General features: G+C 36.7%; 3 protein-coding genes and 1 pseudogene across 3 annotated transcripts; 2 read left to right on the top strand and 2 right to left on the bottom strand.

Moving 5' to 3' along the window:
- Nucleotides 1-20,554: 20,554 nt before the first annotated feature.
- On the bottom strand, nucleotides 20,555-22,765 carry LOC130974913 (uncharacterized). Its single transcript, XM_057899752.1, has one exon. It carries the CDS (start codon nucleotides 22,763-22,765, stop codon nucleotides 20,555-20,557), a length of 2,211 nt encoding a protein of 736 aa, XP_057755735.1.
- Nucleotides 22,766-38,000: 15,235 nt separating this feature from the next.
- Nucleotides 38,001-40,581, bottom strand: LOC130974912 (hydroxyisourate hydrolase-like). The gene is made up of 8 exons (XM_057899751.1): nucleotides 40,521-40,581; nucleotides 40,323-40,394; nucleotides 40,152-40,239; nucleotides 39,751-40,012; nucleotides 39,584-39,653; nucleotides 39,008-39,100; nucleotides 38,477-38,567; nucleotides 38,001-38,016 (listed from the first exon to the last, which is right to left on the bottom strand). Exons 1-8 carry the CDS (start codon nucleotides 40,579-40,581, stop codon nucleotides 38,001-38,003), a joined length of 753 nt encoding a protein of 250 aa, XP_057755734.1.
- Nucleotides 40,582-45,914: 5,333 nt separating this feature from the next.
- Nucleotides 45,915-49,219, top strand: LOC130973582 (probable inorganic phosphate transporter 1-9). Its single transcript, XM_057898191.1, has 3 exons — nucleotides 45,915-46,553; nucleotides 46,712-47,021; nucleotides 48,270-49,219. The coding sequence occupies exons 1-3, from the start codon at nucleotides 46,153-46,155 to the stop codon at nucleotides 49,125-49,127; spliced, it is 1,569 nt and encodes a 522-aa protein (XP_057754174.1). The 5' UTR covers nucleotides 45,915-46,152; the 3' UTR covers nucleotides 49,128-49,219.
- Nucleotides 49,220-50,673: 1,454 nt separating this feature from the next.
- Nucleotides 50,674-52,729, top strand: LOC130974911 (ABC transporter C family member 6-like; annotated as a pseudogene).
- The last annotated feature ends 19,360 nt before the right edge of the window (nucleotides 52,730-72,089 follow it).

The raw sequence follows: 72,089 nt of genomic DNA, 5'->3' as shown, positions 1-72,089 counted from the left end.
AACATTTTTCTGTTAAGAGAGGTGAAGAACTAATGGATTTTATTCATAGCTTTAAGGCATGGTTACACACTAATGATCATGAAATAGAGACACAAAAACATATAAATATAGCATCAAAAACCGAAAACAGAAAGAAAATAAAGAACAAGGAATGAATCCACCTTAGTGGCGTCTTCTTCTTGAAGGACCCATAATGTTCTTCAACTCTTCTATGTCCCTTCCTTGCCTTTGTTGCTCCTCCCTCATTGCTCTTTGATCTTCTCTTATTTCTTGGAGAATGATGGAGTGCTCATGATGTTCCACCCTTAATTGTTCCACATTATGGCTCAAATCTTCTAAGGAGGTGTTGAGTTGCTCCCAATAGTTGTTGGGAGGAAAGTGCATTCCTTGAGGCATTGGTTGATGATGGACTTCTTTATGTCCTCCTTGAGGGCCGTGAGGAACTTCTCTTGTTTGCTCCATCTTTTTCTTGGTGATGGGCTTGTCTTCTTCAATGGAGACATCTCCTTCTATGATAACTCCAGCTGTGTAACATAGATGGCATATAAGGTGGGGGAAGGCTAGCCGTGCCATGTATGAAGGCTTGTCAGCTATTTTGTAGAGTTCATTGGAGATAACTTCATGAACTTCCACCTCCTCTCCAATCATGATGCTATGAACCATGATGGCCCGATCCACAGTAACTTCAGATCGGTTGCTTGTAGGGATGATGGATCTTTGAATGAACTCCAACCATCCTCTAGCTACAGGCTTGAGGTCCAGTCTTCTTAGTTGGACTGGCTTGCCTTTGGAGTCTACTCTCCATTGGGCGCCTTCCACACATATGTCCATAAGGACTTGGTCCAACCTTTGGTTAAAGTTGACCCTTCTTGTGTAGGGGCGTTCATCACCTTGCATCATGGGTAAGTGAAACGCCAACCTCACATTTTCCGGACTAAAATCCAAGTATTTCCCCCTAACCATTGTGAGATAATTCTTTGGGCTTGGGTTCATACTTTGGTCATGGTTCCTAGTGATCCATGCATTGGCATAGAACTCTTGAACCATCAATAATCCAACTTGTTGCATGGGGTTGGCCAAGACTTCCCAACCTCTTCTTTGAATTTCATGTCGGATCTCCGGATACTCATTCTTTTTGAGCTTGAAAGGGACCTCAGGGATCACCTTCTTCTTTGCCACGACATCATAGAAGTGGTCTTGATGGCTCTTGGAGATGAATCTCTCTTTCTCCCATGACTCGGAAGTGGAAGCTTTTGCTTTCCCTTTCCCTTTTCTTGAGGAAACTCCGGTCTTGGGTGCCATTGATGGTGAATGAAAAACAAAAAGCTTAGGCTTTTTACCACACCAAACTTAAAATTTGCTTGTCCCCAAGCAAAAAAAGAAAAGAAGAGTAGAAGAAGAAGAAGAAAATATGGTAGAGAGGGAGAAGAGAGGGTTCGGCTATGTGGGAGAATGTGGGTTTGTGTTGTGTGAAAATGTAAAAGAAAAGAAAGGTATTTATAGGGAGGGGGGGAGGGATAGGTTCGGCCATTTTGGGTGGGAAAGGGTGTTTAAATTGAATTTGAATTTGATGGAGGTAGGTGGGGTTTATGGGGAAGAGGAGGTTGATGTGAATGGTGAATGGGGTAATTGGGAAGAGGAGTTGAGGTGATTGATGAAGAAGATGTTGGGAATTGTGACATGGGGAATCACATCACAAAAACTAGGATTGGGAAGTAAGGTGGGAATATGTTAGGTGGGGATCCTGTGGGGTCCACAGATCCTGTAGTGGGGATCCTGTGGGGTCCACAGATCCTGAGGTGAAAACAAATACCATTCCTTCACCATATAGGCATGTAACATGCCTCCATGCATCATTCTGGCATTTAAACGCCCATTGATGCAGGTTCTGGGCGTTAAACGCCCATGTGATGCTTGTTTCTGGCGTTGAACGCCAGTTTCAAGCTTGTTTCTGGCGTTCAGCGCCAGATTGTCCTCTGTGTGCGCATCTTGGCGTTAAACGCCGGAATGTAGCTTGTTTTGGGCATTCAGCGCCAGAAAGATGCTCTGTTCTGGCGTTGAACGCCAGCCAGATGCTCCTTCTGGGCGCTGAACGCCAGCCCGTGCGTCCTCCAGGGTGAAATTTTTTTTCTTCTGTTTTTGACTCTGTTTTTAATTTTTTTTTTATTTTTTCGTGACTCCTCATGATCATGTACCTAATTAATCATAAAAATAACAAAGAAACAAAATAAAATAAATTAGATAAATAAAATTGGGTTGCCTCCCAACAAGCGCTTCTTTAATGTCAATAGCTTGACAGTGGCTCTCATGGAGCCACAAGATGATCAGGTCAATTTAAGTGTGGTATTCCCAACACCAAACTTAGAGTTTGGATATGGGGTTTGAACACCAAACTTAGAGTTTGGTTGTGGCCTCACAACACCAAACTTAGAGTTTGACTGTGTGGGCTCTTCTTGACCTTGAACTGAGAGAAGCTCTTCATGCTTACTCTCTTTTGTCACAGAGGGATGGCCATGTGCCTGAAACACAAGGTAGTCCCCATTCAATTGAAGGACTAACTCTCCTCTGTTGACATCTATCACAGCTCCTGCTGTGGCTAGGAAGGGTCTTCCTAGGATGATGCATTCATCATCTTCCTTCCTAGTGTCTAGGATTATGAAATCAGTGGGGATGTAAAGGCCTTCAACCCTTACTAGCACGTCCTCCACTACTCCATAAGCTTGTCTTATGGACTTATCTGCCAATTGTAATGAGAACAAGGCAGGTTGTACCTCAATGATTCCCAGCTTCTCCATTACAGAGAGTGGCATAAGATTTATTCCTGACCCAAGATCACATAGAGCTTTTTCAAAGCTCATGGTGCCAATGGTGCAAGGTATTAAGAACTTGCCAGGATCTTGTTTCTTTTGAGGTAGAGTTTTCTGAATCCAAGTATCCAGTTCACTAATGAGCAAGGGAGGTTCACTTTCCCCAGCCTCATTACCAAACAGCTTGGCATTCAGCTTCATGATAGCTCCTAAGTATTGAGCAACTTGCTCTTCAATTACATCTTCATTCTCTTCAGAGGATGAATATTCTTCAGAGCTCATAAATGGCAGAAGGAGATTTAAAGGAATCTCTATGGTCTCTAGATGAGCCTCAGATTCCTCAGGATCCTTAATAGGAAACTCCTTCTTGCTTGAGGAACGTCCCAGGAGGTCTTCCTCCCTAGGATTTTCGTCCTCCTCCTCCCTTGTGCATTCGGCCACTTTGATTAAATCAATGGCCTTGCACTCTCCTTTTGGATTCTCTTCTGTATTGCTTGGGAGAGTACTGGGAGGAGTTTCAATAACTTTCTTACTCAGCTGACCCACTTGTGCCTCCAAATTTCTAATGGAGGATTTGGTTTCATTCATGAAACTGAAAGTGGCTTTTGACAGATCAGAGACTATATTGGCTAAATTTGAATTATTTTGTTCAGAACTCTCTGTCTGTTGCTGAGAAGATGATGGATATGGCTTACTATTATTCAGCCTTGTGCGTCCACCATTGTTAAAACCTTGTTGAGGTTTTTGTTGATCCTTCCATGAGAAATTTGGATGATTTCTCCATGATGAGTTATAGGTGTTTCCATAAGGTTCACCTAAGTAATTAACCTCTGCCATGGCAGGGTTCTCACGATCATAAGCTTCTTCAGAAGCTGCCTCTCTAGTACTGTTGGATGCATGTTGCAATCCATTCAGATTTTGAGAGATCATGTTGACCTGTTGAGTCAACACTTTGTTCTGAGCCAATATGGCATTCAGAGCATCAATTTCAAGAACTCCTTTCTTCTGAGGTATCCCATTGTTTACGGAATTCCTCTCAGAGGTGTACATAAACTGGTTGTTTGCAACCATGTCAATGAGTTCTTGAGCCTCTTCAAGCGTTTTCTTCAGGTGAATAGATCCACCTGCAGAATGGTCCAATGACATTTTCGAAAACTCAGAGAGTCCATAATAGAATATATCTAATATGGTCCATTCTGAAAACATGTCAGATGGACATCTCTTGGTCAGCTGCTTGTATCTTTCCCAAGCTTCATAGAGGGATTCACCATCTTTTTGTTTGAAGGTTTGAACATCCACTCTCAGCTTGCTCAGCTTTTGAGGAGGAAAGAACTTATCTAAGAATGCAGTGACAAGCTTATCCCATGAGTCCAGGCTATCCTTGGGTTGTGAATCCAACCATACTCTAGCTCTGTCTCTTACAGCAAAAGGGAAAAGCAAGAGTCTGTAGACTTCAGGATTAACTCCATTTGTCTTTACAGTGTCACAGATCTGTAAGAACTCAGTTAAAAACTGGTAAGGATCTTCAGATGGAAGTCCATAAAACTTGCAGTTTTGTTGCATTAAAGCAACTAATTGAGGCTTAAGCTCAAAGTTATTGGCTCCAATGGCAGGAATGGAGATGCTTCTTCCATCAAATTTGGACGTTGGCTTTGTGAAGTCTCCAAGCATTCTCCTTGCATTATTATTATTATTTTCTTCTGCCATCTCTTTCTCTTATTCGAAAATTTCTGAAAGGTTGTTTCTCTTAAAGATGTTTTTGGATTGTTGTAATTTAGCTTCTCTTAATCTTCTCTTCAGAGTCCTTTCAGGTTCTGGATCAGCTTCAACAAGAGTGCCTTTATCCCTGTTCCTGCTCATATAAAAAGAGAAGAGAACAAGAATAGAAAGAGGAATCCTCTATGTCACGGTATAGAGATTCCTTTATGTTAGTAGAAGAAGAAAGAGGTAGAAGAATGAAGAAGGAAATTCGGATTTGTGGATGAAGAGAGGTGAAGAGAAGTGTTAGTAATTAAATAATTAAATAGAATAAGAGAGGAGAGGGAGAGGATTTTCGAAAATAATTTTTGAAAAAGAAGTTAGTAATTTCGAAAATTAAAAATAAAATGTAATTAAAATTAAAACATGAAACAATTAATTAATTAAAAAGAATTTTTGAAAAAGAGGGAGGTATTTTCGAAAATAAAAGAGGGAAAAGTAGTTAGGTGGTTTTGAAAAAGATAAGAAACAAACAAAAAGTTAGTTAGTTGATTGAAAAAGATTTGAAATCAAATTTGAAAAAGATAAGAAGATAGTACGTTAGATAAGATATTTTGAAATCAAATTTTGAAAAAGATAAAATTTTGAAAAAGATAAAAAGATTTAATTCAAAAACTTTTAAATTTATTTACTTCACTAACAAGAAACTACAAGATAAGATTCTAGAACTTAAAGATTGAACCTTTCTTAACAAGAAAGTAACAAACTTCAAATTTTTGAACCAATCACATTAATTATTAGTGAATTTTCGAAAATTAGATATAAAAGATAAGAAAAAGATTTTGAAAATAATTTGAAAAAGATTTTTGAAATTTTCGAAAAATAATAAAAAAAATTTGAAAAAGATATGATTTTGAAAAAGATTTTGAAAAGATAAGATTTTTAAATTTGAAATTTTGACTTGACTTGTAAGAAACAACTAATTTTGAAAATTTTTGACCAAGTCAACCCAAAATTTCGAAAATTTGGAGGAAAATAAGGAAAAGATATTTTTTTGATTTTTGAATTTTTAAAGATGAGAGAGAAAAACAACAAAAACACTTTATGCATGAAATTTTTAGATCAAAACCATGAATGCATGCAAGAATGCTATGAATGTCAAGATGAACACCAGGAACACTTTGAAGATCATGATGAACATCAAGAACATAATTTTGAAAAATTTTTGATGCAAAGAAACCATGCAAGACACCAAACTTAGAAATCTTTAATGCATGGAAAATATGAATGCAAAAATGCACATGAAAAACAAGAAAAGACACAAAACAAGAAATCATCAAGATCAAACAAGAAGACTTATCAAGAACAACTTGAAGATCATGAAGAACACTATGAATGTATGAGATTTTCGAAAAAAATGCACAAAATTTTTAAAGCATGCAATTGACACCAAACTTAAAAATTGACTCAAGACTCAAACAAGAAACACAAAATATTTTTGATTTTTATGATTTTCTAATTTTTTTGGATTTTTATTAGTTATTTTCGAAAATAAAGTTTGTGAAAACGAAAGATAAAAGAAAAATTTTGAAAAAGATTTTTGAAAAGAAAATTACCTAATCTGAGCAACAAGATGAACCGTCAGTTGTCCATACTCGAACAATCCCCGGCAACGGCGCCAAAAACTTGGTGGACGAAATTGTGATCACATTATATGTTTCTTGGATTTTGAATGAAAGCTTATTTATGGCACTGCCATGTTCTAATTATTTTGAGATGAAGGCTTCTAAGGGGCAGCACCTGTGTGAGGTTTTCTTTATTGGAATTCACAACTCCGTTCAACTAACCAGCAAGTGTACTGGGTCGTCCAAGTAATAACCTTACATGAGTAAGGGTCGAATCCACAGAGATTGTTGGTATGAAGCAAGCTATGGTCACCTTGCAAATCTCAGTCAGGCGAATTTAAACATGATATTTTATTGGATTAAATCATTAAATAAAAAGGAATAATAAAAGGGATAGAATACTTATGTAGATTCATTGGTAGGAATTTCAGATAAGCGGAATGGAGATGCTGTAGAGCTCTCGGACGCCTGCTCTCCTATTCCTTCTACTCAATCCTTCTTACTCCTTTCCATGGCAAGCGTTGTATAGGGGTTCACCATCAACTGTGGCTACTTTCATCCTCACGGGGAAATATCCTGTGCGGCTGTCACTCGCACAGCTAACCAGTCTGGAGGCATCACCCATGGCTGATAGCTACATCCCATCCTCGCAATGAAAGCTAATGCTCACATACTCTGTCACAGTACGGCCAATCACCGGTTGGTTCCCTCCCCTACTGGAATAGAATCCATTGATTCTTTTGCGTTGTCACTACGCCCAGCAGGTTACAGGTTTGAAGCACGTCACAGTCATTCATTACCGGAATCCTACTCGGACACCACAGACAAGGTAGACTTTCCGGATTCCCAGGATCCTACTCGAAACACCACAGACAAGGTTGGACTTTCCGGATCCTCATAAATGCCGCCATCCATCTAGCTTATACCACGAAGATTCTGTTGGGGAATCTAAGAGATACACATTCAAGCTTGTGTTGCATGTAGAACGGAAGTGGTTGTCAATCACGCACGTTCATAAGTGAGAATGATAATGAGGGTTATCTAACTCATCACATTCATCATGTTCTTGGGTACGAATGAATATCTTGGAATAAGAATAAAAGAGGAATTGAATAAAAGAAAGTAGAACTTCATTAATCTTTGAGGTACAGCAGAGCTCCACACCCTTAATCTATGGTGTGCAGAAACTCCACCGTTGAAAATACATAAGTGAAAGAGGTTCAGGCATGGCCGAATGGCCAGCCCCCTAAACCGTGATCAATGATCTCCTAAGATGAAGAATAAAACGAAACTGAGACCAAAGATGTCTAATACAATAGATAAATGTCCTATATATACTAGACTAGCTACTAGGGTTTACATGAGTAAGTAATTGATGCATAAATCCACTTCCGGGGCCCACTTGGTGTGTGCTTGGGCTAAGCTTGATCTATCCACGAGCTGAGGCTTCTCTTGGAGTTGAATTTCGAGTTATGATGTGCTTTGGGCGTTCAACTCCGGATTATGACGTTTTTCTGGCGTTTAATTCCAGAAAGGAGCGTGTACTTGGCGTTTAACGCCAAGTTACGTCGTCAATCTTCGAACAAAGTATGGACTATTATATATTGCTGGAAAGCCCTGGATGTCTACTTTCCAAAGCCGTTGAGAGCGCGCCATTTGGAGTTCTGTAGCTCCAGAAAATCCATTTCGAGTGCAGGGAGGTCAGATTCCAACAGCATCAGCAGTCCTTTTGTCAGCCTTTTTCAGAGTTTTGCTCAAATCCCTCAATTTCAGTCAGAATTTACCTGAAATCACAGAAAAACACACAAACTCATAGTAAAGTCCAGAAATGTGAATTTAACATAAAAACTAAGGAAAACATCCCTAAAAGTAGCTCAAACTTACTAAAAACTATATAAAAACAATGCCAAAAAGCGTATAAATTATCCGCTCATCATGTACCGGGTCGCATCAAGTAATAAAACTCATGGGAGTGAGGTCAATCCCACAGGGATTGAAGGATTGAGCAATTTTAGTTTAGTGGTTGATTTTAGTCAAGCGAACAAGATTTGATTTGAGTGATTTGTATCTAACAGAAGCTAAATTGCATGAAATTAAAGGGAAAGGGGTAATTGACTGAAAATTAAAGGTGCAAAGAAAGTAAAAGTGCTGAATCTTAAAGTGCAAGAAATTAAAGGGCAGAAACTTAGAAAGCAAGAAATGTAAATTGCAGAATCTTAGAGTACAAGAAATGTAAATGACTTGAATTGTAAATGGGTCAGGGATGTGGGATTGCAGAAATTAAACAAAGAAAAGTAAAATTCAACCAACAGAAGAGTAGATGATGAAGTTAGTTGAACCAGATCTCAAATTAAAAGGAAAATAAACTTGGTGTAGTAATTAAACAAGGAAATTAAAATGGAAGCCAAAGGATCTCAGGACCCAAGAGATTAGATAACCAAGTCTAGATCTCAATGCCTTCCTAGATCCAAATTCAGAGAGCAATTGCAAGAAATTTAAAGATCAGGCAGTAGAAAAGTAAATCAGAAATTTAATTTCCAAAAGTTGCAGTAAGTGAAAACAGAGAGATCTCAAGATGAAATTGAGACAGAATTTCCTCAATTCTTCAACCCAAGATTCAAGACAAGTGTAGATGAAATTGAAAACACGAAAACTAAGAGGAAGAGAATTCAATTCTCCTTCCCCGAGAACAACAACTCAGAAAAATGTAAAGTGAGCTCTCTACTATGAGTACTATCCAAATTCTAAAGAAAAGCTCTCCGAAGAACTTAAATTCTAGGCTATTTATACACTTTCTTCAAATGGTCTTCAAGCCTTGAATTGGGCCTTTGCTCTTGATGGAATTGGGTTGAAAAAGGCCTCTGTTGATTGCTCTTGGATTGGAGAGAAACCCATTTTGAACCGGGACATAAATCACAAAAGCTTGAGTAAAAGTTTGAGGCAAACTTTTACTCAAGCTTTTTATATCAGCCACCCCCTTTTGCTGATGTCCACGTTTGGGCTAAAGTTTGAGGTCAAACTTTTAGCCAAACGTTGGATCCCCTTGTGTGCATGTGTGGCGCCAACGTTTGCCAAAAAGCTTGAGGCAAACGTTGGCGCAAGCTTTTCTTCTCCAGGGCATGCATGAGTGGCGCCAACGTTTGCCAAAAAGCTTGAGGCAAACATTGGCGCAAGCTTTTCTCCTCCAGGGTGTTGATGTCAACTTTTCCAAAAGCTTGAGCTAAAGTTTGAGGCAAGCTTTTGCTCAAGCTTTTCGTTCTCTCTTGCTCTTTGCCCTTTCTTCTTTCTTCAACTTTCTTCAAAGCTCTTTTCACCTATCATCAATCAACCAAACACATCAAAGCTATGCTCAAGATCATGAGTTTGTTATTCTTTCATAATATATGACAATTATAGCACAAAATCTCATGAAATTACATTAATTCATTCATGGTTGATTGAATCAAAGGAAACATGAAATTCTACCCAATTAGCTTGCTTATAGCTCAAGAAAGTGCATAAAATCAATTGAAAACAAAAGAAAAAGACTAGTTAAACTAGGCTAAGATGACTCATCATCACTCATAACAACACCAAACTTAAATTGTTGCTTGTCCCCAAGCAACTGAAAATCAAATAGGATAAAAAGAAGAGAATATACTATAAATCTCAAGACATCAATGAATATTAGTTTTAATCAGATGAGCAGGACTTGTAGCTTTTTTGCTTCTGAACAGTTTTGGCATCTCACTTTATCCTTTGAAGTTTAGAATGATTAGCATCTATAGGAACTCAGAGTTCAGATAGTGTTATTAATTCTCCTAGTTAAGTATGTTGATTCTTGAACACAGCTACTTTTATGAGTCTTGGCCGTGGCCCTAAGCACTTTGTTTTCCAGTATTACCATCGGATACATAAATGCCACAAATACATGACTAGGTGAACCTTTTCAGATTGTGATTCAGCTTTGCTAAAGTCCCCAGTTAGAGGTGTCCAGAGCTCTTAAGCACACTCTTTTTGCTTTGGATCACGACTTTAACCACTCAGTCTCAAGCTTTTCACTTAGACCTGCATGCCACAAGCACATGGTTAGGGACAGCTTGATTTAGCCGCTTAGGCCTGGATTTATTTCCTTGGGCCCTCCTATCCATTGATACTCAAAGCCTTGGATCTTTTTTACCCTTGCCTTTTGGTTTTAGGGGCTATTGGCTTTTTCTGCTTGCCTTTTCTTTTTCTTTTATTTTTTCGCCACTTTTTTTTTCGCAAGCTTCTTCTTTTTCACTATTTTTTCTTGCTTCAAGAATCAATTTTATGATTTTTCAGATCATCAATAACATTTCTCTTGTTCATCATTCTTTCAAGAGCCAACAATTTTAATATTCCTAAACAACAAGATAAAAAATATGCACTGTTCAAGTATTCATTCAGAAAACAAAAAGTATTGCCACCATATCAATATAATTAAACTAATTTCAAGGATAAATTTGAAACTCATGTACTTCTTGTTCTTTTGTATTTAAAAACATTTTTAATTTAAGAAAGGTGAAAGATTCATGGAATTATTCATAGCCTTAAGACATAGTCACTAAATACTAATGATCATGTAGTAAAGATTAAAACATAGACAAACATATAGCATAAAATCGAAAAACAGAGAGTAAATAGACAAGGAGATTAAGGAATGAGTCCACCTTAGTATGGGTGGCATCTTCCTCTTGAAGAACCAATGGTGCTTTTGAGCTCCTCTATGTCTCTTCCTTGCCTTTGTTGCTTCATCCCTAGTGATTTTGGTGCTCCTATCCTTAGTTGCTCCCAATAGTTGTGTGGAGGAAAATGTGTCCCTTGAGGTATCTCAGGGATGTCTTGATGAGGGGATTCCTCATGCTCTTGTTGAGGTCTATGAGTGGGCTTTCTTGATGTGCAGTCAAATGCTCTATTACTGAGCTATGGACCCTTGAGATGAATCCCTCCATCTCCCATGACTCGGAGGTGGAAGCTTTTGTCTTCCCTTTCCTCTTTCTAGAGGTTTCTCCGGCCTTAGGTGCAATAAATGGTTATAGAAAAATAAGAAAGCTATGCTTTTACCACACCAAACTTAGAATGTTGCTCGTCCTCGAGCAAAAAAAGAAAGAATAAAAGAAGAAGAAGAAGAAAATATGGAGGAGAGGGAGAGAGGTGTGTGTTTTGGCCAAGGGTGGGTTTGGGTGGGAAAGAGATTTTGAAGAGTGGATGGATGTGATTGGTGAAGGGATAATGGGGAAGAGAGATTGAGGTGATTGTGTGGAGAAGAGAGAAGTAGGGTAGGTGGGGATCCTGTGGGGTCCACAGATCCTGAGGTGATCCTGTGGGGTCCACTGATCTTGAGGTGTCAAGGATGAATCATCCCTACACCAATTAGGCGTGTAAAATGCCCTCTGCCTGCAATCCTGGCGTTTAACGCCAGACTGAAGCTTGTTTCTGGTGTTAAACGCCCAAATGTAGCATGTTTCTGGCATTTAACGCCAGCCTGATGCTTGTTGCTGGCGTTAAACACCAGCTTTTTTCAGGGTGCAATCCTGGCATTTAAATGCCAGACTACTGCTTGTTTCTGGTGTTCAACGCCAGATTCATGCTCTGTTCTAGCGTTGAACGCTAGCCAGATGCTCCTTACCGACGTTTAAACGCCAGTAAGCTCTTCCTCCAGGGTGTACTTTTTCTTCTGCTATTTTTTATTCTGTTTTTAATTTTTGCAATTGTTTTGTGACTCCACATGATCATGAATCTAATAAAACATAAAAGAACAATAGAAAATATAGATAAATAAAAATTGGGTTGCCTCCCAAAAAACGCTTCTTTAATGTCAATTAGCTTGACAGTGAGCTCTCATGGAGCTTCACAGATTATCAGAGCATTGTTGGGACCTCCCAACACCAAACTTAGAGTTTGAATGTGGGGGTTCAACACCAAACTTAGAGTTTGGTTGTGGCCTCCCAACACCAAACTTAGAGTTTGATTGTGGGGGCTTTGTTTGACTCTGTATTGAGAGAAGCTTTTCATGCTTCCTCTCCATGTTTACAAAAGGATAACCTTGAGCTTTAAACACAAGGTAGTTGAAGAACTGAAGATTGTTGGTTTAGAAGTTATAATAAATTCTCATTGCAAGTATAGTTTCTAAGCCATGCAATCAACATTTCTTACAAAAGTTTTGGTTGTCACAAGTAACAAACCCAATAAAAATAATTAACCGAAGTATTCAAACCTCGGGTCGTCTTCTCAAGGAATTGCAGGGAAGTATGATTTATTATTGGTTATGCAAAACAGTGTTTTTGGGTTTTGAAAAGGTTTTGAACAAAAGAAATAATTTGCAGGAATAAATAAATTAATAACTAATAAAACTCTTGGCAAGGTATGAAACTTGGAAGTCCTATCCTAGTTATCCTTATCAATGGTGATGAGAATTTTAATTTTTGCTGCCACTAAGTCAACCTCTAACTATGAAGGTCAATTAAGTGGATAAATTAATTTAACACCTAAAGTCCTAGTCAACTCCTTAAGGAAAGACTAGAGTTATAGGAATCTAAATTAATCAGCAAGAATAACAATTATCAATCATGATGAGTTTGATGACTCAAGAGTTACCAATTAATCAACCAAAGCCAATAGTAAATAATCTAAATTATAAATAGGGAAAAAGCAATCATGAGTCTGAAATATCTCAAATTATATTAATTAAGAAAATCATAACATGAATGGTCATTAAATAAAAGAGAAAAATAACTAAAAAGAACATTGAACCTGAGATGAAAAAGATAAAAATATTCCTAAGTCCTTTAAGAGGAATCCTAATCCTAATCCTAAGAGAGAGGAGAGAACCTCTCTCTCTCTAAAAACTACATCTAAATTATGAAAAGTGAAATATAATGTGATCTCCAATCATCTTCTGAGTCTCTACATGTTCCCTGACTTTAATCTGTGTTTCTGGGTCAAAATACAGCCCGAAACTGTCTCCAGCGTATTTTGTAATTTTTGCAGATCACGCAGGTCACGCGTATGCGTCAGTCACGCGTACGCGTCATTTAGCGATTTTCCCTCCACGCGTACGTGTCAGGCACGCGCTCGCGTCGTTTGCGCGAACTCCAATCCACGTGTACGCGTCAATCACAGCGACACGCGTACGCGTCGCTGTGATTGTCCAATTTGCGCACGCGTCAGCCATGCGTGCCCGTCGCTGTTCGCTGGTTGTCTCTTTTATTTCTTGTGCTCCTTTCCTTTTTGTAAGCTTCTTCTTCATTCTCTAAGCCATTCCTACCCTATGAAGCCTGAAACACTTAACACATGAATCACAACATCGAATGGTATAAAGGAAAATTAAAATACACAATAAAAAGATATCTAAGAAACAAGTTTTTAATCATAGAACTAAACTATGAAGGAATTGAAAAATCATGCAGATCATATGAATAAGTAGGTGAAAAGCTTGATAAAACCACTCAATTAAATACAATATAAACCATAAAATAGTGGTTTATCAGTAGTCCACATTCAATTGAAGAACTAGTTCACCTCTGTCAACATCAATCACAGCTCATGCTGTGGCTAGGAAGGGTCTTCCAAGGATGATGCATTCATCCTCTTCCTTCTCAGTGTCTAGGATTATGAAATCATCAGGGATGTAAAGGCCTTTAACCTTCACTAACACGTCCTCTACCAATCCATAAGCTTGTCTTATTGACTTGTCTGCCATCTTTAATGAGAATGTGGCAGCCTGTACCTCAAAGATCCCCAGTTTCTCCATTACAGAGAGTGGCATAAGATTTATACTTGACCCCAGGTCACACAGAGCCTTCTCAAAGGTCATGGTGCCTATGGTACAGGGTATTAAGAATTTACCAGGATCTTGTTTCTTTTGAGGTAGAGTTTGCTGAACCCATGTATCTAGTTCACTAATGAGCAAGGAAGGTTCACCTTCCCAAGTCTCATTACCAAACAACTTGGCATTCAGCTTCATGATAGCTCCTAAATATTGAGCAACTTGCTCTCCAGTTACATCTTCATCCTCTTCAGAGGAAGAATAGTTTTCAGAGCTCATGAATGGCAGAAGGAGGTTTAAAGGAATCTCTATGGTCTCTATATGAGCCTCAGATTCCTTTAGGTCCTCAATAGGGAACTCCTTTTTGTTTAGGAGACGTCCCATGAGGTCTTCCTCATTGGGATTCACGTCCTCCTCTTCCTCCCTAGGTTCGGCCATTTTGATTATGTCAATGGCCTTGCACTCTCTTTTTGGATTCTCTTCAGTATTGCTTGGGAGAGTACTAGGAGGAGTTTCAGTGATTTTTTTACTCAGCTGGCCCACTTGTGCCTCCAAATTTCTGATGGATGACCTTGTTTCACTCATGAAACTTAAAGTGGCCTTAGACAGATCAGAGACTATGTTTGCTAAGCTAGAGGAGCTCTGCTTAGAATGCTCTGTCTGTTGCTAAGAAGATGATGGAAAAGGCTTGTTATTGCTAAGCCTGTTTCTTCCACTATTATTAAAGCCTTGTTGAGGCTTTTGTTGATCCTTCCATGAGAAGTTTGGATGATTTCTCTATGAAGAATTATAGGTGTTCCCATAGGGTTCACCCATGTAATTCACCTCTACCATTGCAGGGTTCTCAGGATCATAAGCTTCTTCTTCAGAAGATGCCTCTTTAGTACTGTTGGATGCATTTTGCCATCCATTCAGACTTTGAGAAATCATGTTGACTTGCTGAGTCAACATTTTGTTATGAGCCAATATGGCATTTAGAGCATCAATTTTAAGAACTCCCTTCCTCTGAGGCGTCCCATTACTCACAGAATTCCTCTCAGAAGTGTACATAAATTGGTTATTTGCAACCATGTCAATGAGTTCTTGAGCTTCTACAGATGTTTTCTTTAAGTGAATGGATCCACCTGCAGAATGGTCCAGTGACATCTTAGATAACTCAGATAGACTATAATAGAATATATCCAAAATGGTCCACTCCGAAAGCATGTCAGAAGGACACCTTTTGGTCATCTGCTTGTATCTTTCCCAAGCTTCATAGAGGGATTCTGTAACACCCTAATTAGCCTAAGCCTTACCTCGCGTCGTAAAGCCAAGGTTAATCAGAGATTACGACAGTTCTAAACTCATACATAATATATATATAGAAAGAATAGCATAATCTAGAAGCCCGATGAAAGATATAGCTCAAAAATAGAATTTCGAAGCATAAACGTACTAACAGAGCTACTAGCTTAAGGCATAAGAAACAGAGAAGATATAACAAAAGATAAGTATATAATATCATAGGGAACTAGTCACGACTCGCGGAGTTTAAGCCGACTAGCCATATACTGATATACACAACCATACAGTGAAAACAGCTTATACAAGTTTTGTTCTCTCAAATACATGCCTCTAGGCAAAACAAATACAAAAGGAGAGATGTATAAACAAAATAAACCAAAAAGAACTCCAAAATGATCCAAGATTCTCCGCTCCTGTCACCAACCAAAGCAACTCACCGAGGTGGGTTGCGGCCTGCATCTGAAAAACACAACAACAATATGGTATGAGAACCGAAGGTTCTCAGTATGGTAACAGTTCCCAGTGATATAGGATATAAGACCCCGGGACGCCAAAGGCAATCCTAAGCTTCATATCCATCACAAGATTCAACTTAAAGCATTATAAAATATTTAAGCATAATATACCAACTTGACTTAAATAAACCAGGTTATCTATCTTAAGGGATTTCTATTCTAACCAAACACCGCTGTCCCACAGCCTTCACCAACCGATCCTCCATGCGATCCCATCGCCACCACCTTCCGAACCTCCTCAATCCCAGCAGAAAACACAGATAATGTTCAAAGCAAGTAAAGCACAAGTAGTAACATATATGGCAAATAATTCAGATAGCAAGTAAGCATGTTATTCAATTAGACAAACCATTACAAGTAAACAAAGCATACAAGCAAATAGGAAATGCATATGATGAATGCCTGCCCTACTAGCTGTGATATCACATTGTCGGTTCAACTGCCAACCCGACACATCTCCATGGAGACGTCGCCCTTCGGATTTCTCATATGGGAACCCCCGAGATATAGTGCCCGGATCACTGTCCAGGTACCGGCGCCTGCTTGCCCTATAGATCCGAAGGGATGTGAGCGGGATATTCTTGCCTCAGACCTCACATCTCAACATAAGTGGGATTAACCACCGTCCTTACGCCGCCGCCGCCGCTACCTCGACAGGCGGGATTAACCACCGTCCCTGCCAGGCGCATAGCGTCTCAAAATATCATGTAGAAATATTATTCCAGTGGTTTTCAAAAGCATTTTCAGTATACATAGATCCATCATTCCTCATCTCATATACCAATCATCCTTCACCTAACGTCAAACCATTCTCAGCACGCCAGAACCTATACCTCCGTTTTCTAATTTTATCTTAAAATCATGTACTAGAGCCCTTAATTTATATCCCATGTTCTAATACTCAAAACTAGGCCCAATTGTCTTAAAATAGTGTTGTAGAAGCTTACAACCTTGTTGGGAAGGCAAAATAGTTGATAACAAACAAATTTTTTAGAAACGGGATGTGTGCACCCGCACATCTTTGCAAAATTTCAGATTTTTAACACCAACTTTGAATGATCATAACTTCCTCTACAAAATTCTAATTTTCACAAACTTTATACCGATTCAAAGAGTTTTCAAAGATCTTTAATTCTAAACAATTTTCAATAAATTTCGAAAACCGAGGCAAAAGTTATGATCGAACAAAGTTCACCAAAAACTCAATTTTTCCAAACTTCACAATTACCACCCTATCTCACCATACCCATACCAAATCATACCAAACCGTCCAAAGCTCCATTTTTCATCAAAATGTACCTGTTATAGCATAATACATCAACCTCACCACATTTTCCTTCTCATTTCATTATTCTCAATTCCAACATCAACTATATAACACTTATGATCAAAATCACCATCAAACCCACCATTTCATAAATCATAACACTACAATTATCATAAGAACCAACTCCCAATTCATACAATCATTCAACATCATCATATCATTATAATTCATCACAATCAACTCAACATTCATCAATTCATCAACATTTAACACACCAACCATCATTTTAGTTCAACCTATCCTATTGGTCACTAGCCTATGTGTCCATGAATATTATATACTACATAGAGGAAACCGAAACCATACCTTGGCCGATTCCCTTTATGCACCCAAACTCAAAATGAGCACCAACAAGCTTCCAACTACAATCCAAGCTTTCAAATCCACTCCAACAAGCACAAATAAGTTCCAAAAGCTCCCAAAGCCACAATAATCAAACTATATACATATAAATCACCACAAATCAACCTAGGGTTCAACATAAGCATAATCTCACAAGGGTTTAAGAGCTTTTACCTTTTTCAACAGATTTGACAACACAAATCCAAAGCTAAGCAAGGATTAGAGCAAACCTAAGCATCCAAAATCACAAAAACCCATTTAACCCAAAACTCTAATAAAACCCGAAATTTGAAGAGCAGAACTGGAAGGATTTCGTGATTACCTTGAGGGTTTCTTGGGTGGGTTTTGTAGAGCTCTTCACAAGGAACGCGTAGCCGCAAACGGTGCGGCAATCGGAGCTCCGTAGCTCAAGATATGAGCTTGGGAAGTTTGAAGTGAATAGTAACAATGGTGGAAAGCTCTCACCTCTCTCCTCACTTCAGCTGCTGTTGTGTTTAGGTTATGAGGGTGAAAGTGGCTGAAATGGGTTCATTTAAGTGTATTTATATGTTGGGCTTGGGCCCAACTTGGGTCCGGTCCAACCCGTTAGCGTTTTTAGCCCGTTTGGCCTAACTTCGGGCCAAACCTTTAAAATATATGCCCGGTTTTCTATTCCTAATATTTTTCTAAGGTTTTTGATGGTTTTCACTCTTTATTGTGCGGTACTGGGCAGACTTGAACCGGTTCAACCGGTTCAACTGCTGGTTCGTAATTTTTTTACGGTTTTTCGTAGAAAGCACATTTTCTGACTCAGAAAGACCCACTGAGTCCAAAAATCACCTTTAAATCCTCAAATTCTCTCTCTAACCTTTCAGAATCAAATTTGGGCAATTAATCACTTAATTAACCAGTTGATTAGTTGCAGTTCTTACATTCTCCCCACCAAATAAGAAATTTTGCCCTCAAAATTTGAATCACCTGAGAAAAGCTCGGGATAATCCTTTCGCATCTCAGACTCCAATTCCCAAGTGTGCTCTTCTACTCCTGCTCGCTCCCAAGCAACTTTAACCAATGGGACATTCTTTCCTCGCAGCTTCTTCACACTAGTGTCATCGATCCTCACTAGTATCACTTGGAGAGTCAAGTTCTCTTTCAACTTGACCGATTCAGGCTCCAACACATGAGCCGCATCCGACGTGTATTTACGGAGCTGTGACACGTGGAATACGTCATGCAAGTTAGACAAATAAGGTGGCAAAGCTACTTGATACGCCACCTGCCCGAATCTCTTCAAAACCTCAAATGGTCCTATATATCTTGGGTTCAACTTCTTGGTCTTGATTGCTCTTCCAATCCCAGTTGTCGGTGTAACCCTAAGGAATACATGTTCTCCCACTTCAAACTCTAAGGGTTTCCTTCTCTGATCCGCATAACTCTTCTGTCGACTTTGGGTAGTTAAAATCCTTGCACGAATCTTCTTAATGTTCTCAGTAGTCTCTGCTATCAAATCTGGACCCAAAACACTTACATCTCTAAATTCATACCAACAAAGTGGAAACTGACACTTCCGCCCATACAAAGCCTCATACGGAGCCATCCCAATGCTTGCATGAAAATTGTTGTTATATGCAAACTCTACCAATGGCATGTAACGATCCCAACTCCCAGGTTGATCCAACACACATGCTCTCAGCATATCTTCCAACGTTTGAATAGTCCTTTCCGATTGTCCATCTGTTTGTGGATGATACGCCGTACTAAGACATAGCTTCGTACCGAAAGCTCTTTGGAAAGCTCCCCAAAACCTTGATGTGAATCGGGGATCACGGTCCGATACTATGCTTGACGGCACACCATGCAACCTCACTATCTCCTTGATGTATAATCTTGCCAACTCTTCCATAGAATAGTTTAGTCGGATAGGCAGAAAATGAGCGGATTTGGTTAAGCGATCTACGATTACCCAAATCGCATCAAACCCCGACCTAGTCCTCGGTAAACCGGTAACAAAATCCATAGCAATTCCTTCCCACTTCCACTGAGGAATCTCAAGTGGTTGTAGCATTCCTGACGGTTTTTGATGCTCTATCTTCACTTTTTGGCAGGTCAAACATTTGGATACCACTATAGCTACATCACCCTTCATCCCCGGCCACCAGAACATCTTCTTCAAGTCATAATACATCTTCGTGCTCCCGGGATGAATAGAAAACCCACTGTTGTGAGCCTCCAACAGCAAGTCTTGCCTCAAACTCCCAACATCTGGTATGCAAATCCTTCTCTTGTATCTCCATAACCCTTCATCATCCTTAGTGAATTCTTCGCGTCTCTTATCACCAACTGGTTGAAACAATTGCTGAAACTTCTGCTCATCTTGCTGAGCCCTTTGTATTTCTGATTTAAACGTGCTTGAAATCTGTAACTGGTTCAAACAAGCTCTTCTGGCAACTTCACTAATATCCAGCTTAAGATCTACAAACTTATCCACTAGTTCTTCTTCCTTGATTCTCATCCAAGCAATTGTTAAAGATTTCCGACTCAAAGCGTCTGCTACCACGTTCGCCTTTCCAGGGTTATAACTCAACTCGAAATCATAATCTTTAAGCAACTCCATCCACCTTCTCTGGCGCATATTTAGCTCTTTCTGATCAAAGATGTACTTGAGACTCTTATGATCAGAAAAGACGCTAAACCTTACTCCGTATAAGTGGTGTCTCCAAATCTTCAATGCAAACACAATCGCCGCTAATTCCAAGTCATGAGTAGGGTAATTCACCTCATGCGGTCTTAGCTGACGCGATGCGTAAGCCACCACATTCCGGTGTTGCATCAACACGCAACCCAAACCCTTCAAAGAAGCATCACAATATACCTCAAATGGTTCATGCGGTTCCGGTAGGATTAGAACAGGTGCTGAAGTTAATCTCTGCTTTAACGTTTGAAAACTTTCTTTGCACTCTGATGTCCACTCGAACGGCACTTCTTTCCTTGTCAACTTTGTCATTGGTAGCGCAATCCGGGAAAATCCTTCGATAAATCTCCGGTAATATCTGGCTAAACCCAAAAAGCTTCTGACTTCCGTCACAGTCGTCGGTCTTTCCCATTCCATCACCGCTTCTACTTTAGAAGGATCTACAGCTATTCCTCCCTTACTCACCACGTGGCCTAAGAACTTTACTTCCTCCTTCCAGAACTCACACTTTGACAACTTAGCGTACAACTTTCGCTCCTTTAAGATTTCTAGTACAATCCTCCTCATGCTCCTTTACCGTCTTAGAGTAAACTAAGATGTCATCTATGAAAACCACCACGAATTTGTCCAAAAAGGGACGAAACACTCTGTTCATGTAATCCATGAAAACAGCAGGTGCATTTGTTAACCCAAAAGACATTACCGCAAACTCGTAGTGTCCATAGCGTGTTCTAAAGGCAATCTTAGGGATATCATCTTCCTTCACTCTTATCTGGTGGTAACCGGATCTCAAATCAATCTTGGAAAATACTCCAGCTCCTTGCAATTGATCCATCAAGTCATCTATCCTTGGCAGCGGGTACTTGTTCTTTACTGTCACTTTATTTAACTGTCGGTAATCCACACACAAACGCATCCCTCCATCTTTCTTCTTCACCAATAAAACTGGCGCTCCCCACGGTGATACACTCGGTCGAATGAACCTCTTTTTCAGAAGCTCTTCCAACTGAGTCTTTAGCTCTGCCAGCTCTATAGGAGCCATTCTATGCGGTGCAATCGATACTGGTCCAGCTCCCGGCACCAATTCAATCGCAAACTCAATTTCCCTTTGAGGTGGGAACTCAGGGATATCTTCCGGGAACACTTCTGGAAAATCACTAACCACCGGAATTTGATCTAAGTTGTGGGCATCGCCCAACGCATTAGCAGCCAACAGAATATAACCCTGACACTCCTCCCCACTATAGTGCACCATTACAGAGTTTAGGTAATACCCCGTAGCTACCACTACTCCATTTTCTCCTTCCGGTATAAACCGAATTGTCCGTTCAAAGCAATCCAACAAAACCCGGTTCTTCGACAACCAATCAAATCTCAAAATCTTCTCCAGCCCCACCATTGGTAAACAGATCAAATCGTGTACAAAGTCTCTACCCTCAAGCTTGAAACCTACTTGTCTACAACCTGACCTAGTCATAATTGTTTGATGCGGAGTATGTACATGTAGATCAAAAGGTAACTCTGATACTTTCAAGCCTAATTCCTCATCTTTAGCAAATGAAATAAACGAATGCGAAGCTCCAGTATCATATAATGCAACTGAGGATTTATCACCAATTAGACATATACCTTTCATCAAAGGATCCGCCTTGGAAGCATCCTTGGCATTAACAGCAAAGACTCGACCTTGATGCTGACTCTGGCCCGCATTCTGATTCCTCCTACGAGGGCAATCCCTCGCAAAGTGGCCAGGTAACCCACACTTGAAGCAACCACCTAAACCAATCTTACATGAGTCATAAGGGTGAAAACGTCCACAACGATCACAAGCTAAATCCGGAGAACTCTTACTCTGATTTCCTCTTCCATTAGCATACTGAAACTGATTCTGATTGTTCTTTCTGAAGCCCCCTTTGCCTTGAGGAGTATATCCTCCTCTTTTGAAGCTTTGTCCTCTAGGATGAAAATACTTGCCACGCCCACGACTAGAGCTCCCTCCATGAGTGTCCTTAGATGCCGCCACTGTCTTGGCATACTCCTCCACTACCCTTGCTTTGTTCACCAAGTCGGAGAAGACACGGATCTCCATAGGAGCCACAGCAGTCATAATGTTGTCCTTCAAGCCCCTTTGGTACTTAATGCACCTCCAGCTCTCGAAAGTCTCCGGGTCACCCTGACATACCCGAGAAAACCTACAAAGCTCTTCAAACTTGTTGGTGTACTCTGCCACAGACATGAAACCTTGCTTCAGCTGCATTAGCTCCATCTCCTTTGCTTCCCTTGCAGACTCAGGAAAGTATTTCTTGTAGAAAGCCGTTTGGAACACCTCCCATGGAATGTCGGTGTTCTGAAGCTGTAGCAAACGACACTCAGCTTGCCACCAGGGCTGGACCTCTCCTGCTAGCTGATAAGTGGCAAACTCTACATATTGATTGAGAGGAACATGCTGCACCTGTAAAGCACGCTCTATAGCCTGGAACCAGTGGTCCGCTTCAATAGGATCTATGGATCCTCGGAAAGTTGGCGGATGAACCTTGAGGAACGTCGCCAAGGTCATCGGAACTCCTCCTGTGTTATCGCTGTTACCCTCAGCATTATCATTGGTATTCCCTTCGCCATTCCCATTTCCGTTGCCATTCCCAGTCGGTTGGCCCAATCTCTGCACTGCTTGCAGAGTCGCAGCAGCATTAGCTTCCATGGTGTTAGCGAGATTCGCCATCGCCGCCATGAATTCGGCATGATTGTCAGCTGGTTGCTCATTCCTACTTCCCCGTGTACGCGTTCGACCTCGCCCGCGAGTAGCCATGTAGGATTCCTGTCCACACCAAACAATAGATATCAAGGTGATCAGTCTCAATATCAAAAGTCTAATGCTTCAATTATCCCAAACAGGCACTCACAAACAAGCATGCTATGCATATATCAAACAGATAACCTAATAGCATCAAAGAAAAGACACACAGAGTATGCAATGAAGCACAATCGGTCCATCCCTCAGGCTCACGAGGACGAACCGCTCTGATACCACTAAATGTAACACCCTAATTAGCCTAAGCCTTACCTCGCGTCGTAAAGCAAAGGTTAATCAGAGATTACGACAGTTCTAAACTCATACATAATATATATATATATATATAGAAAGAATAGCATAATCTAGAAGCCCGATGAAAGATATAGCTCAAAAACAGAATTTCGAAGCACAAACGTACTAACAGAGCTACTAGCTTAAGGCATAAGAAACAGAGAAGATATAACAAATGATAAGTATATAATATCATAGGGAACTAGTCACGACTCGTGAAGTTTAAGCCGACTAGCCATATACTGATATACACAACCATACAGTGAAACAGCTTATACAAGTTTTGTTCTCTCAAATACATGCCTCTAGGCAAAACAAAATACAAAAGGAGAGATGTATAAACAAAATAAACCAAAAAGAACTCCAAAATGATCCAAGATTCTCCGCTCCTGTCACCAACCAAAGCAACTCACCGAGGTGGGTTACGGCCTGCATCTGAAAAACACAACAACAATATGGTATGAGAACCGGAGGTTCTCAGTATGGTAACAGTTCCCAATGATATAGGATATAAGACCCCGGGATGCCAAAGGCAATCCTAAGCTTCATATCCATCACAAGATTCGACTTAAAGCATTATAAAACATTTAAGCATAATATACCAACTTGACTTAAATAAACCAGGTTATCTATCTTAAGGGATTTCTATTCTAACCAAACACCGCTGTCCCACAGCCTTCACCAACCGATCCTCCATCCGATCCCATCGCCACCGCCTTCCGAACCTCCTCAATCCCAGCAGAAAACACAGATAATGTTCAAAGCAAGTAAAGCACAAGTAGTAACATATATGGCAAATAATTCAGATAGCAAGTAAGCATGTTATTCAATTAGGCAAACCATTACAAGTAAACAAAGCATACAAGCAAATAGGAATTGCATATGATGAATGCCTGCCCTACTGGCTGTGATATCACATTGTCGGTTCAACTGCCAACCCGATACATCTCCATGGAGACGTCGCCCTTCGGATTTCTCATATGGGAACCCCCGAGATATAGTGCCCGGATCACTGTCCAGGTACCGGCGCCTGCTCGCCCTATAGATCCGAAGGGATGTGAGCATGATATTCTTGCCTCAGACCTCACATCTCAACGTAAGCGGGATTAACCACCGTCCTTACGCCGCCGCCGCTACCTCGACAGGCGGGATTAAGCACCGTCCCTGCCAGGCGCATAGCGTCTCAAAATATCATGTAAAAATATTATTCCAATGGTTTTCAAAAGCATTTTCAGTATACATAGATCCATCATTCCTCATCTCATATACCAATCATCCTTCACCTAACGTCAAACCATTCTCAGCACGCCAGAACCTATGCCTCCATTTTCTAATTTTATCTTAAAATCATGTACTAGAGCCCTTAATTTATATCCCATGTTCTAATACTCAAAACTAGGCCCAAATGTCTTAAAATAGTGTTGTAGAAGCTTACAACCTTGTTGGGAAGGCAAAATAGTTGAAAACAAACAAAGTTTTGAGAAACGGGATGTGTGCACCCGCACATCTTTGCAAAATTTCAGATTTTTAACACCAACTTTGAATGATCATAACTTCCTCTACAAAATTCTAATTTTCACAAACTTTATACCGATTCAAAGAGTTTTCAAAGATCTTTAATTCTAAACAATTTTCAATAAATTTCGAAAACCGAGGCAAAAGTTATGATCAAACAAAGTTCACCAAAAACTCAATTTTTCCAAACTTCACAATTACCACCCTATCTCACCATACCCATACCAAATCATACCAAACCGTCCAAAGCTCCATTTTTCATCAAAATATACCTGTTATAGCATAATACATCAACCTCACCACATTTTCCTTCTCATTTCATTATTCTCAATTCCAACATCAACTATATAACACTTATGATCAAAATCACCATCAAACCCACCATTTCATAAATCATAACACTACAATTATCATAAGAACCAACTCCCAATCCATACAATCATTCAACATCATCATATCATTATAATTCATCACAATCAACTCAATATTCATCAATTCATCAACATTTAACACACCAACCATCATTTTAGTTCAACCTATCCTATTGGTCACTAGCCTATGTGTCCATGAATATTATATACTACATAGAGGAAACCGAAACCATACCTTGGCCGATTCCCTTTATGTACCCAAACTCAAAATGAGCACCAACAAGCTTCCAACTACAATCCAAGCTTTCAAATCCACTCCAACAAGCACAAATAAGTTCCAAAAGCTCCCAAAGCCACAATAATCAAACTATATACATATAAATCACCACAAATCAACCTAGGGTTCAACATAAGCATAATCTCACAAGGGTTTAAGAACTTTTACCTTTTCCAACAGATTTGACAACACAAATCCAAAGCTAAGCAAGGATTAGAGCAAACCTAAACATCCAAAATCACAAAAACCCACTTAACCCAAAACTCTAATAAAACCCGAAATTTTGAAGAGCAGAACTGGAAGGATTTCGTGATTACCTTGAGGGTTTCTTGGGTGGGTTTTGTAGAGCTCTTCACAAGGAACGCGTAGCCGCAAACGATGCGGCGATCGGAGCTCCGTAGCTCAAGATATGAGCTTGGGAAGTTTGAAGTGAATAGTAACAATGGTGGAAAGCTCTCACCTCTCTCCTCACTTCAGCTGCTGTTGTGTTTAGGTTATGAGGGTGAAAGTGGCTGAAATGGGTTCATTTAAGTGTATTTATATGTTGGGCTTGGGCCCAACTTGGGTCCGGTCCAACCCGTTAGCGTTTTTAGCTCGTTTGGCCTAACTTCGGGCCAAACCTTTAAAATATATGCCCGGTTTTCTATTCCTAATATTTTTCTAAGGTTTTTGACGGTTTTCACTTTTTATTGTGCGGTACTGGGCAGACTTGAACCGGTTCAACCGGTTCAACTGCCGGTTCGTAATTTTTTTACGGTTTTTCATAGGAAGCACATTTTCTTACTCAGAAAGACCTACTGAGTCCAAAAATCACCTTTAAATCCTCAAATTCTCTCTCTAACCTTTTGGAATCAAATTTGGGCAATTAATCACTTAATTAACCGGTTGATTAGTTGCGGTTCTTACATATTCACTATCTTTTTGTTTGAAGGTCTGAACATCCACTCTAAGCGTGCTCAGCTTTTGAGGAGGAAAGAACTTAGCCAAGAAGGCCATGACCAGCTTATCCCATGAGTCCAAACTATCTTTAGGTTGTGAGTCCAACCATGTTCTAGCTCTGTCTCTTACAGTAAAAGGGAAAAGCATGAGCCTGTAGACTTCAGGATCTACTCCATTAGTCTTAACAGTCTCATAGATCTACAAGAACTCAATTAAAAACTGGTAAGTATCTTCTGATAAAAGTCCATGAAACTTGCAGTTCTGTTGCATTAGAGCAACTAGTTGAGGTTTCAGCTCAAAATTGTTTGCTCCAATGGCAGGGATTGAGATGCTTCTTCCATCAAACTTGGAAGTAGGTGTAGTATAATCACCAAGCATTCTCCTTGCGCCTCCACCATTGTTATTGGGTTCGGCCATGTCTCTCTCTTTTTCGAGATTCTCTGTAAGGTTTTCTCTGGATTGTTGTGATTTATCTTCTCTAAGCTTCTTCTTCAGAGTCCTTTCAGGTTCAGGATCTGCTTCAACAAGAATGTTCTTGTCTCTGCTCCTGCTCATATGAAAAAGAGGAGAACAGAAAAAGAAGAGGAATCCTCTATGTCACAGTATAGAAATTCCTTTATGTTAGTAGAAGAAGAAAATAATGCAAGAAGGAAAAGAGGAAAATTCGAACAAAGAGAGGAAGAGGGCGTTCGAATTTTTAAGATGAAGAAAAGTGTTAGTAATTAAATAAATAAATAAATAAAGATGAGAGAGAGAATTTCGAAAATTAATTTTGAAAAAGGGTTAGTGATTTTCGAAAATTAAGAGAAGAAAAATAATTAAAATTAAAATTTGAAACAATTAGTTAATTAAAAGAATTTTCAAAAAAAAGGAAGGAATTTTCGAAAATTAGAGAGGAAAAAGTAGTTAGGTGGTTTTGAAAAAGATAAGAAATGGTAAAACAAACAAAAAGTCAATTAGTTAGTTGAAAAAGATTTGAAATTCAATTTTGAAAAGATAATAAGTTGGAAAAGATTTTGAAATTCAATTTGAAAAAGATATAATTTGAAAAAAGATATTTTGAAAAGATATGATTGAAAAAGATATTTTGGAAAAGATTTTATTTTTAAAATTAAAATTTGATTACTTGACTAACAAGAAACTAAAAGATATGATTCTAGAATTTAAAGATTGAACCTTTCTTAACAAGAAAGTAACAAACTTCAAATTTTTGAATCAATCACATTAATTGTTAGTAAAATTTTCGAAATTTTGAATTGAAAATAAGAAAAAGATTTTGAAAATCAATTAAAAAATATTTTCGAAAATATAAAGGAAAAATGAAAAAGATTTGAATTTTGAAAAAGTTTTGAAAATATAAGATTTTTAAAATTTTAATCTTGACTTGACTAACAAGAAACAACTAATTTAAAAAAATTTTGACTAAGTCAACCCAAAGATTTCAAATTTTTGAGTAAAATAAGAGAAAGATCTTTTTTTTTTGAATTTTTAATGATGAGAGAGAAAAACACAAAAATGACCCAAAACATGAAAATTTTGGATCAAAACCAATGATGCATGCAAGAACACTATGAATGTCAAGATGAACACCAAGAACACTTTGAAGATCAAGATGAACATCAAGACTTATTTTTGAAAAATTTTCAAGAAAAGAAAAACATGCAAGACACCAAACTTAGAACTTTTCAATGCTTAGACACTATGAATGCAAGAATGCATATGAAAAACAACAAAAAACACAAAACAAGAAAATTTAAAGATCAAACAAGAAGATTTGTCAAGAACAACTTGAAGATCATGAAGAACATATGCATGAATTTTCGAAAAATGCAAAAGTTTTTAAAATATGCAATTGACACCAAACTTAAAAATTGACACTAGACTCAAACAAGAAATACAAACTATTTTTGGTTTTTTATGATTTTATTAATTTTTTTCGAAAATTATCTTTAGAAAAATGAAAAAGAAAAAAAATTTAAAGGATTTTTGAAAACATTTTGAAAAGAAAATTACCTAATCTGAGCAACAAGATGAACCGTCAGTTGTCCAAACTCGAACAATCCCCGGCAATGGCGCCAAAAACTTGATAGGCAAAATTGTGATTTATTCTTTTCATAACTTGAACAATTCTTAGCAAGGCTCCAAAGACTTGGTGCACACTACTATGGTTCACTCACATTCTTCACAACTTCGCACAACTAACCAGCAAGTGCATTGGGTCGTCCAAGTAATAAACCTTACGTGAGTAAGGGTCGATCCCACGGAGATTATTGGTATGAAGCAAGCTATGGTCATCTTGTAAATCTCAGTTAGGCGAATTCAAATGGTTATAATGGTTTTGCTGGATGTCTACTTTCCAACGCCGTTGAGAGCACGCCATTTGGAGTTTTGTAGCTCCAGAAAATCCATTTCGAGTGTAGAGAGGTCAGAATCCAACAGCATTAGCAGTTCTTTGTCAGCCTCCTATTAGATATTTTCTCAGGTCCCTCAATTTCAGTCAAAAAATACCTGAAATCACAGAAAAACACACAAACTCATAGTAAAGTCCAGAAATGTAAATTTTGCATAAAAACTAATGAAAACATCCCTAAAAGTAGCTAGATCCTGCTAAAAACTACCTAAAAATAATGTCAAAAAGCGTATAAATTATCCGCTCATCAGCTACACTTTTCAAGTGTACATGAATGGGTGTTTTTCTTGTAGTGCCGGGGCAGATGCCAACCTGACCTCTTCTCATTCAAATGAAGATATCTTGAGCTACACAACTCTAAATGAAATGATTTTAGTACCATTGAAAAGTAGACATCTAGAACTTTCCAACCATATATAACACTTTATAATGGACACTGAAATTAAGGAAGATATTGACCCCAAAAACACAAGGAGAAAAACACGTCACTGCAGAGTTACCAATCTGACCTCTTCATTTTTAAAGGAACATAACTTGAGTTGTAGGGGTTCAAATGAGTTGATCTTGGTGGCGTTGGAAAGATGACATCAAGAGCTTTCCAACGATATATAACACTCTAGGGTGGACATTAAAACTGAAGGTGAAAAAGACCATTATTTTAGCATTGCAAAACCTGGCGTGCCACTTGGAGTCTTGGGCGTGGCACGCCAGTTCAAATGGCCAGAGAGGAGATTTTGGTGCATCATTGAAGGCGTTGCATGCCAGTTTTGGGTGTGGTATGCCAGTTTCACAACATATGGGGCGTTGCACGCCAGAAATGGGCGTGGCATGCCGAGCTACCTAACAGACTGACCTAGTCATCTTCAAATGGGCATAACTTGAGTTACAGAGGTCTAAATGAGTTGATTCTAAAAGTGTTGAAAAGCTGACATTCAGGGCTTTCCAACCATATATAATACTTTATATTGGACATTCATTTTAAGGCCACCTCCATACTTTTAACGTTGCAAAGTGAGTCATACTCCAAAGGGCAAAATTAAGTAGGAGTGGCACTTGGAACCACATGCCAACTTCTTCCTGCAACCCCCAACCTTCAACGAAGCCCACTCCAACTCTCATTCAAGCCACAATTGTTAACCAATCAAGGCCACAAGAAGCATCTAGAATAGTTTATTTTCATTTCATTGTAATTTGCTTTTAATTTCATTTAAGTTTGTAATTTAGGAGAGCCTATATAAAGGCAATAGTTTCATAGAATTAGGGAGCTATCTATTAGGCTGGACACATTTGGAGGAGTGAGTCTTCGGACCCTCCTTCCCACCATTCTCTTCTCCTCTTCCATTTTCTTACTTGTAAATATTTTAGTTATGAATTACTAACTCTTTCCATTGGGAAAGAGAGCTCTATTATTTTTCAATGGATTGATTGCTTTTATTCTTCTTCTTCTATTCATCTCTCTTTGATTTACTAGAAGGGATTTCGTTCTTTATTCTAGCATTCAATTATCTTAGAAAAGAGATTGAATGTATTTGGGTTTTATAGGAACCTTAGAAGAGGAATCATAAAACCATACTTGAAATCCTTTCTCACACTTGAGTAGGATCTGGATTTTGGTATTTGGATATGGTGACATATAATCCTCCCTCTACTTGGACCTATGAAGATGTGTGGTATAATCAGGGAACAAGCTTCATCTCTTCTCATGAGCAATTAGACCAAGGAATTGGCTATTGATCAAGATTTGAGAGATTGAGTCACCAAGGAATTGGGGCTCAATCAATCATGATTGACAAGAGGTCAATGAGTTGCATGATTGAAGATGAGATAAAATTAATTAATTCGAAGAATGCAATATCTCTTGATCCCAATGTTTATTTTTTGCACTTTACATTTCCAGCACTTTACTTTCTTGTACTTTACTTTCCTTGCCATTTACTTTCTTGCATTTTATTGCTTTCCTTTACTTTCATGTCATTTACTTTTCTTGTTGCTTATCACTCAAAATTGAATCGTCTAACTAGGATAATCAATCAACTATTACTTGTTTAATCCATTTAATCTCTGTGGATACGATCCCACTCCATTGTGGGTTATTACTTGACGACAATTTGGTGCGCTTGCCAAAGAACGGATTCATTATACGTGGGTAGTGAATTTCGGTCATCAGGAAGCCTCCAAGGTTGAAACAGTTGAACCGAGTTAACTTCTTCTTCTTTAACACCAAAACCGGTTCAGGCAGAGAGAGGAAAGAGGGAACCGAATGCAAAAACCAACATGCAATTACCTCTTCCTCACCCCTTTTTCACCAAGCTTCGTCAATCCGGGCCTTCCATCTTGACGTACTCCCCAAGAAGGATTCCTGACACTTGATGAGTCCTTGATGCTTGACAGCTTCATCTACTCCACTTCTACTTCTCCCTTCACGTAGTTACAGTAGTTACCTTCTGTGATGGTTGATCAAAAGTAGAGACGAGCCATACCCAAGGGATCTTCTTTTCTGACCGAGTAGGATCTTCCACCATTTTAGACATGGTGATCTTGAGACTTCTTCACCACATCTTACCATAAGTGGCAAAGATCTCAGCCACGCCATACTGTAGATCTTCCTTTTGCAAGAGCCATCATCACCTGACACGACCAAAACTAGAGAGAGAAGAGAGAGAAGAGAGAAAAAGCTATCAAATAGATTTGAAGAAAGATAATAAAATGAATTAAGTTTCTACTTTCCAAAATCCCAAGCTTAGTAACGTGTGAGAGTAATAATAGCCATCAAATCAGTTTTGAATTTTCTCTCTCATATTACCAAAGCAATTAAACCAAATTAAATGAATTTGAAATTCATCAATCATTGAGAAAGGCATCCATGGAAGGCATGCTTTTAATTCAATTAACATTTGGATTCCACCTAGATAAACGGGTGATCGAAACATCATGCTCCATTTCCCTTTTCTTTTGATTTCGGACCAACCACATTGTTGGGCTTCAAATTGGTTTTCCTGACCCAATAAACATAGCAATAATTTAGCCACATATTATTAAAAACATTTTGCACAAGAATGATTATTTTGGGCTTGAAGTTTACTTTCTTTTTTTTTTTTTGCACAAAGACCAAAATTTGCAAGCAATATAGAAATTATTAATTAAACAAATTTGAAGTATAAATCAATTTAATAATTTTTAATTACTATTTTAATAATGTTTGATCATCATCTTAATTTGGAGTTTTCCAAACTCATCAAAATCTAATAGTAAAAATACGGGAACAAAATAAATTGGCACCAAAACTACCGCTGAAAAAAATTCGCCTGTAATTAACATCAGATATTTGTAGTTTAAAAAATCAAATTCTGCTGTTAAATCCATCGCAAGTTACTGGCGGCAGCAGAATTTGACAGGAAATAATTACTGGCATGGTTTATAAGATCGATTTTATCCGACGAAAAATTTTGACAGTAAATCCGACGGTATTCAGTATATTTCTTATAGTGTCACCGATAGCGTCGCCTCTGCTCCCTTCGTCGCCATCGTCGCACGAGATCTCTCTGCCGCAGCTGTTGTCGCGTCTGCTCTCTCCGCCGCCGCTCTCGTTGCATGAGCTCCCTCTAGCGCCTCTTCCATCTGCAAATTTTAGGTATACTCTGCTTTTGTGCTTTTTTTTCATGATAAATCCTAGGGATCAATTTTTCTGTGTGAATTTTATGTTTATCATATTCTGCTTTTGTGCTTGGTGAATCTGTGGGTTTACTCTGGTTTTGATGAAGCTTTAAGACTGAGTTTACTCAATTTGAGTTTTTTACTCTGGAAGATTTTGGTAGTTTGCTGAGTTTCTGTTTAATATTATCATTATTATTGCTAATCTGGCTTTGTGATTTTTGTGCTAGTTCATATGATGTTCAGCTTGATTGGATCGTTCACATTACTGAGAAATGCAATGGAAGAAGTGTAGAGTTTTGGACTTGTGATTATTGATAAGTAGTTAAGCACTGACTTCACATTTTTTCACTTTTCTTAGAATTCAATTATCAATATGTTCTAAGGGTGCTGATTGGCGTGCGAAAGAGGCCCTGTGGCGAAAGAGAGAAGCTGAATATTGTTTGGAAATTCAGAAGCTTAAAGCGGTATCCTCTATTCATAATCCACAACTGTAAATGATACCTGCCATCTGATCACTGGGAATCTACTATTTTTATACACATTAGGTTCACTATTTTGAATATCTTAGTGCCTTTTTTCCTCATGCCCTGTTTTGTTGTAAAATGGAACATATAATAGCACCCTTGCTTTTGTCATTTATTTTCCTTGGAGGCAATAACTTGATATCTTCAAGTTTTTGGGTACCTCATAAGCATGTTTCAAAACAGCTGTTATCATAGTTTTTATCAATTGCAAAGTATGAATCTGTGAAAAAGATTTGGGTGAAACTACAAATTGTATAAGCCTTTCAGTTTTGATCCTTGTGCATGTATTTTAAATACTTTAAGTTTCTAATTTTGGTTTTGCTGAGAAATACTAATTTGGAGCAGCTGCTACTGGATATGGAGAGAATGCATTTTGAACTCATAGATGGCACTCAGGATTCTCAGTGCTCAGGTATGACTACATTACTAATTGGTTGTCTGACGTGGTAAAAATGCGGTCATTGATGTGGTTCATGCTATAACATTGTGCAGAGCTTGAATGCTGTTGTCAACTATGATCTACAGGTAGAAGTTTGATCCATTATTTTGATTTCATGAACTAGTAGTAATAAATCTGTTGATAGTAATGTACCGAAAGCAAAAGTGATTGGTAATATTATGTTTTTACTATGCTTTGTGGTTTTCTACAATAGTACTTCTAGATGAAGCTTTTCCCATTTTTATCAAAATATAGTAGAAAAGAGTTCAGAAGGTGAATGTAAGATATCCTCACTAAACCCAAGGAGATAGCACGAGCTAGTCAAATCTCTCATTCATGTTTTACAAAGAATATCCATTAGCTGGGCACTCAAAGAAGCCAAGTAAATTACTGGAATTCCTTTCAATTGTGTAGGAGTCTAATGAGAGAAGTGGATATTTCCTTCTTTAGTTCTGCCAAAGACAAAATCTCAAATGACATATGAGAAAATTGTTAAATCTATTAGATTTCTTTAATTCTTTCCATTTCTGTTTTACACAGTTGTTCAAGGGGAGTAATGATTTTACCTGAACTTTGAACTCTCACAGAAGTTAGAGTTCACTATTCCTTTTGTAAGATTTTAGTCTTACTATCATTATTTTCAGGTTCCTCCTTGGTCATGTATGCTGGACTTCAGGTCAACATTGTGGTTTTGTATTCATGGGATGTAGAAACTTCAAATGCTAATCTTTATATTTATCTATCTATCCTGTAGAATGGTTCTGTCTTAGTATTTGATATACGACAAACTACAAGACCCATGAAGTTTTTAGCTGGATTGACTAGCAACCCTGTTCATATTGTTCATTCTCTTCTGCATACTTCATGTCTTCCTAACTCCATCTTATCTGCATCTGCTATATTGGCCTTTGTCAGTGGAACATTGATTCTGAAGAAGGGTATGCTATTTACATTGTGTGGGGTGCAGTTATATGTTCATATTTCCTAATGTTGTTCTCAAGTTTTTCCAGCTGATGCTATGTATCAAAATTGTAATTGTTCAATTCTGAAGGGCAGTTGTAAAATTTTTCATTTTTATTTTGGAATTGTTTTCTAAGCTATAATGAAGTTAGAGAAAAAAACATTTTCCAATGTGAAGGAACCAGCAAAGCAGCACAATTAGAAGCAGTCGCAGTTGCGAGCGAATCCAAAAAGAGCGGTTTCTGATAATGCTTGTCTTCAGCGTAAGAAAAGAGCTGTTCTTCAGGATGTTACTAATGTTTTCTGTGAGAATACATACAGGAGCTGTTTCAATTCAACTAAAGTTCGGGTTCTTAACAAAAGTATTTTCTATTTGGTTGATTGGTACTGCATCCATGGAAAGTTTCTCAGTATCATTGTCCTTGCTGAAGAGTGATGTTTGTGACTAGTGCAAAGCAAGCTGGCCAAGGCTAGTAGAATCGATGTATCCAAAGTGGCGCCTTCTGCTGCTGCCCAGCAACATGTTCAAGTTCACTGAAAAATAGAGTTTTTTGGAGCCAGGTCTTAAATTAGAACATGCATCTTTTTTAATTAATACTAAGTGTGAAAGAGAGTGGCAAGGATGATAAAACTCATGCATCAGGAATCTCTCCTCTGCCTTTGATTTCTCAGAAGAAAGGTTTTTGCTATCTTTTTTATCATATCCCAAGTCTACAATGTTTATATGTTACCCTGTATATTAAGTAGGATACGGTGTATGCATTGCTCAGAATTTAAATACTCTAACTTTAATGATTTTAGTTATCATATTGAATATTGTCTTTTTCATGTCTTTTTCTCTACTGTATACTTTTACTAACATGCAGTACTTTGAAATTTTTGCAGCTAAGAAGTGTAGCCCTTTTCCAATTGCATTAAGGGATCCAAAGATCGGTAACATAGATATGATAACGAAGATCCTTAGTTGTGCAGCTTATATGCTGCTAATATCTATAACACCTTGCGAGTTTATGAGGTTTGTGTTATAAATTTTATGCCACCATATGCAGCACTCTTCTGCTTTACGATAATTACTAATTACCTTGGTGTTCTCATTTGTCTGTACATTGCATACCAAATTTTCTGAAGGAATACTTGTAATGTAATAATAAAAAGGTAGTGAATTGTGTATCGAAACGAACCTTGTACCCATCTTTATACCAGCTTACTAAGAACTATGCATCTTATTGCCTCTATCACCCTAAGAAACCTTGCTCTTAATAAGCAGAAGATAGTTATAAACTTTATAATTGACATGATAAGTCTTATAACATTGTGAGTTTCCTGGATTCTAGTAGTTTCATACAACTGGAATAATAATTAGCATAACTATTCTGTCATATCATATGCTTTTCTTATATTTTTATTGTCTTGAATTTAGTTGTCTAACATTTATATTTTCCAACTTGCAAGAAGGCCAAATCCTAACTTTATGGACACAAAGCAGCACGACATTACTCAAAGCATGCGCGGAATACTGGTTGATTGGCTTGTAGAGGTTTGCATAATTTAATTTTTCTCTTATAATACAATGTTGGACTATAAAGTGTAGCTAAAAATACCAATGTTACAGATATCATAATGCCCCGAAAAGAATGTGAAAATATCGTAGAGATTCCATGAGTACAATGGGGATTTTAATTTACTTTGGAGGCATGTAACTTAGCATATTCATGAGAAAAAGAAAAGGAATGGAAACTTTTTCTTTGTATTATATAAGCCAAATTGTGTTCTTACTGCTTCCAATTTTACTTTTTCAGGTTTATGAGGAATACAGATTGGAACTAGACACTCTTTATCTCACTTTGTATCTCATAGATTGATTTCTCTCCTGAAATTACATTGAAAGACATCAGCTACTTGGGATCCCGAGCATGTTAATTGCCTCGAGAGTTCTCAAATTCAATGAAGACTTTTCATGACTTTGCTGTTAGGAATAAATAGTATGACCACAATCCAATCAATCATGTATCAAATAATTTGTTATGTTATTATATTAAAATATTTATATAATAAGGTCCTTGATTAAATTTAGAGATTTATTATTGTGATAGTGATCATAATATTGAGAGATAAATCTTTTATAATTTAATCTAAATTGTTCTTGATCATTGGATTATTAAAAAAAGACATTAATAATTCAAAAAAAATTAATATATATATATATATAATGGTTTTTATTTGATGAAAATTAATAGATCTCATTTATTAAATTATATATATAGATGGAGCATATAGAGATATGACTATTGAACTGACTCACTTTGAGAATTCCTAATAGTTATAATTACCGTATATTTGTCAATAGGATATTCTCAAGATGAATATAGTAATAGAGTTTCCTTTGACCTGTGACTGTCATAGTAATTAATAATGTATTTATTATACTTTGATTCCGGACACCTAATACCCAAGGGTGCTAGTTGAATGGATATTGGGTATAATTTAAATACTTGTAGAATTAATGATTAGTCAATAAGGAATCCGTCAACTCTCGATAAAGAGTTTGAGCTCTATGATTATAATGACTGAGATGAATAAAACCTTGTCCAAGAGGATTGAATGAATGAAGAAATGAGTTTCTTAAGTCATTCACATTTCATTATAATAATGGTAACAAGTTAGAGTTTGACAATTAAACCATACTCTAACACTACAAGAAAAATTATTTTTAGTGGCCATTTATTTTGCTTTTAGTGCCAATAAAAATAGCTGCTAATACATTTACCGGCAATTAGACATTAGCCGTCTTATGCTTTGCCGCTAAAAGGTTTTAGTGGCAATTATAAAATTTGCCGGTAAAGACTTTTTTAATGGCCGCAAAAAGTATATAATTTTTAGCGGCCATTTTCTTGGCAATTTATATGGCCACAAAAGTTATTCTAAAATTGCAATGTTATTCATTTTTAGCGGCTATTAGTATTGCCGCCAAAAGCCATTTTACCGGCAATTTATATAGCCACTAAAAATAATTCTAAAATTGTAATGTTATTCACTTTTATTGGCAATTACTATTGCCGCTAAAATCTTAAGACTTTTTTTAGTTATATTATACTTATTTTCTTATAAGCAACGAACTATCTTTTTTTAGAATCTTAATTATTTTTGCTAACAAATTTTATTGTTATGCATAATATAAATATACTAAAATTAAGTACTACAAAATGAGATATTTCATTAATCTCAAAATATTGATAATACAAATATAAACAAAAAATACTATAAGCCTATAACTATATCAATCCTGCAAGAACCTAAGTCGGAATTGCTGCTGATTAGCAATGAATTGTCACTTGACGAGTCATCTTCTAAAACTCTCTTTAGGTGGGTGAAACTTTGAATAGAAAAGAGAGTGCTCATGTGTATCTAGTTTGACTTGACACAAATTTTAATAAGAATTAAATAGTTAGACATTAGTATTGACAATAAAAAAGAGAGTAATGCTAATAAATAGTTAACATTTGTAACACAGTGAGAAAAACTTGTCAATAACAATTAAAAATATTTATTGAATTTAGGGACCATGAGATTACTAAGTTCATTCTGAAACCTTTCATTTACAATTTGAATGAATGAATCAATCATTAAAGGCTGCTGCAGTCTAATTAATGTGAATGTTCAAGCCTTCAATTGTAAACCTACTCAAAAGATCATTACTCGTGAAATTTTCGCACAACACCATTACTCTTTAAAAAAAAAATAAATTTATAAACATCAATTCATATATATTAAAAAGTATTTTTATGACCATAATTAATTTAGTAAGTACCTGTAAAACCAAGCCAAGAGATATGTCTTCAGGATATATGCAAACATAATTTTAATGAAACTCTGCAGAAAGCATTTCAAGCACTTAAACCAAAATTCAAATAATTCAAATACATCCATGAAAGACCATGCAAAATATTCCTTTATGTTTGATCCATCTCTGAGAAGAAAAATTTAGGATCACGTGAGAAAAATATACACACATAAAGCAATTGTGTTTTCCTTTTACGAGGGTCTAATTCATTAGCACTATGAGCCTTCTAGAATCGAACTATTCTAGTTCCAACTGAATCGGCTACTTTAAGGTAACTCGTTAGCCAAAAACTAGTTTTCACATGTTATGTAATCAAAATTTCATAAGGTCTATCTTTAACTTTTTAAATAAGCTAAATAGAGTAGTAACTCAAGAAAAATAAGCTCTCATTTTTTTTCAAACCACAAAAAACTAGCAACTGCATTACCTTATGGAATCAAGCACAGCACCAATATATACATGCAAGTATTCCACCCTTGTCACATCTTGAAGTGATGAATTTCTTTGTGTCCGTTGACCTAACAAAACAAGCCATCTGTCACACTACTTTACCAATGGCACAATGCATTATAATGATTCGCATTCCCTCTTGTTGTTGAAATAATATATGAGAGAGAGAGAGAGAGTAGAGAGAGAGAGAGAGAACCTCCGTCCTGGAAGAAATGTAGTTTCAGCTGCTAACATGGCAACAACAGTCAAAGCCTCAGGTATGCAACCATAATTATTTGCTTCCATCAAAGTTCGTGATAAGGAAGGTTCTAATGGAAGCTTTGCATAGAATTTTAGAATAAAAAATTAAAATTAAAATTAATGAATTTAGAAAGAAAATAGTGCACAAGGAACTTGTTGAAATACTCATTCATACTGACATCTCATGATGAAGATAATGACAGTAAAATGCATGATTTCTCCAGACTAATTTAAAATTCAACCAAAAAAGAAAAGGGGAAATAACTACCAGCCATTTTCTGTCCAATACTTGTAATTGCACCATTTTCATCAATAACATCAATCAGATATAATTGCTTCAAGGCATCTTGTAAGGACTCAGCTGCAGAAAAGCCAGTCATTCATTGCCAAGTTATAGTCGAGTAAAATCCACTAAATCACTAATTGTCATGGAAGATGGAACAGGAAGATTAAAATAAAGAGAAACTAAACATATGCCTTAAAATCAGTTGGGAACAGAACTTTGGGACGATAAAAAGAACAAGGGTAACAGTAGAACACCATTGAAGAAGCCATAGAAAAAATTCAAAAACTTTTGAAATAACAAGTGAAAAAAGAAAAAGAAATGAAGCAACTTACCACAATCAAATGAGAATCAATTTCAGTTATTTAACATTACTAAGAAAGAAAAAAAGAACAATTTAGTAAACTTTCAAATAAGAGAAAACAATCTTACATGAAGGAGGATTAAGAAAATCAAATTTCAGGAGAACAAAGGTAATGACGTGTGGTTATGCAACTAAGTAATCTAAATAAGGAGAACATGAGAGTAAAACAACCAGTTGAAGGTCTCTAACTTACTAACCAATAAAAAAATCACGGGCTCTTTGAGTGGCTACCCAGTCTTCATCTGTATCATTTGCAGGAAGAATAATCTAAATTCAATATAAAAAGACTATGAACTTCAATTAAGAGTTGGTATAAGTAACTAAGTCAAAGCTTTTTCCTTTGCAACAAGTAAATACTATATACCTTATACTTTCTTCTATACAATCTCACTACTGAAGAATGTGATAGCAAAATATGATGAACTGCCAAGTAAGGCTCAGTTATGGAGTCACCCCTACTGCTGTTATATTTCTGGAAAAATGGGGGCGAATATCGTGTAGGTGGGGTTGTTCCTTGATCATAACCACCTATGGTGAACACGTTCGGCTCGTTCATAGTATTCCAATATAAGACTCTGTCACCGAACTCTCTGAAACACACTTCTGCATAATTTATGAAGTCTCTTCTGTATTCGCATTCAAGTGATTTTTATATTCATATTTCTCACTTCTTTCTACAGTTGTAAAATAAGCAATTGTGTCTCAAGCACAAGAGTTTCACTGATTAATTCAAACAACAATGTATACAAGGGTTCATTAACATACATGATTTTAGGACTAATCCATCCCCCATATTCATCTTTGAGTGCCTGTGGAAGATCATAATTGTGTAGTGTTACATGTGGTTGGATTCCTGCTTAATGGAAAGAAGGAACATATCAGTTGAAGAAGTAGCAATATATGGTATTTCAAATTAAGAAAACTCATCATATTTACCACTACTAATGAGTTCATTGATGAGATTGTTATAGAATTTCAATCCCTTGGGATTGATGAGTCCTCTACCATCTGGGAAGAAAGAAAGAAGGAAAAAGCATTTTTTAAAGGCTTTACTATAGAAACTAATACATAACATAAATTAAATTTCAACGTTTCTCATTACAAACACAAGTTTGCGTTAGGAGTATTATATACTTGGAATCAATCTTGACCAAGAAATGGATAACCTATAGGCATCAAGGCCTGTTCCCACCATGAGTTTCACATCTTCCTGCAACATAAAATCATCAGAAATGGTTGAAGCTCCAGCTAGCATTTTCTCAAACACATTATGTTCATATTCTCAATTTTTCACAAATTATAAAAGAAAAAATCACAATGTAAGCAAATAATGGAAGGAATGCGTATTAGTGTATTATTAACCTTATATTTGTGGCTGATATAAATTCAACCTAAATGAAAACAAGCGTGAGTGCGTGACTTAAAATAAAAGGAATCAAAGGAACAATTAACAATAATTGAGAAGATAAGTAAACAAAGAAGACTAAAGCGTAAGGTTGACCTGTTCAACCATTCTATGCTTGAGAATGGTGGATTTAGCCATGACCTTAATGGCAATGCTGTCTTCGGTGTCGGTGTTCTTGGCGAATGTACCTTCGGCGATTCCTCACCTTCTTTATTGTTTCGAACAGAGAGAGAGAGAGAGAGAGAGAGAGAGAGAGAGAGAGAGAGAGAGAGAGAGAGAGAGAGAGAGAGAGAGAGAGAGAGAGAGAGGAGGAGGAGGAGGAGGAACGATGAGAGCTAAGAAGAGTTCGGCGATAAGAAGAGTGTGATGACACTCACAGTCTGTCTCCGTCGGCAGCAACAGCACCCACTACCGGAGGAGAAGAGTTCGGCGATGAAGGATGGTGATGGTGAGTGTGTTTAGGGTTAGGTTGCTAAGAGAAAGGGGGTGTCCGTGAATTTTGTTCTTCTCTCTCTAATTGTTATAAAAAAAGATTTTAATAAAACTAATACTAGCCATAATACAATGGCCATTAAAAACTTTTTATTAAAAGTACTTTTTTTTATATGTTAATAAAAATAATATTAGCCATAGTATTATGGCCACTAAAAACTTTTTATTATAGTTTTATTATATTGTTAGTGGCAATAATAATAATTGCCATGATAATATATAATATTAATGGCAAATATATAATAGTCACAAAAAATAACTTAAACATAAAAAATAGTGGCCATTGTATTATTGCCGCTAAAAGTTTGTCGCTAAAACTAATTATTCTTGTAGTGTAAGACTTAACCAAGAGCTGAAAAGATGGAAGGAATTATACTTTGTTCTTCTAAGGTTCTTAGTAAAAATATATTACTTCATACTATTTGGGTCGTTGAGGAGTGTTGCTAGACGCCAACCTTAATTAGTAAATTTAGTACGACTAATTTACTACGTACCCGCTTAGTATTGAACCTATGGGGTCACACACTAAAGAGTGTTCTAATCTTTGTTATAGAATTATTTAATTATTATTTTTATTTTATCAAATAAATAATTATATAATCAAATGGAATATTATTATATTTTTTGCTAGCACCAAGGATTACCATTTATTAAAGGTAAAGGAATAACGAGTACTAAGAATACATTTATGTGCATAGAGGTAAAGGAATAAAACCCATGTGTTTTATTCTCTCTTTCTTATCACTATCCTGTACTCTTGACATACATATATATAGTATGAGATTTATTATTGATTTTAAATTTGAATCTCAATTCAAATTTAAATCATATCTTGAAATTCTAAATCTGAATCCTTTAAATTTATGAATCATATCATAACTTCATTTGAAAACAGAATCAATTAGGATCTCATCCAAATTTAGAAATAGAATAATTAATTATTCTCAAATCTCATTTAATATTCTCAATTATCATACTATTATTATATTCTTGGTGCTATCAAAAAATATAATAATATTCCATTTGAATTAATATAATTATTTATTTGATCAAATCAAAATAACAATTAAATAATTCTATAGCAAAGATTAGAACACTCGTTAGTGTGTGACCCCATAGGTTCAATACTAAGCGGGTAGTAAATTAGTCGTACTAAATTTACTAATCAAGGTTGGCGTTTAACAACACTCCTCAACGACCTGATAATATGAAGTAATATATTTTTACTAAGAACCTTAGAAGAACAAAGTATAATTCCTTCCATCTTTTCAACTCTTGGTTAACCCTTAGAGTATGGTTTAATTGTCAAACTTTAACTTGTTACCATTATTATAATGAACTGTGAATGACTTAAAAAACTCATTTCTTCATTCATTCAATCCCCTTGGCCAATGTTTTATTCATCTCAGTCATTATAATCATAGAGTTGAAACTCTTTACCAAGAGTTGACGGATTCCTTATTGACTAATAATTAATTCTACAAGTATTTGAATTATACCCAATATCCATTCAACTAGCACCCTTGGGTATTAGGTGTCCGGAATCAAAGTATAATAAATACATTATTAATTACTATGACATTCGCAGGTCAAAAGAAACTCTATTACTATGTTCATCTTGAGAATATCCTATTGACAAATATACGGTAATTATAACCATTAGGAATTCTCAAAGTGAGTCAGTTCAATGGTCATATCTCTATATGCTCCATCTATATATATAATTTAATAAATGAGATCTATTAATCTTCATTCAATGAAGACCATTATATATATATATATATATATATATATATATATATATATATATATATATATAGAGAGAGAGAGAGAGAGAGAGAGAGAGATCTTTTTAGATTATTAATGTCCTTTTTAATAATCCTATGATCAAGAATAATTTAGATTAAATTATAAAAGATTTATCTCTCAATATTATGATCACTATCACAATGATAAATCTTTAAATTTAATCAAGGACCTTATTATATAAATATTTTAATATAATAACATAACAAATTATTTGACACATAATTGATTGAATTGTGGTCATATTATTTATTCCCAACAATCTCCCACTTGCACGAGAGCCAATCATGATAGATTGAATCTTGGGCATACTATTATCACAATATTTGCATTTATATTCTTCAAATAAGCCCTTTTATCATGATATTGAAATTGAGTTTTTCATTTAAGTTGATGCTGTTGTGATTCCAAATTTAACCATCGGTGGAACATGCTTTTGATGCTAATTGACATCAATTATAACAAGTATTGTTAGTACTCTTCATTTTCCTACGTATGATTACTAATCTTGAAGAACTTTTATCAGCCATTTTAATGTAGTTGAAGATATCAATTTGTCTATTTTCTATGATTGAAGGAAGTAAGAAGAAATTATTATAACTGATAATAGCTGAGGACTATGATAGTGATGAGGATAAAGATGACACTTAGAATTAGAGCTGATATTTTTAGTATGGTTGAACAATATATTGAGGATTATAGTTGATGTATCAATATATTTTATTTATGTTTTGAATTGACTTACTTGTTTATAGTATTTTTCTAGTTTGATAATATAATAAACTTATTTATTTTTTGAAATACTATGAATGTTCGAATACAAATGAAAATTCGTCTTGATTAAATTTATATTTATTTTGTATGAAATCAAATTTATTTTATAATAAAAAAATTTTTAAAAAAATTCTGTTTTACTTTACTAACGAATTTACAGACGAAAAATTTGTCTATATTCAGAGTTGTGAATACTATTACAGACTTCAATTACCAACAGAAAAATTTGTCAAAAATTTTGACTGTAGTTATCGATAAAAAATCTGTCGAAAAGTTTGACACTAGTTACCGACAGAAAATTGTCAAAAAATCTAACTTTTTTAGCGAAATGGTGGGACGATTACCGTAGAAAAATCGGTCGGTAAAAGAGAAAAATATATTGGTAAAATATCGATGAAAAAAATCTGTCGGTAAATAATTTTCAATAAAGATTTTATTGATGGACAAAATTTGTCAGTAACCAAATATCTGTTTGTAATGAAGACCAAATATGTTCATAAATCTGTCTATAATAAGCAGTTTTTTAGTAGCGCCATAACAAGATGTAACGTACTCTAGCCAAACACATCAAAACATCTATAAAGAGTGTTAGAAATATAACCATGCATGTGCCTCTCTTATTAGCTTAAGTTTTTGGGGGATAACATCATGACAGAAATCAGAGCTTTAAAGGGTGTTCATGAATCGGATCACATTCACAAATTCGCGGTATTTATCCACATCGGATTTGTAATTTGCGGATATGACTTTATTTACACTCTAATTGAATCGGATTATGAATATTACATCTATATCCGCAGACGGCGGATCCGATCTGCATATCTGCGAACTCGCACCAAATAATAAATAAAAAATAATATATGTTGTATTTATGTTTTATTTAAATTAATAATTATTATTTATATACATTGTATTATTTTATTTTTGTTATTTTAAAAAGTTAGTTTATTAATAGGAGTAAACATATTTAAAGAAGTGAAAAAATAGATTCTATTAGAGTAAACAATAGATTTTAATTTATTGATTTTTTTAATAGAAATAAGTTTTTTAATATAAATTTATTGTGCAGATATATTCGATATCCGATTCGATCTGATACGTAAATATTCAAATCGGATCCAAGGATAAAAAATACAGATATTGTGTCTAATTCAATAGTTTAGTGAGGATTGAGTTAAGATTTTGACCATATCCAATTCGCAAACATCCCTAATAAAAATTTTTATAACCGAAAGATCTAGAATTTAATTCTTGTTGACCTTTAAAAAAAATTTAACATAACATAAATAAAAAAGAAATGAAAGACTTGTGCAAAAATTTACCCAAATTTAAATTATATTTTTTTATTTGTCTAAATTTAAAAAAAAAATGCTTCTATAGGACATAGAAAAAGTATTAAAAATTATTAAAAAAATATGCCAAGTTTTTGCAAACGCCGGCAATTAGAACTCACAAGTCACAAGCTTAAAATGAATTTAAGGATGATTGTGATCCGCATCTTTAGTGGAATAATTTTCCTTTAACATTTCTTGGATGGAATAATACAATTCCAAGTTTGACTATCAAAAGCCAAATGGTTCACATACATGATGGCTAATCTCATTTCCTAGTAAGCTTCCTAATGTATACTAATATTATTTGATTAATGTATAGTACACGCTTGTCGTTTCGTCACTTGTCACACTTTCTTTCTCTTCCACACAATTTCAAATTCCTAAATAATAACAAAGGCTACAGGTTAGTTAAATAATAATAATATACAATAAAAAATATAAAATACCAATATACTATTAATTTATTATCAATAATAATTAATTATTATATTTTAAATATATATATAAAGATATATATTCACGAAATACATTTATAAAAATATTTTTATAAGATATAATCATAAAAAAATATTTTTATTAAACACATTTATAAAAATACTTCTATTAAACATAATCATAAACAAAAATAGGCAGAAATTTAGCGGAATTGATATAATAAATACCTCTCAAACAACTAAGCAAGACAACAATTAAAACTGAAATTCCTATGCTCAACAAAACATTGACCTATACCCCTCGTATATATATAGAATCACTCCTTTAATTTTTTGCTTACTTCTCTCCCTAGCTATATGTCTGTTTATTTCACTCCACAAAACTCTAGAGCCGTTGGAATAATAATGGCAAAAAAGCCCTATAACTCAACACTTCAACACACACAAAGATAGATCTATCTTTAATTTGGTAGTTGAAATTCTTGTGAAGTAGTTGAACTTAAGTGCAAATATTATAGGTGATGGCGAGAAAGAAGTTGAAGGTGCTTTCAGCTCTTGACACGGCAAAGACACAATACTATCACTTCAAGGCCATTATAGTTGCCGGGATGGGTCTCTTCACCGATGCCTATGACCTCTTCTCCATCACCCTTATCACCAAGATGATCGGAAGGGTCTACTACGACGACCGTGCCGGAAACAGGCAATATGTAACCCCGCCGGTGATTGTGTCTGCCTTGGTGGCCGTTGCCCTACTAGGAACGGCCATCGGGCAAGTTGTGTTTGGTAGACTCGGCGACCTTAAAGGACGTCGCCGGGTCTACGGGCTTGCTTTGTTGCTAATGGTGTTTGGCTCCTTGGGCAGTGGTTTCTCCATTTGTATCAAAAGAACATGCGTTCTCCTCAGTCTAGGTCTCTTCAGGTTAATTTAATTATTTATGTCAACAAAAAAATTAAAAACTTCACATACTATTATCAAATTATCTAACGATTCTTAACTAGTCTCCAAAAACCTTTCAAGTTTTACTTCAAATTAATTAATTAGATGATTATTGTTGATTAATAATGTGAATCAATCAGGTTCTTGCTGGGGCTAGGGATTGGAGGAGACTACCCTCTTTCATCAACAATCATGTCTGAATTTGCCAACAAAAAGACAAGAGGCTCTTTTATAGCGGCGGTTTTTTCCATGCAAGGTTTCGGCATATTAGCAAGCGCCACCGTCACCATAGTGGTGTCTTCCATATTCCGCCACGCCCCCGGTGCTAAGGAAAAACAACACACGGCGGCAGCAGCCGACTTCGCATGGAGGTTGATCCTCATGCTGGGGTCAGTCCCGGCGGCGTTGACTTACTACTGGCGAATGATGATGCCCGAAACTGCCAGGTACCTACCTACCTACCTCACTCTTTTCTTCTTTGACCTTGACTTTTAGCATTGACTTTCACTGTGTTCATTCAATTCGATGTTATCAAGCAAGTTCCTCTAATAATATTTATGAAAATTGATTAATTAAAAACAATCTGTAATTAAATTAATTATTATGACTTGAATTTGTGAAGATTATTGACGAACTATTGACAATGACTCTTGATGTGAAACCCTACTAAGTTGTATTTTCTTTAATTTAATAACTCTCTCTTCATTTTATACATTGATAAGTTGTTTTATTTATTTATTTATTTTGGATTAAACGATTTATAAGTATGGAATAAAAATATAAAATGGGGCCATGAGTACACCGTTCCATATAGTAATCATTAGTGCTTGTCTTAGGGCGCGGCCATTATTAGGAGCTAATTGATTAATCAACAACGATTTAGTCAAAGAAGATATATATTATATTATACAATAATCACGGGGATATAGATGTTCATGTCTTTAAGTAAAATTCCGCATTCATCAACAAGTTTGATTAAGCTATAATAATAATAACTAATAAGAATGAAATCACCGTACGGTCCACATATAGTAGAAAACTGCAAGGTTGATTAACTTAATTTAGAGTCTTTGTTAAAGGGGCCTGATCACTTGGACCTGAAATACATGCCTTGCTGCTTATATCGCTAGGTATCTTTTTAATACAACAAATACATTACATTGTAGATTTCTTTGCTGGGGAAATTACTCATCAATTGGCAGCAAGCAAGTGGCTACATACTAATAAGGAAAGGAAGGGAAACTAAACACTGTTCACTCTTTTCTTATGTTCAATAATGATACGTTCTACAATTGGCTTCTCATTAGTTGACACTTTCATTTTATTTTTCTTTTCTTAAATTTGTTTATCTGAAAAATGCATATAGCATTATTTACGTGAATACACAACAACTATGTTAATTATTAGCCACAAAATTAATTACCAGGATAAAATACACATTAAAAAAATTAAACTATATTATACATTGCTGATTTTAGTGTGCAAATTGTATTTTTAAATAGACAATATGAGATATCTTTTAATCTTTCTTCTGGTTAACTTATTTAATTTCATAGCATATATCTTTGGAGAATTAAAAGGATATCGTGTGTAATAACTAGGTTTTACTCTTCAAATAGATTTGTATCCATGAACACCTTTGTATAATAATTAGCAAATGAGTAGTACTAAGACCAAATTACTAATTTGATAAGGTACACAGCATTAGTGGAAAATAATGTGATGCAAGCAGCAAAGGACATGGAAAAAGTTATGGATATCTCCATCACCCAGATTATCGAAGAAACTTCACCAACTTCATCAGTCTCATCACATTCTGACTACTCACTCTTTTCCAAGGAATTCTTTCGTCGACATGGCCGCGACCTCTTTGCGTGTTCCTTCAACTGGTTTCTAGTGGACATTGTGTTCTACAGCAGCAACCTCTTCCAATCTCATATATACAGAATCAAACTCAAAGACAAACTCCATCTTGACGTGTATCAAGAAGCCATTGATACCGCTAAGCTCCAAGCAATCATTGCTGTTTGTTCCACCATCCCCGGCTACTTCTTCTCGGTGTATTTCATCGACCGTGTCGGAAGAGTTAAGATCCAAATGATGGGTTTCTTTTTCATGGCATTGGCGTTTTTCGCTATGGGAGTTCCTTATTATTCATATTGGACCACTGATGATGGAAACAAGCCTAGGGATAACGGTTTCTTGGTCCTCTATGGGGTCGCATTCTTCTTCGCCAATTTCGGACCCAACACGACGACTTTTATCGTCCCGGCCGAGCTTTTTCCGGCTAGGTTTAGGTCGACGTGCCATGGGATTTCTGGAGCAGTTGGCAAGATGGGTGCAATCATTGGATCAGTAGGATTTCTTTGGGCTTCTCGCGACCAGAAGGAGCGAGATCAAGATGGGGTTCATGTGGTTGGAATTGGAATGGTGGCTTCTTTGTGCATGCTTGGAGGGGTTTGCTTGGTGGGCGTGGTTACCACCTTTTTGTTTACCAAGGAAACCATGGGAAGGTCCTTGGAAGAGAATGAGTGCGAGTCTGAAGAGATTACATAAAGTTAACGGCTCATTACTCATTTCAAAATATCTATACATAATTAAAAATGTTAAATAATTTAATATATTTTTACATCTTATTTATTATTGAATTTCTTTATACATTGTAAAATCTACCCTACAAATGTTTATTGTGTTACATGTTAATTTGTGATTTTGCCAGTTGAGTTAGCTTTGGTTAGCAAGTTAAGAGATGAGTTGTCATATTCTGAATATTATTCATTCATTCATTTTAGTAAATGCCCCTTTTCTCATCATCATCATCAGTTTGTCTCAAATTCCGTCTCTAAGATTAACATTTCACTATATTATATAAAGGTGTTTGCTATGGTACGATAATAAATTTATACATATCGATATATTTAAAATATAGACAAATAACAATAAAATATGTGGAATTTATTTTCTACGTCAGTATTTAAATTTTTTAAAAAGTATATATATATTATATCACTATTTTTATTAAAATACCCTTTGAATTAAATATAAATAAAAAATATTTTTTTGTTTAGTTTTATAAAAAGATTTAAATATCCTTTTTTGTATATGTTAGACAAAAATTACTCTTTTAGATTAATTAAATTATTTAATTTTATAGTTTCAAAATTTAAATAATCTAAAAAACAAAAATAAAACACATTTAATAAAATTATTTGTCTCTTCGTAAATTCTAATCAATCATTCATACAAAAAAAAATATTAAATAAATTTAAAAAATACGAAACAAAATCATTTTGTTCTTTGGTTTGTTGGCTTCTTACCTAACCTTCATCTTTAATTATTCATACAAAAAAATGTCATCTGAAAAACTGAGAAAAAAATAAAAGAAAAGAGTTTCATGTCTTCATCTTTTTGGGTTTCTCACCAGCACACTCTCAATGAAGGTCTCTCTCATTCCCAATTTTGAGATTCAAACTCTTTCTTCTCTCTCATTGCATTGCCACTAGAGTCTCTCTCAGTCTCACTAGAGTCTCTACTCCTTCACACTCACCGGCGTCTCGTTGCTCCTCTCGTCTCGTCACCAGCATTTCAACGTCTCACGGCCTTTCCTGGGCTCCTCCTCGCCGGCGACAGAAGCAACTCGTCGTCGTCTTCTGGTTTCAAGTACTCACCGTCGCGAGTCGCCGTGGATCGTGGACCGTCATAGGGTCGTCACTTTCTTCGTCGCTCGTCCTCTTCATCACCGAGTTGCCGTTGGTAAGTCCATGCATCATCACTTCCCCTGTTCTCCCTTTTCCAGATTTCCTTCTCCCTGTATTTTGAGATAATTTTGAATTGGTAATCAATTAATTTGTTAGTGATTGAATCTTGAAGAAAATTCCTTCTAGTAGGTTTGGAGATAACTGCTTGACTAAGTGTTGTATAGTACTTTTTCAAATTATATATTTAGATAGGACATATCGACATAATTGTTTCTGTAGTTCAGAAATGTTGTCATCCTTAAGGAATGGATGCTTGACATCTTCATGCTTATGCAGCATCTTTACATCTTTTGACTTTTATCATTCCAATTTGATAAATGTTTATTGTGATTCTCAAGACCTTGATGGGCATTTTAAATGATTATTTTAATGGCTATTATTCAGAGGAAATGATAGAGTCTCAGGCATATTTTCTAAAACTATTCTCAAGTAAATTTTGTAATTCATAAGAATAATTATTGTCGGATATTTTGAGGTTTATTTAAGTACTTTTTTTTCCAACTTATCAGGTGGATATTTTGATCCAGTTTGTCACTATGGCATACGCAGGTGCTATTAACACTTCTTGTTTCTTGATGTTCTATTCTAATACAGGTTTCTACTAATCAAAGTGCAATAGACATAATCGACGGATATTTGCGACTACAGTTCAATAGTTTCGATGCATCTGCATGGTTATGCTTCCATTTGGATATATTGTCTTCAATCACATTTGCATTTTCTGTGATATGCTTGATGATTGTTCTTTAAGGAGTCATAGATCCAGGTAGAGAATAATTAGATTATGATATTAGTTTAACTAAAAAAAATTACAATCTGTCTATAATGGGGAACTAAGTGCTCTACTTATGTTTGATTCTCTTATTGAAGGCCTTACTGGTTTATTTGTTACCTATTGACTCAATTTGAACTCGATAAATGCTATGGTGATTTGACTTCTTTGTGACTTGGAGAACAAGATGATATCAGTAGAAAGAATACTTTAATATACATCTATTCCTAGTGAGCCTCCCCTTGTTGTACAAGAAAATAGCCCAAGCCATTCTTGGCCATCATATGGAGAAGTTGATATATGCAACTTGCAGGTAATTAAAGATAGAAATTAGTTTTACATCTTACTCAATTTTGAATTCATGTTATGATTTTGTCTTCTTAGAGTTCACTTTTTCAAAGTGATTAGCACTTAAGAGAGTTTATGCTATGATACCTGTGATGGACTAATGATTTTTTGATGAAGATTCGTTATGTTCAACGCCTTCCACTTGTTTTGCATGGCCTCACATGCACATTTTATGGAGGATTGAAAACTGGCATTGTTGGTAGAACCGGAAGTGGCAAAACAACTCTCATACAAACTCTCTTCCGAATCATTGAATCGGCTGCTGTAGAAGTTGTGATTGATGGCAGCAACATCTCTTCAATAGGACTTCATGATTTAAGGTCTAGATTAAGCATTCTTCCTCAGGATCCAACCATGTTTGAAGAGACAGAAACAATCTAGATCCACTAGAGGAGTACACTAATGAACAAATTTGGGAGGTTGGTTTGTTATTATTGTTAAACAGATTCACTATCCAAAATTCTAAATTATGGACTTATAATTGTTCTTCTAACTCAAGAATATTCACACATTTACATTCCCATGTTATATATAGGCCCTTGAAAAGTGTCAACTTCATGATGAAGTTATAAGAGAAGAAGGAAAGTTAGACTCTACAGGTTTGCATTCTATTTTTCTTGAATCAATAATTATATATCCTCCTAGTTTATAACTAGAAAATTTTTCATTACTCTACATGAGTATAGTGATATAGTAACCTCTGAACTTATTGCTAAGGCAAAACTTGATGTTGTAGTTAGCAAAAATGACGAGAATTGGAGCATGGGATAGAGGCAATTGGTGTGCCTTGGTAGGGTTCTTCTAAAGTAGAGCTAGGTATTGGTGCTTGATGAAGCAACTGCATCAGTCGATACTGCCACAGACAATTTGATTCAACAAACTTTTAGGCTGCATTTCGCTGACTCCACAGTCATAACCATTGCGCATAGAATCACTTCTGTTATTGACAGTGATATGGTCTTGCTTATTCATTAAGGCAAGAACTAAGAAGTGCCTATTATTATTTATTATTCACTAAACCTTTGTTGTAACTTGATTTTCCATTTTTTGATTTTCTTTGTATCTTTATTTAATGCAGGGCTAATTGAAGAGTATAATTCAGCTTCAAAATTGCTAGAGGATAAGTCATCATCTGTTGCTCGACTTGTTGCAGAGTACACAATGAGATCCAAAAATAGTTTTGAGAAATCTTCTGATCACTGATTTAGACATATTATAGCTAGTTTATCTAGTAGAGTAATGTTTTGAATTTGTTGTGGTATATACCTTATCAATTTCATTTGGATGTATTACTACATTACTAGTATATGCTAGCAGTAGCAGATATTAATAATCTCATATGATCTAATGATTTATGATAGGAATAAATAATATTAATTTGTCATATAGTTAATCAATTGACATGATAAATAAGAATTAGCTTTAAGAAAGAAGAATTAGCAGCATAAGCAGAAACAAATTTGGCATGTGCTGCTATGTTTTATCTTTTCCCGTTATATTGCACCACTTCTAACTGTTAAAATTTTTATTTAGTACAAGATAATAGACTGCATAAGTTTGCAACTTGAAAATTAAAATCTTGACATGAATAAATGAAAATCTTGGTGAAATATGCATTGAAACCTGAAGTTGTATACTTAATTGACAATTTAGTGTCCTTTTTGGATTTGATGAATGAGATGCAAAAGATCATAAGTTCAAGCTAAATTAAACCAGATTAGTAGTGGGAAAAAAAGGGGATGACAAATAATTATTAGCATTTAACAATTTTTTATTGGAGAAATCTTCAAAGTTCATCAAACAAAGCACCTTTGTAGCAAAACTAAATTGGAGATCATGAAATTTCAATGTAATATATATAACTAAATAATGCAGTTTGGACTAAGAAACATTAATTTTCAAAAATAGTCCATAAAAAATATAGCGCATAATAATTTTTTAAGTAAAAGAGATGAAACTAACAACTCTTAATAGTTAATATAAACTAAACATGACTACATGACAATTACAATTTTTTAATTTTTGTTTGAATCTTTTTGTTTATACTTGTTGTAATTCCTAGTAGCAGAGTCAATGACATTATGCAGCATCAAGTTGTGGGGCCTTAGAATCAAATCCAACGCAAGTCGCATCCTTGTACCATCATTAACCTAAAAAATATAAATATTTTAGGTTATCAACAAAACCATACACATTAGAAAATGAAGTACTATTTTTTGTTTTAGCAAAAGAAAATTACATTTATTGTATAACTATACGTCTTCCTGTAGTTTGTCATCTAGATTGCCACCCATACCCCCACAATCATTACTGTGTTAAATAAAACATCATGAGAACTGTCTTTACAGCTATAGATGCTACTGCTGGAAAGGAACTTAAAGAAGTCAGTAAAAAACTAAAAATACATAACTAATAAACTAACGTGTTGTCTGCTACGAAATTCCATGACAAATATTTACCTCAATACGAAGAAGTCATAGCAATATCAAGACAAGATCTCTAGCCTGTAGGAACATTTTAATAAAATGGCCTTGATAATTTAATGCCAACCAAAACTAGGAAGCAAACAGTAGATATTAGAAAAGTTGTATACAGTAAGTAAAAGAGAATAGGACCTGTTCAAAATCGGTAATGCTAAATTGGTACTGAGAAGTGACACTTGAATCTGAGTTGGCTAAATTAAACAGCTCTTCAAATCAACAAGAGAGAGTTTGCTGTATGAGTTTTCACTAGTGATCAAATTGTTATGAAATATGTGTATTGTGACAATCCTGAAAATGAAGGCATATTAGAGAAAGGCACTTGTCTAAATTAGTGAACAGTACCAAGGAAAAAAACCACTAACACAGGACAGATGAACATAAAATCGCACGGTAATCTTTCACTTACTTTTTACCCCAGAATGTTATCATGGTAATAAATTTGAAGAAACCTAAGGCAAACTAATGGATCTTGTTGCTTAATTAGGCCATTATTTTATTATGATTGATGCATTACATACTTCCTTCTTCTATTGTTACTTAACCGAGTCAACTAAGTGCAAAACTATTTTTGTGAAATAAGACAATTTGTACATATTATAATACAACCTCCTAAGTGCACTGAGCTATCAGTTGAAGTATATCATGCAAAAACAAACTGAAATCATGAAGCAATGTACAATATGAGTATGTATGTTGTGAGCAAGGAAGTTAGACCATACAAATGAGAAACATTAACCTTTAGTTAGTATTTGATGCTTGAACATTTAGTAATCCGATTGCATTATGTTTTAGCCACATAAGAAGAAAAAATATCTCTTTGCATTTTTAATGTTAAAAGTTTACATATTCATATATTCTCTTAATTGTTACTTTTATCATTATCATATTTATTAATTTCTGAATTTGTTGTTATTTACTGGCTTCTTTAAAGTTATATGAACCATTACGATTCTAAATGTCCATTTGAGTTATCTTCTATCTATATTATAAAATTTAGAGATATGTGAAATGTGAATGGAAATAAGACTGGCTGTATTTTTCTTTTGTCAATTGGGGGTTTAGCTTGTTTGCTTTTATTTGATCCAAATCCCCGAATGGGGTATATGTTCAGTTTACAGTTTTTTATTTTAATTCATTCAGGGAAAATAAGCTATCAGTTGAAGTATATCATGCAAAAACAAACTGAAATCATGAAGCAATGTACAATATAAAAACTGTAGAGATAAATATAATAGGGGGTGTTTGAGCAAGATAGCAACAAATTGTAAGCCATGTCATATGAAAACTGTAACATGCACAAGTAGTGCATAGAAAACATAATAGGGGGTGTTTGAGCAAGACAACAACAAATTCAAAGTTCGATGATAATCAGTAACAAATCCAACTCTGATGATTTTTAGCAAAGAAAAAAAATTAAACTCGGTGATTATTCAGCACTGCAGCAACAAATTCAAGATTCAATCACTAACAAATTAATTGATTACCAATTCAACATCATCTCAAAATACAGGGAGAAGGGAATCTGGGAAAGGGAGAATAGGAGAAGTGATGATGCATGGACTTACCAACGACGACTCGATGACGAAGAGGACCCGACCCCAGAAGAGGACGAGCGACGAAGCAAGTGACGACCTTATGACGGTCCACGATCAACGGCGACTCGCGACGGCGAGTACTTGAAACCAGAAGACGACGAGCGACGACGATCCGACGAGTTGCTTCTGTCGTCGGTGAGGAGGAGCCCAAGGAAGGCCGCGAGACGTTGAAACGCCGGCTACAAGACGAGAGGAGCAACGAGACGCCGGTGAGGGTGAAGGAGTAGAGACTCTAGTGAGACCGAGAGAGATTCTAGTGGCAGTGAGAGAGAAGAAAGAGTTTAAGTCTCAGAATTGGGAATGAGAGAGACCTTCGTTGAGAGTGTGTTGATGAGAAACCCAGGAAGATGAAGACTTGAAGCTCTTTTCTTTTATTTTTTTTCTCAGTTTTTCAGATGACATTTTTTTTGTATGGACAATTAGAGATGAAGGTTGGGTGAGAAGCCAGCAAACCAAAGAACAAAGTGATTTTGTTTTGTATTTTTTAAATTTATTTAATTTTTTTGTATGAATGATTGATTAGGGTTTATGAAGAGACAAATAATTTTGTTAAATGTGTTTTTATTTTTATTTTTTAGATTATTTAAATTTTAAAACTATAAAATTAAACAATTTAATTAATCTCAAAGAGTAATTTTTATCTAACCTATACAAAAAAGGGTATTTAAGTCTTTTTATAAAATCAAACAAAAAAAAAATATTTTTTATTTTTATTTAATTAAAAGGGTGTTTTAGTAAAAGTAGTAATATAATATATATTTTTTAAAAACAATTTAAATGCTGACGTGGAAAATAAATTCCACATGTCTTATTGTTATTTGTCTATATTTTAAACGTATCAGTACGTATGAATTTATCATCGTACCGTAGTATAAAACCTATATTTGATACCGAAAAATGTTAAGTGACTAATATATTTTTAAAAGTTTTAGGAATATCAATATAGATTAATTAATATTGGTTTAAATAAAACAAAAATATTAATCACCTAATAATTTTTTAAAATTTTTTATATTTATTATTTGAGTTAATAAATAAATTCTAACTAATTTATTTTTTTACTAAAAATATTGGCTTTTAACATACAGTGTATATTTGGACTTTGGAGTAGGACGCATTTCAAATATTCCCTGGGAAGAATATAAGATGCTGAGTGACAAAAATGCATATGAAAGAAATGCACCTAGCAATCTAGCATATGTATTAGAGAGGCGTTAATTATTACACATGGTTTGACCAACGAGGGTGCAAGGAAAAACAAAGGCAACGAACAATAATGACAAAGTTTGAGAGAACATCAATCACATTTCTTCGTAGCTGTAGTTGACGAACCTTATTAACATTTCCAACAATATGATGCTGAAGCCCACCCAATTACTTCTATGCCGTGGTCTACTCGATCGTTCGTTCACCATCATTAAAAACAAAAAAGAAATTGCAATATATATGGTATAAAAATCAAATTAACAAAGGCTTTAAATTAAATAGACCTGGTCTATATATACAGAAATTATTTTTTATATGAATAAATATATAGTGTTTTTGTTGTATATTATTTTTTGGAGTGTTTTGTATAAAGATGGAGTTACAGAGTAATTGACACAACATGCATCTTGTGTGTTGCAGCACAGAGATTCATAGTAAAAATTCGCCATGTATTAGCCAGTGAGACAACACGCATCCTACGTGTTGAAAGAACAAAGATTTCTCACTTGGTTCTAAGACATCTTTACATTTGATCCATGACCACATATCGCACTTTTTGTAACACGTATCCTGTGTGTTGAAAGAGCAGAGATTCCTCGTTTGGTCTCAAGACACCTTTGTGTCTGATCCATGGTGATGTGTTTTGTTCCGTGTAACACGCACGCTGCGTGTTGAAGATTTATAGAATCCATTTCCATGCGTCCATCGCCTCGCATAATGGACAACACGCACCCTACGTGTTAACCCTAGTCTTTATGCATCCGACAGACATCTTCTCCGAAAACTGCAGCATGCAACGACACAATGGTGTCTTTAAAGGAGGAGAGGGAACTTTGCATTCATCGTTTTTCATTTTTCATATGAACATTTGAATCTGAAATTGATTGAGACATATTAAGAGTGGAAGAAGGTGATTAAAGAAGGTAAGTTTTGGTGAGAGTGAGAGTGAATAGTATATTTAGTAACTATGATTCGTAATTATACTGATACAGCAGAACCATGTTATTAATTATTTAGGACAGTCTAATATGATAAGTTTATTATCTTTATTAATTCAATGCTTAGTATTTAGAATTTATTATTTTTAGTGTGGTTATTTTAGTTGATATTATTATTATTAGCACTTGTAATAAGTTAAATTATTTAAATACTTTTTGTTTATTTTTCATTGATAATATTAATAATTTTATTTATTGTAATTTAATTAGTTATAATATGTAGTTATTAAAATTAATAAAGAATAAAAATATTGACAAATTTCTTTTAGAACTTTTGTTATTATATTTTTATTTTCTTTTATGTCAGAAATTATTTTTCTTGAACTTAGTAAATAATATAATTTACGATGTAATTGTTAAAATTAATAAATAATATAAATAGAAATTATTTTTTTGAAATTTTTATAATTATGTTTTATTTTATTTTATGTTATAATATTTATATTTTGTACTAGTTGCTAGTTATTAATATTAATAAAAGAAAGAAATATAAAAATGCAAATTTTCAAGTTTTATATAATTATTTTTAATTTCTATTTTAATGTTTTTTTAATTTTATTAATTTGAATAAATAATATTAACACTAAACCAAATTATCTGTAATTATTTTTGTATTAATTTTTTGAATTTTATGTAGTTATTTATATTTTATTTTTTGGATATAATTTTGATTTTAAATTTTGGATGTTATGAAATTGTTTTCTATTTTCTGTTTTTGGCTATTCTGTACCAAGTTAACAGGAATTTTTTACTGCATAAACTTTATCCACCAGAAATGTGACATCTAGCGGTTGACCAAATCTTACGAACAATAGGATTCTACTATGTCTTGAGAGTGAGACAGATTAGAGGGCATTCTGCCTTGCTATCTGCTCTTGTGGAAAGGTGGAGGTCGGAGACTCATTCTTTTGTATTGCCAGCTAGTGAGGTTACAGTAACATTGAAGGACGTGTTACACATATTTGGCCTATCGATTGATGGGGAGGTTGTGACCAGTTATATCGATAGCAGTCAGGACTTTTTGGTCAACTAGAACATGACGAATTTTTGGCAACAAACCCGTTGTGAGTAGTTCATCTAAAAGTACCTACCACTACTCCAAAATTTTGAGCAGATCAGCACTTACAGTCAGCATTTCTCACACATCTTTGTAGGTCACTGTGCCGTATATCGCGGTACGATTGCAAAGAGATGGATAGCCCGCTTGATTTGTTATTTGTTTGGGCGTGGGAGTGAATGTCCTTTCTTGTGTCCATTCCAAAACAGCGGCTTGCACTGGCTGATATATCGGTTGCAAGCAGGTAACATGTAAACCCCGAATAATTAGTAACTAATTAATCAATAAATTAATTATTATTTCATTAAATTAGAATATTAAATTTTATAGTTTAGAATGGAAGAAATAATTAAAATACGAATTTTGACACTAATTTTTAAAAAATTGACCCAAAAACGAGCCAACAGATCGAACTAATTAGAACAGATCCAAACCAGACCCGAACCAAGCCCAAGACCTCGTGTATAAACGAGGCATTCAACCTTCTCCCTTCCTTAAAATGAATTTCACGTAGAGGAAGAAAAAGGATAACAAAATCATACGAATCCTTTTTTTCCCAAATACTTAAACTCTTGTAACTTTCAATTTGAAGTTCTGATTGACGAGTTGTCAGCGGCCATCGTTTATCTTGGAATTCTCTACAAAACTCACTAAACAATTTGGTAAGAAAATCACATTTTCTCACTTAGTTCCCCCTTTTTCAGTTCGTGATTTGGGTTTTGATAATTGAGAGATTTTATGACTTTGAAGGTTTAGGGGCACTCTAGTAGTGGATAATCACTAGATTTTGTCTAATTAATCAGTGGGTAAGGTAAGAAACTGTTGAACCCTTTGAATCATTTAGTTAGTGAACCATATGATGATTATAGTGATATTGTGTGAATTAGATTATATTCTTGTTGATTTGGAGTTCAATTGGGCAGTTTGGAATAAAATTCGGGTGATTAAGCTTGAGGAATTGATATTTGGAAGCTTGGAGCTTGTAAAAGGAGAGGTTTTTAAGGTGTTTTGAGCTTAAGGAGGAATCGATTAAGGTACTATTTTGGTTTCTTGTAGTTAATGTTTAATGTCACGTGAAAACTTAGGCTAGAAGGCCTTAAGATAGAAATGAACTGAATGAATTATTGATGGATTGTGTATATGGTATGTGATGTATGGTAGTGTTCCAAGGGTTACCTGAAACTGTAGGTCGATCTTGGACGAGATCTATGGTGGTGGCCGGAGTTGACGTGTCCGACTTGTTGGACTTGGTGGTGCTGTTGATCCTTCGTCACCGGAGGGTGGTGGTACTTGCAAGAGACTCCGATGCTTAAGTTAGCACGTGCCTTAGGTAGGTTTTTAGTCGAATCACAGTATGAGTTATACCTGGGTGTTCCAGTGTATTTATAATAGCGGGGAATGACCTTTCTGGAGATAAGATAGTTATCTTATCTTATCTTTGAGTGAAGTCATCTTATCTTTAAGAGGAACCGCCTCATCCTTCTTTAGGCTTTGCCGCCTTTAGATTTGGGCTGTGTCCTTTCGTTTGGGCCTGTTTGGGCCTTTTAGTCGATTTGGTCGAACTCTTTTTAGAAGAGGTCAGGGAGCCTGACTTTGAAGAGGTCGGTCGACTTATCTCTGACCAGCCCGGGTCGTACAGCTCGACCCAGGGCATGAACAGTGCCCCTGCTTGAGCGCTGTCTTTCCTTTCGAGGTCATGTCCTTTTGGACTTTTGATCTCTTTTTGGAGAAGTTGAGCTCGAGCATTTTGTTGACCTTCGTAGACCTTCCCATTAGTGACTTTGAATGCGGAACGTTTCCTATTTTAATTACAACGTGCATTTTGCGCTTTTCTTGGGAATGTGCGAAGGTTAAAAACTCATTAACTCTTTGCCGTTTCCTTTGTTTCCCTCTTCGTATCTTATTTTTGAATTTGAAAGCCTCTTTCAGTTTCTCTTCTCCTTGCTCGCTACAATTTCTTTTTTCTCCTTACCCTTCTGTTCTTGGTGTCATTTTGGTCGTTGCTTCAGTCCCTGATCAATTATTGTCCTCTTTCCTCTGTAGGTTGGTTTTTCTTCTTCTCTCTTTTTTTCATATCGTTTTCTCTGCATGCTTGTGCTTAAAAGTTTTGACCTTGTTTGGATTCGTGTTGGAAAGTTTGAATCTTTCTGCGTTGTTGTGCCTGATTGTTGCTGTAATACGCGCCTTGATGCCGTTCTAGGGTTTTTTTGATTTATCGCTTGTTTCTCCCCCTTTTACTTGTCTTCTGTAAACTTTTTCTGTTTGTAGCTTGAAGTACTTTAAACTGTTCTTCTTTGAAAAAAGGTTGCATCTTTGTGATGATGTTTGATGTCGATGGTTTTCTTTGCTATTTTTGTATGAATGATTATTTTCCTGAGAAGTATTGATCTCCTTGTGGAAAGGTGTTAGGATTTTAGGCTTTCGACTGTTGCTTTTCTTCTGTCAGAGTTCTTTGCCCTGTTATTGCCTCTAAAGGGTGCCCCTGGATATTGGTGTAAGTCCTGGAGTTTCCCTTTTACTGCTGTATCTGACTCTTGGTATTCATACGTCGTTGTTCGAGTTATCTGTATATTTGTCCGAGCTGTGCGGTAGTTACCCCCTTTTTTCTCTTCTTTGTAGGAATAGTTGACCTATGTCTTCTCGCCAAAACATTGTCGCAATGTTTACTAAGGTTCTGGAGGGCATATTCGACTGGCTAGATTCTATTGTTTTGATGTGCGTCTCTCTAGTTGATTCTGAATATTGTGTGCGTCTTAGGATGCATCATAGGATATGTAGTGATAGGGATCAAGAGAAAAATTACCAGCTGGTGTTTCCTGACCCTGAGGAGAGGGTTAGCTTTCCTTCTTTGACAAAGGGAGAGTAGCCTTTCTTCTATGCCTATGACTACTTCTTTAGCCAACTGAATATCACCATTCCCTTTAACCTTTTGAAATCGGCTTATTGTGGGCTTGCAATGTAGCTCCTTCTCAACTCCATCTGAACTCCTGGGGCTTCATAAAAATATTCCAATTGTTGTGTCAAGAACTAGATGTCTGACCTTCTCAAGCCCTCTTCCTTTATCCTTTTGTTCTGACCAAACCTGGGGTAGCTAAGAAGAAAGCTTCCTGGATTTCTTTCCGAGCTTTCCAACAAAAGAAAGTGTTCTCCATGTATGATGAATCTTTTAGGGATTTTAAGAACTACTACTTCAAGGTCTGAGCTGATGAGGGAGCTCGGCCCTTCTTTTTGGATGAGAATGATGAACCTGCCTTCCATCTATGCTGGCAAAAGGATGTAGTAGTGACCAGGTATTCCTGGGAAAGTCGAGATGAAGTTGAGCAGGCCTTTGTGCATGTATTAGAGGAGAATTGGGGGGAACCCTCCTCATCTCGATACGAAGAAGTTCTTGGGGGACCCTTCCCTTCTTCGAGCTGAATTGGGTAGTTGCCGACTTCTTTTTAATTCTTCTTTGTTTACTTGTTTGTTTTGCCGATCTATACCTTTCTTTCTTGTGACTTGATTTTGCTGTTTTCCTTATTTCAGAGATGATGAACTCTACAGATTCAATGAAACATTTTTGTAAGGCCAAGAAGGCGACTGCCGCTCAGAATATTTCAGCCAAGGATGCTGGGGAAGGATCTTCTCAAGCTTCTCTAAAGAAGCCGATCATGGACACTACTGGGTCGAGGAAAGTTATCCCAACTCCCCAAGTTCGAGTGGTTCCTTCTGACCCTCCCCATTCAACCTCTGGTGCTGGTGCTTCTCCTATTGCTGGTCCACCTCCTAAAAAACAGAAAATTGTGGAGCCTTTCGATTTGGATGCCCCTGACTTTGATGTAGTAGGGTTTGTGGATAATCAAATTGCTCCTTTTAGTCGACTTCTAATGAATGATGTATCCATCTTTCATCATTTGAATTTTATTACTAGTAACAGTATTCGGACGTCCCATATGGGAGCAGCTTTATTCCGAACTGTTCAGGGCTCCCCAATCCATGCCCGTAAAAGCTTTTCTTGAGGATGCCAAGTCGAATTTCAATAGGGTTAAGGGCTTGAAGGATGAGCTGGATGCTAGGGTAATTAAGCTAGAACTAGACCTGGAGAAGGAGAAGTCTCGAGCTACCACTGCTGAGGCGGTTGCGAACTTGGCTGAAGAGACAGCGAAGAAATATAAGGAAAGTTATACCCGTACTTATGCCGAGGTGTTGGAACTGAGAGAGAGAGGCTTGAATCTGCCCTTGCGAATTACGCCGATCTCCAAGGTCATCTGGTAGATTTTGTGACGGCTGCTTATGAAAATTTAAAGGCACAGGTCCGAGTTCTAGCTCCTGAACTCGACCTGACACTCTTCAGCCTGGATAATATGGTAGAGGATGGTAAGATAGTTCCCGCCCCGTATGATGACGAAGAGGAAGGTCCTCCTCCCAATCCGCCAGTCAAAGGTTCTACTGCTGCGACTTCCTCAGCTCCTGCTACTGAGGCCAGCCATCCCGAATTTGATCCTGACATCCAAATTTTAACTCGAGAGGACGGAACTGTAGATGCGATTCCCATAAAGACTGTTCCTCCCTCAACAACTCAGGATGTTGCCACTGAGGAGACTTCGAACCCCTTGTGACTTTTCTGATGTATTTTGTATAGCCTGATTTGTGGGCTCTTAAACCCTGATAACTGTGTCTGGTGTGACTCTGACATTTTGGTTGCTTTTGTTAGCAACTTTATTTAGGAAAAACAAATACTTTCGAACCCTTAAGGTTGACTTTTCAGGTGGCCTTCTGAGCTTTTATTATAGTAGCTTTGTTTCTCTTGATATGTTTGTTTGCATTTTTGCAATTTCTGTGAATCTATGGGGAGTGTCCACACTTTGTGGCCCGACCTCTTCTTGATTGTTCCTTATTTTTCGTCTGCTTTCTGTTTGATTTTTGGGGCTAATTTGTCCAGCAACTTTTTAGTGTTCTTGTAGAACCTTTTTAGTTAGCCTTAAACAATTTTAATAGCCTTGTTGTGGGGGCCGTGGCTTTTTTTTTGGGCTAAACCATGTCCCTTTTTAGCGCACGCTTTTTGTCGATTTTGAGTTGTAGCTTTCGTTGGTCCGACTTTTCTTGTCGGTCCGATCTGTAGCTCTCGTCTGTCCGACTTCTCTTGTTGATTCTTCTTAAGTTATTTTTAGTAATCCATTTTTAATCAGACCTCGTCGGGTCTTTTTCTATGGATTACTTTTTATAACTTTTGTCGCTTTGATTTGGTTCGACTTCTTTTTGCCAGTCCTTCTGAACTTATTTTTAGTGTTCCATTTTTACTCAGACCTCGTCAGGCCTCTTTCGATGGATAACTTTTTATAACTTTTGTCGCTTTGGTCGATTTGGTCCGATTTCTTCTGGTCGGTCCATCCTAAGTTATTTTTAGCAATCTATTTTTATTCAGACCTCGTCAGGCCTCTTTCTATGGATTACTTTTTATAACTTCTTGCATCAATCTGTTTTTATCTCTTTTCATCTTGCCAAATTTGTAGAAATTGGGCAGTGAGTTTGGTTCTCACTTGGCCGACCTTTATCGAAATCGGACGATGAATTCGGTTTTCATTTCGTTGACTTTGTCATGATTGGGCGCTGAATTTGGTTTCACCTTGCCGACCTGTAGCTTTGTAATCGGGCGATGAATTTTGCATTAAGATTAATGCGTCTTGGTAAAGAGAATTTGTAGAAAATCTGGAGAGTTTTATTCAAATAAACAATAAGCATATAGGCAAAAAGAAAATATATACATGTGGGTGCTTACCCTTCTAAGTTAGCTAATTTTGTAGATCTTGGCTTGGTGCCTTGTTAAAAAATCTTTTCAGGAAAAAGAGTGCACCTTGACCTAAGATCTTTATTACCTTCTAACTATAATACCTTCTTAGGTTGCAGGCGTGCCATGACCTTGGCAGCTCTCACCCCTCGAGGTCGGACACCTTATAGTAGCCTTTTCCTAATACCTCTATAACTCGGTAAGGTCATTTCCAGTTAGCTGCTAGCTTTCCTTCTCCTGGTCAACCTGTGCCGATGTCATTTTGGAATAGGATGAGATCGTTGTTGGCAAAACTTCACTGAACTACTTTCCGATTGTATCTTGAGGCCATTCGACGTTTTAATGCTTCCTCCCTAATCCGAGCTCTTTCTTGGAGTTTTGGAAGTAGGTCGAGTTCTTCCCTTTGAAGTTGGGAGTTGACCTCTTCATTGTAGCAGATCATTCTGGGGGATCCTTTTTTTATTTTTACTGGGATCATTGCCTCCATTTCATAAGCCAATCGGAAGGGTGATTCCCTTGTTGTGGAGTGTGGAGTTGTCTGATATGCCCATAAAACTTGTGGGAGCTCTTCATCCCAGGCTCCCTTTGCATCCTGTAGTCTTTGTTTTAACCCAGCTAGTATGACTTTGTTGGCGGCCTCTACTTGTACATTAGCTTGGGGTGTTCTACGGATGTGAATTGGTGCTTTATTTTTAAGTCATCTACCAACTTTCTAAAACCTGCGTCCGTGAATTGAGTGCCATTATCTGTGGTGATAGAGTAAGAAACCCCAAACCTTGTAACAATATTTCTGTATAAGAATTTTTGACTTCTTTGAGCCGTGGCATTAGCTAGGGGTTCTGCCTCAATCCATTTTGCAAAGTAATCTACCCCTACAATGAGGAATTTGACTTGTCCTGATCCTTGGGGAAAGGGTCCGAGGAGGTCGAGTCCCCACTTTGCAAAAGGCCAAGGTAATGTTACGCTAATGAGCTCCTCTGGTGGGGCGATGTGGAAATTAGCATGCTTTTGACATGGTGGGCATGCCCTAACAACCTCGATTGCTTCCTTTTGTAGGGTCGGCTAAAAGAATCCTACCTAAAGTACCTTTTTAGAGAGAGCTCGTGCCCCCAAATGATTGCCGCACATGCCGCTGTGTACTTCTTCTAGGACTTCCCTTGTATTAGAAGTTGGTACACATTTTAGGAGGGGTGTTGAAATCCCTCTCCTATACAAGATGTCGCCTATTATGGTGTAGTACTGTGCCTCTTGTATCAGTCTCTTTGCCTCCTTTTTATCTGTAGGGAGTGTCTCTGACTTGAGGTAATTTATTATGGAGGTCATTCATCCTTGATCCTGACTTGATATGGCTAGGATCTTTTCCTCCTCTGAGATTGATGGGTGATGTGTGGAAAACGATCCAACACAAAACTCACCGGCAAGTGTACCGGGTCGCATCAAGTAATAAAACTCACGGGAGTGAGGTCGATCCCACAGGGATTGAAGGATTGAGCAATTTTAGTTTAGTGGTTGATTTAGTCAAGCGGATCAAGTTTTGGTTGAGTGATTTTGTATCCAACAGTAAGTAAATGACAGAAAATGTAAAGGGGGAGGGAAGAATTGCAGAAATTAAAGAGAACTGAAAGTAAAGGTGCTGAATCTTAAAGAACAAGAAATTAAAATGACTGAAACTTAAAGTGCAAGAAATGTAAATTGCGGTAACTTAAAGTGCAAGAAATATAAATTGCTTGAATGGAAAAGGGATTTGAGGATTGGGATTTCAGAATTCAAGTAAGGGAAATTAGATTGCAACAATTATCAAAGCAAAAGATGATTTGAGTTCAGCAGATCTCAAATAGAAAGGGAAATTAAATTGCAGCAGGGGTTCACAGAAGAACCAAAAGGAAAATGGGATCTCAGGACTCCAGAGACTAGATAGCAAAGTCTAGATCTCAATTGCCTTCTCAGATCCAAATTCACAAAGCAATTGACAAGAAATTAAAAAGGAAGTAGTAAAGGAATTGGGATTCAACTCAATTATGCAGTAGAGAAATCAAAGAGATCTTAAATGGAGATTGAGACAGAAATTCCTCAATTCTTCACATCCAAGATTCAAACAAGAAAAGTAAAAATGCTCAAGCTAGAACAAGGAAGAAGAGAGATCAATTCTCCTCCCCAATTCTCTCAAATCTCAGTTCAAAGCTCTCAGAGAAAATAAAGTTTCAAAATATCAAAATTCTAAAATCAAAAGAAGCTCTCAATCCAAAGTAAAAAGAAGGTCCTAATTTCATCAAACTATCTCCTATTTATACACTTTCTATTCTTGGATTTTGGAATTTGGATGGGCTTTTGATTTGGTGAAGAAATGAATTTAATTGGATTTTTAATCCAATTTCAGCCCATGAGGAAGTAGCTCCCAGGAGGCTGCCCTGCCCTTGTGGAGGGCAGAGCAGGAAATGGTGCGTGCGGCTCATTGCGTGCGGCTCATTGCGTGCGGGCTTGGTGTGTGTGATGCTGTAGGATGCTGCCCTGCCCTTGTGGAGGGCAGGTGACAAACCCCAATTTGACGGTTTGTTTTGTATTGAGTTTAGAATATTTTGATAACCTTTTGTCACATTTAGCCTAGGAATTAGCATGATTTTGCTATCTCTCCCGTATTTGTGCTTAAGTGTAAAAAAATGCTTTTTAAGCCTTATTTTGATGAATCCTATTTCCTCTTTGATTCCATAAGATGCCTTGATATGTTTGTTAGTAATCTCAGGATGAAATAGGCTAGGCATGGATCAAAGGAAGCAAGGAAGGAAGCATACAAGTGGAGAGAAGCATAAAAAGTCAAAGAAGCAAGTCAGCCATGCACGCGCACGCGCACAAGGCGCTCGCGCGCACATTGCGAAACAGGCCAAGGACGCGCACGCGTACCATGCGCGCACGCGCCGATGATGGCACATGACCTCACAAATGCAACATGATGACAAGTCATCATATACCCATTTTTCAAGCTAATTTCACTTGTTTTGTTAGCATTTATGCACTTTCTTGCATCCTAAGTTAGTGATTTGGAGTGAAAATGCATAACTTCTCTAAATCAAGCAACCACTATGAAATTAATGATAAATCATGAGGTTTAAGCTAATTTTAATTGCATTTTAATTGATTTATAAGCCTCTTGAATTTAGTGATGCTTTGAGTGGTTGTTTGGTTTATTTTAGGTGAAGAAAAGAAAAGAAAATAGAAAGCGTGGCATAAGAAGTGTAGCCAAAGAAAGAAAAGCGTGGCCGAATCAAGAGGAGGCGTGCCGCATTATAATGGGGAAGCAACCTTGCCCTCCACAAGGGCAGAATGCCCTCTAGGAGGGCAGCATCAAGTAACCAAACCAAGACAAGGCAACCTTGCCCTGCCCACTCCAAGGGCAGAGCACAAAATGGTGCCTTGGAGCAAAGAGAAGCAAACTCTGCCCTGCCCTTGTGGAGAGCAGGATCGGGCTCCATGAGGAAAGAAATTCAAAGGAAAATGACACCCATGCAAGCCACAAGTTTCGAACAAGGGACCATGAAGAAGCCAAGCTCTAACACCCACTAGCGTGCCAAAGAATCAAAAGAAAAAGTAGCGTGTTTGCAAGCCACCAGATTCGAACACGGGCCATGAGATTGGGAACCTTGCCCTGCCCTTGGCGCGGGCAGGGCAGCATTTGAAATTGGCGCATCACACGCAAGACCTTGGCGCACCAACTTTGCTTCCTGGCGCACCAAACCATTCCTGCCCTGCCCTTGGCGCGGGCAGGGAGCATCCACGCGTCAACTTGCTTCGCGCGCACGCGCGCTCCTCAAATCTGGCATCATCCACGCATCAACGTGCAGCATGCGCACGCGCGCCTCTCAATCCTGGCAGCACCAAGCGCACGCACGCATCACGTTCTGGCACAGCAGCTTTCCCGCCCTGCCCTTGGCGCGGGCAGAGCAGCCTCTGGCGCACCAAGGGCGCACCAAACTTGCACCAACATGCATCATGGCCGCACCAATTGCTAGCCCAAGCATCAATTTTCTGCCCTGCCCTCCACAAGGGCAGGGCAGCCTCCTGGGAGTGGATTTTGGGCCAAAAATTCAAATTAAAATTTAATTTGAATTCATTTCTTCACCAATCCAAAAGCCCATCCAAATCCCAAAATCCAAGAATAGAAAGTGTATAAATAGTAGTTAGTTTGATGTAATTAGAACCTTTTAGCTACTTTTATGCTCACTTTTGAATTTTTACTTTTACCTTGGCTTTAGAATTTTCACTTTCACATTCCTTTGGAGCTTTGACTCTCTTGGAATTGTTCTTGAGAGAATTGGCCGAGACTTCAGAGGATCAAGGGAGAATTGATTGATCTCCTTCCTCAATTCCCTTGGGCAATTCTACTCTTCTGTCTTCTGAGTTGTGGATGTGTGAAATTGGGGAAATTCTGTCCCAATTCCCATTCTAGCTCTGTTTAAATTTGTTTGCTGCATAATTCACTTTGAATTCTGTTCTTCTATTGCTTCTTCTTTCATTTTCTGTCAATTGCTTAGCAACTTCAGATCTGGGAAGGAAATTGGGTTTTAGGCTCTGCTACCTAAGCCCTTGGGATCCTGAGATCACTTTTGGTTCTTCTGTGAACCTTTACTGCACTTTCATTTCCTTGCTGTTTAGATTTCTGTTTGCATCCAATTCAATTTCTGCTACATTCATTACTGCAATTTACTTTTTCTTTGTTTAGATCTTGCAATCCCATTCCTTAGTCCTCTTTTATCTTCCAGCAATTTATCTTTCTTGCCATTTAAGTTACTGCGATTTAAGTTTCTTGCACTTTAAGTTTCAGTCATTTACCTTCTTGCTCTTTAAGTTTCTGCACTTTTACTCTTCTGTTCTTTATTTTACTGCACTTCTCCTTTCCCCCTTTACATTTACTGTCATTTAATTTCTGTTAAACACAAAACACTCAACCAAAACTTGATTCGCTTGACTAAATCACCCACTAAACTAAAATTGCTCAATCCTTCAATCCCTGTGGGATCGACCTCACTCATGTGAGTTATTATTACTTGATGCGACCCGGTACACTTGCCGGTGAGTTTTGTGTTGGATCGTTTTCCACACATCAAGTTTTTGGCGCCATTGCCGGGGATTGAAATAGATTGACAATGATTAAGTGAAGTGGAGGTCTAGATTAAGCACTCTTTCTTTTCTGTTATTCTAACTCCTACTAATACACTAACTGTTTGAATTTTTGCTAAAACTAACCAAAACCTCATTCTAGCAATAGATTGAAGTTTTGTTAACTCTCTGGGTTTGTGTGTTTGTATGTCAGGTATAGGGAGATCCTCTCCTATCATTTCTGAAATTGATCCAAGGACTCTTCGGAGAATAAGAAGAGCAGAAAGAGGGAAGAATATTGTTGGAGAAGAAGAAGAATCTGAGGAGGAATTCCAAGATATGGAAGGAGATACCAGTCAGCCAGGAGGAGGAGCCAACAATGACCAACAGAGAAGAGTCTTGGCTTCATACACATTTGCTAATGCCAAACATTGTGGGAGTAGCATTCTTCCTCCCAATGTCAATGCCAACAACTTTGAACTCAAGCCACAACTCATAACTCTGGTGCAAAACAATTGTTCTTTCGGAGGAGGACCTTTGGAGGATCCAAACCAACATTTGTCCACCTTTTTGAGAATCTGTGATACAGTGAAGACAAATGGTGTACCTCCTGATAGCTATAAGTTGCTTCTCTTCCCATTCTCTCTTAGAGATAAAGCAACTCAATGGCTAGAGACCTTTCCAAAAGAAAGCATCAACACTTGGGATGACTTGGTGAGCAAGTTCCTTGCCAAATTCTATCCACCTCAAAGAGTCCTAAGGTTGAAGACAGAGGTTCAAACCTTCACTCAATTGGAGGCCGAGAGCTTATATGAAGCATGGGAGAGATACAAGGCTCTATTGAGGAAGTGTCCACCAGAGATGTTCACTGAGTGGGACAAGCTACAAAACTTCTATGAAGGCCTCACTCTTAAAGCTCAAGAGGCTCTTGATCACTCTGCCGGAGGCTCTCTACAACTCATGAAAACCACAGAGGAAGCTCGAAACCTCATTGATATGGTGGCCAACAACCAATATTTCTTTGCTCATCAAAGACAACGCCAACCATCACAAAGAAGAGGAGTCATGGAGTTGGAAGGAGTTGATTCAATCTTAGCTCAAAACAAGATGATGCAGCAACAGATTCAACAACAATTTGAGCAAATGGCTAAGAGAATTGATGGCTTGCAAGTGGCAGCAGTGAGCACCACAAGCCAACCTCCAAACACTTGGGTACAAAGTGAAGAAACTCAAGAGGAGCAACAACAAGAGCAGGTTCAATACTTGCACAACCAGAATCAGGGAACAAATGAAGTTTATGGAGAGACTTACAATCCATCTTGGAAGAATCATCCCAACCTCAGATGGGGAGACAACCATAATCAAAACCAACAACCATGGCAAAGAAACACAGGCCAAAACAATTGGAAAAACACAAACCACAACCCCCAGCCAACCACTAACCAAAATTCATACAGAAAACCACAAAACAACTACCCAAATTCTAACCAATACCCACCCAATAACCACCCAACTAACCAAAACACCTATCCTCACCCATCAACACCCCAAAATCAACCCACCTCACAAGACTCACAGAGAATCACCCATCTAGAACAGCTCATGGAAAAACTGATGAAAAACCAAGAACTGACCACCAAGAATCAAGAAGCCTCCATGAAGAATCTAGAGAGGCAGATTGGACAAATCTCTAAGAAGATCTCTGTTGAGAAGCCATCAAGTTCACTACCTAGTGACACCATCCCCAACCCAAAGGAAGAATGCAAGGTGGTGCAACTAAGAAGTGGAAGGGTGTTAACAGATGGCAACCAAGGAGCAGCCAAAGAGCTCATGGAAGATATCACTGAGCCAACAAAGAAGGATGAAGCCATCAACAAGGACATAACAAGCAAAAATGCTTCAGAAAAGTTCACAGAGGAAGACAACAAGCCACAGAATTTGAAGAAAGGCAAGCAAATCATGGAGGAACCAAGTCCAAAACAGCATCAAGTGGTGAAGAGCTCAACACCACCACTACCTTATCCACAAAGATTCCACAAGGAAACAAAGGACCTGCACTTCCACAAATTTCTTGAGACTTTCAAGAAGTTGGAAATCAACATACCTTTGGCAGAGGCTTTGGAGCAAATGCCCCTGTATGCTAAGTTTCTAAAAGAGCTCATCAACAAGAAAAGAAGTTGGAATGAGAAGGAAACCGTGATGCTTAGCGAAGAGTGTAGTGCACTCATCAAAAAGGGACTTCCTCCCAAGCTTGAAGATCCTGGAGGATTCTTCTTACCATGCACTATTGGGAACCTGTTTATCAACAAGGGGATGTGCGATCTAGGAGCAAGCATAAATCTAATCCCATACTCTCTAGTGAAAAAGCTTGGCATAGAGGAAGTAAAACCAACAGAGATGTCTTTGGAATTGGTGGATCAATCAATAGTCTATCCTAAGGGGC

Source organism: Arachis stenosperma, chromosome 4 (assembly GCF_014773155.1).
Source record: "Arachis stenosperma cultivar V10309 chromosome 4, arast.V10309.gnm1.PFL2, whole genome shotgun sequence".
In the NCBI taxonomy this organism is placed as follows: Eukaryota; Viridiplantae; Streptophyta; class Magnoliopsida; order Fabales; family Fabaceae; genus Arachis; species Arachis stenosperma.
This window is presented reverse-complemented; position numbering and strand designations above follow the sequence as displayed.

Bases quoted from the DNA above. Each gene is read 5' to 3' on its own strand.
- LOC130974912 (XM_057899751.1), bottom strand. From the start codon at position 40,581: ATGGTGGGAACAGGCCTTGATGCCTATAGGTTATCCATTTCTTGGTCA. The intron at 40,395-40,520 runs GTATATAATACT...CTTTCTTCCCAG, and splicing joins TTGGTCAAGATTGATTCCAA to ATGGTAGAGGACTCATCAAT. The intron at 40,240-40,322 runs GTAAATATGATG...TCCATTAAGCAG, and splicing joins CAATGAACTCATTAGTAGTG to GAATCCAACCACATGTAACA.
- LOC130974913 (XM_057899752.1), bottom strand. From the start codon at position 22,765: ATGGCGGCGATGGCGAATCTCGCTAACACCATGGAAGCTAATGCTGCT.
- LOC130973582 (XM_057898191.1), top strand. From the start codon at position 46,153: ATGGCGAGAAAGAAGTTGAAGGTGCTTTCAGCTCTTGACACGGCAAAG. The intron at 46,554-46,711 runs GTTAATTTAATT...TGAATCAATCAG, and splicing joins CTCAGTCTAGGTCTCTTCAG to GTTCTTGCTGGGGCTAGGGA. The intron at 47,022-48,269 runs CTACCTACCTAC...TTGATAAGGTAC, and splicing joins TGCCCGAAACTGCCAGGTAC to ACAGCATTAGTGGAAAATAA.